The following is a 72089-nucleotide window of genomic DNA, read 5'->3' on the forward strand; positions in this document are numbered from 1 at the left end:
AAATGTGTCGGGAATGCGAGAACAGAACCAGTTTGAACAGCGTGTTGTTCAACCATGTTGTAAATGTCGCAGACAGATACATTTATGGATGTATGCATGTGTAGATGTATTGCATATGGGCATCCTTCACACACACACACACACACACACACACACTCACGCACACACACACACACACAGCTACTGGGCTCACTTACAGATAGGGGCATTTTTCAGAGAGAGAAAGCGCTTGCTTTAGCAGCAGCTTTGTCCCCTCTGCCATAGCAATCCAGAACAATCTGCCTCGCTGGCAATGTTGTGAGCTGGGATAAATGAATGTATCCATGAAGCTTTTAATGCCCATATGTGTATCTTGCTATGTGTATATATGCGTGTTGCTACGGGGGATAATACATCTCAATATATACAGTTAAACGATGCTTGCAGTTAATACATACCCCGTATTTATTTAAGTATTATTTAAGCAATTTTAACTCCAACCTGATCGCAAAGTCATTAAGCCCCCGAACAGATATGCCTGACATGTTGATGAATAGCTGCAGGGAACAAATCGGTTCCTGAACGGCCAAAACACACATAAGCTGTAATAAAGCAAAATAAATCCATCACTTCCTAACAGAGAATAACACACAGTGACAAGTCCTTCACATCTGATGAAAACGCAGCTTCGTTAAGCATTGAATGTGCTTCAAAAATGGTCCAGCGTTTTAATATTGAAGGGTCTCCTGCGACATATTTCGGGATCCGCACAACTCTCAAACTTTGCCTAAGTATTTCATAAAAACATTTAGAGACAGCGTTGAGGTTTAAAGTTTGAGGTTGAAGTTCAAACTGAGATCTTCCGCACTACTAATCTCCGCGCCCCCTCAGAGTTGCCCGTCCGCGTGGGTCAGGTCTCGGTTCCCCTGCCTGGCAGCGACGTGATCAAACATGGCCTTTGTCTTTTCCACTCTGTTGCACTTTATCTCACTAACCTCCTCTCTCTCCTGCCGTCTCTTCCCCTCTTCCTCCCTCCTCGTCACTGCCTCGGGATCGCTGCAGTGGAACCTGCTCTCGTCTCAGCAGTGAGGATGATTGATTACCCATCAGCACCCAGATTCATCTACTCTCACCGTCAACTTGCTGCGACTGCTGCCGCTGCCCCATTGCTGAGGGCTTGCGTGGGTCAGAGCAGGTCGCCAGAGCCAAAGACAAAGGTGTGAAAGACTTTGATTATTTACCAGTGTTATAAAAGTGCTCTAATCTCGGTCGTTACTCCAAGTCTCTGAAAGAGTGAGTCTAATGACCTTCCCACTGAAAGATCCAAGTCACTTCTCACCCTCCATAATATGCAGTTAAGTCATCATTTAGTCGTGTCTGCACCTCGTTGTCTTTTGCTGTTGAAATGTTGCCTCTGTTCTGCCTCTTTTGACTCTCTTTGAAAGATGTTAGGAGTTTCAAAACAAACACAGTCCTTGAAGCTGGAACTATTTATGACAACGAGTGACTTTTATAACTGCAATGATCACACCTGTGTCTCTGTGTCCTCGTGTTGTATTGTATTTTATATATTGTTGTTGTATTTGTGTTTGTTGCTACATGGACTCGTGACTCTGAAATACAAGTTGAATATGAGCGATAATGATGTGTGGGAGGGAGAAATTAGCTGCGATGTGACACAGATCTCATTGAAATTATTGTGCGGGTGTTGAGTGCTTGACAGATGGATCCTTTTTTATTGAATAATATTAATTGAAGTGGCTGTTTTGGAGCTGAATGCAAAGTCTGATGACTGAATTATTCACTATGAAGGATCAACGTATTATGTTGTGATAGTAGTGTAACACAATAGTGACGTTAATCTTGGATCTCTATTGTAATTCAGCACTAAAAAGAAAACTGAGACAATATTGTTCACACAAAATGATAAGATAATTCTGTCACTGTCATGCAGAGTAGTTAAAGCAGAGGTCTCATATCAACAACATCAACATTTGAGTCAAGGGGAAAAAAATCCCTTTGTCATCAGCATAGAGGGATTGCTGGCTTCAGGAGAATTAAGGTGTCGTCGGATCAAATGTACAATAGTCTAGAAGATCCTTCATCCTGAAAGGCATTCAGCCTGGCAAAAGCAACACGTCTGCTCTCTGACAGGGGAGAGTCCAAGACAGGGGAGTCACACAAACAACCTGAGGTGAAGATTTACTTTTGCTCTACGGCCCGACTTTGTAATAAACTCATCTCCGTTTATATCTGGTGGCCTTTGCCTATATCCTTGCCACACATATTGTTATTTCGTCTCACTCACTCGCCGGCAGAGACACACGCGCACACACAATCACACTTGCACCAAGTTATTGATTGGACAATTAATATTGAGCTGTCATGCCTCCCTGCTTTTGGAAATGATCTGGCTTAATTGGAACTGGGATAATTAGTAAATACCTCTAAGACGGATTGCCTCTAATTCAAGCCCGCACATGCACCAGTGAACACGTGCACGTGATGTGTGTATGCTGTACGCACATGGTCAGAGATATACACTCAATCAAGAGGCGCACCGGTGAGTAACTCTCCTTTATTGTCATAGGTTGGGTACATTTACGTCGGAGGTGCGAGAGAGTGGAGCGCCGCAGTGTCTCGCTGTGCAGCTGAATTGTGATAATGAGAGTCTGAGCTTGCTCTGGGTTCTTGGAATTCATTTGCAAGTATCAACCTTGAGCTTCCTTCATTCTTTGTCTGCTTCTCCTTGACTGTTTGCCTTCCATCTCACTTTCCCTCCCTCTATTGCATTTGGTCGTGATTCAATATGGCTTCAAATCAATATTCTTTAGCATCATAAAGCCCGCTGCAATCAAATCTGCCACAGCGTCGCAACGCAATGTCACTGAGGTAGATCGAAACATCTCGATCTTTCTTCATGTCTCCCTCACATGCCTTCGATCTCTCTCTCTTGCCACCGTATCTGACGACGATTTAAGTGTATCCCTGGCAACTGGGTTAGTTGCCATTACCAACGAGGCTGCCAGGGATGTACTTACACACTTTCTCTTAAGCGTAAAAGAGAAACTGCCTCCATGACGTTGACGCCACAGAGCCGAATAACATTGTTAGAAGGTCAGATAAACTCATATCAGTGTAGAGTACATGAATGGAGAGCGTCTGCGTGCCCGAGGCTTTACTCTCTGCCTTTGGGAACCGAGTGTGCACGATTTGAATCATGGACGAATGTTCACAAAAAAATGATTTGCATGAATGTGAGACGTCTAAAGCCCATCATGTTGTTGGAGATTTATAGGCTTCATCATCACATTAAGCCGGTGAAATACTTTCAGAACTGCTCTCAAGGCCTTAATGCACCATCCCCGCTCTGCTCTTCCTCGGTGTAACTAATAGGCTGTGAAGCCTCGTCGGCCCCGCATGTTGAATGTAGTCTCACTGTTTTATTGACACATCACACCCCCGAAGTTTAATTTGTTTTGTTTATGCTCCTCTTGGGGGAGGCTCATCTTCTTTAACAGCATTCCATGTCTGACCGTTCCGTGACCTCGTCATTTATTAGAGCCCAATAAAACATAGAGAGAGAGCGGCTACGGCAAGAACGGTAATGAGTTATGCTGACAGTCACATCAGCATAATGTGGTTTGTGTTGATGAGGCGTCGAGCGTGGCCCGGGGACCGAAAGCACCACTTACGGTTCTCCCGGGGTCAGGTTTAATTGACACTGTGTTACCGCCACATTAAATATTCCTGCTACAAGTCCGGGAAAACCAGGCTGTCAAAAGCTGTTTTAAGGTAAAGTGCGATAAGTGCAATAAATGGTCATTATTTGTCTGCTTTTCTTGGTGCCTTGGTCAGATAGAAAATATTCAAATAAATTATGAATATAGCATATTACTACAACTAAAACAAGAAATGAAAACATAGAATGGCACACTAGATAAGTGTGCAAATGTGTTGCAGTCTTGTTTTTGTTTTTTTTAAATGCAGTGAGGTAGAGTGAGAGTAGAAATATTAGCATATTTACCATGAGCGAGGTTAAAGAGGTTCGTTGACTCATTCCCTCTAATATTTAAATGGTTTGAGTCTTTATGGTTCAGAAAGGGCTTAATGACCAGCGTAATGCACTGACACATCCACTAATGTCCATGCAGACAAAAAAATCAAATGTCTATAAATGATAATCCTCTGTCGCTGCCATGCTTATTCATAAACACTTATGTAAGAGCAATAGTTACAGATGGGCAGAAAAAATTGAAGGAATAAAACAACCAATTACCTATGACAGGGTGTTGGGCCACTGCACATAAGAGAAGTCTTTGAAGAAGTATCTGGAGGGATAAACACCGTTCTTTCAAAAGACATTCTCTCATTTGCTCTTTTTTAATGACACTGTTAGAGAGCGCTGTCTAACACGTTTGCCCCAAATCTCTCAAGTTGGGTTGAGATCCGGTAAGATTGCAAAGACCGCCACCACAGCTTATTATACCTCATCAAACCACCAGGGAGCCCTTGTTTCATGCAAGAATCTGTTGAATGTTCATCCTCTTGTTGATTCAGGTTTTTGCTGGTCACCTTTCTGGATACAAACATTCAAATGTCAACAGAACAATCTGACCTCAAGTTCCATTTAGTATCTGATCTTTTGATCTTCTCATTTCATCTTCAGGAGCATCATCTGCTCATTTTTCCATGGGAATGGAACTGTTCACATATCCATCTTTTCTACATACTCTCCAGGCTTCTTGCTCCATGTTGGTCTATAAGTGAACTTTTGAACTCAACGTTCAAATGTGTAATTCAAATTACGTTGTTTTTTTTCTATGCAAAAAAGCCCCCACAATAATGTTAATCCATTGGCACTCTCCTCCAAAAGCACTCTCATTTTCACCTCCGACTTTGCACTCAGATGTGGTTCAGACACTTTTATTGCTCTGCGGAGATTTGGTACAAATACATGGCCCTCATCTGCACTCAGTTGATGAAAATCACCATCCTTTATGGGTCAATTTGAACAATTTTGAGGGTTGAATATATCGTATGCATGCAATCTCTTGGGCTTTAATGAAATTATGAAGCTCATTATATATGCATAGTATATTGGCAGCTAAAGCCTGTTCCTCTGCAGGGAGGGGGAAATGGATGTTGAGGACATGAAATCAAAGGGTTATTAATTCATGAAGTTATTCCCTCCTCTTCCATGGTCATAAGGTGATAATGTGTATTATAACCCTTGTGTTTATATCGTGTAAACTCAGTTTCACTCCAGATTCCACTGTATTCACGATACATAGAATGTGTCTTCCCAGTGTGACGGCATTAGGCAGCCTGAGCATAAAGTGATGACTCACTTTGGTAGTACGAGCCAGCAATTTAGAATCAATTTCATTCCAGCAGAAGTATCAAAAACAGTGCTGCCAATTACACACAATGCCTTCACTTTACTACTCATTCAGTCTTTAATATTCATGTGGCAGATGTTCAATTGCCTGGACGATAAAAGTAAATCAGGGACATCTCGTGGGGGGATCTCTCGTCTCAAAGTGTGACATCATAACTCATTCTGACATCTGGTGCTGTAACCGTCAAGTGAGACCGTTTGAAATATGGAGGAGAGGTGTTAACGCATTCTGGAGGCATTCAAAGGGGCTCCGTGTGGATCTGACATGCTTCATGAGCGGCAGAAGGTTTAATCTTGGTGACGACAACGTCGAAGGAAAAACATTTGGGCTTTCTCCAGCTGCCTCAAACTTTTGAAGCAAACTCAAGACGTGACATAGTAAAACGTTAACTGGAATCTCCCCTCTGGGCTCATCAATGAGAAATGTTATGGCCCTGTTGCCTCTGTTTCATCTTCCCTGTGCCCACTGTGCTCGCAGAGGGAAGTCCGCTGATGTGAAGATCAGAAAGATGGCAGGCGGCATGGCAGAAATGAGAGCATGCAGACTCCGGGGGGGGGCGGGGGGGGAGCTTTAGCGTGTCATTAACTCTAACATAAAAACACACATGACTGGGCTGAATTTGTTGTGTGTTTTGTGTGTGTGTTAAAGGTTTGGAGAGCTGCTGATGATGATGATAAAGGGAGCCTCTGACAGCACATCTGTATTTAACCCATTGCAATTTCTTTGTGGCTTTTTAGGTTTTGTTTTTCTCTTTCTTCAATATTGTGCAACATTTATTACACATTTTGCAGTTTCGAAACTCCCAATTCACAGCGTTTTTTCTTCGTGAAATTGAGTCATATTTTGTAAGCAATGAACAAGAGGTTTGTTACTGTCCAGTGAAAGAACATATTTCTCCAGAACATGGATTAAGCAACAGGTAAATCAGCCAAGTTTTCAACCTGACAGCAATATTTGAGTTTATCCACTGGATCTGATGGATTATTAAATGGTTATGGACCAGGATGAATGGTTGAAAAGTCTCAACCTTTACTGGGAACCTAACTGTCTTCTGCTAGACAGTAGCAAGTGAGAATGACGGCTAATAAAAGTGCTACAACTTAGTTTAACAGTAGCACATTGTGACCTGCCATGGGACCAGAATACATTAAATGGCAACATGTATGTTTAACATTACACACGGTCCCTTACAAATGATTGAAAATAAATAGTTCAATAGAAGGGAGAAGCCATCAAGTCAGTAAAGTGAGTCAGCTATGAGAGCATTGCTAAAGTTTGCTAATTTCAGCCAATACCAGATCGGATAAGCCGAGTAGCACAACCACTGGCGTATTGAATTGCACAATGGCATGTTTCGTTACTTATACATTATTTTAAATGTTACATAATAACCCTTTAAAGAAATATGTTATTCTCTAACACAGTGGCAGACTCATTCTGTCTGAGGGGCAGGGGCAAAAAAACAACAGCAACAAAAAAGGGCACCAGCGGAGCAGAAAGTTTTCTCTTTATTAGGGCATTTTATCATGTTTTACCTACGATGGGGGCATCCAAGAGGACACTTTAGCAGCAGTTCTGTCTAACATAAAAGCACTATCAGTGCTTTAACGGAAACTCGGAGTCTGGGAGTCCACAAAACTTGAAACATGTGCCATAACATTTTATATTCATGCACATATTTATATATTGTTCCCTGGTATAAATATACAATGCATTTAATATATCAATAAAAACATTTCAGCATGTGCATGTGGATAGACGGGGAGTGGAAATGATGGGGATATTTCACACGGCTGACGGTCAGCAGTCAAGTGCAGTCAGAGCACTCAGGCGCTAATTGGGTTTCTACGTGACCCAAAGTGTGATTATCCCTGCTCTCCATTTTCATTACAGATCCTTCATTACACATTGCTGCCACACAACCACAGAAACCTAAAGGCCTTAGGAAGAAAAACAAGCGAGAGAAAAAAAGGACTGATTTATTGCCTTTCACTATTTCAAATAAGACCTGTCCTGCGAGGCTAGACTGACTAAATGCTTTCATTCCCATCACGAAACAGGGGAGAGCTGAGGTCAAGTGACTGCTGGAGAAAGTAGCAAAACACCAGCAACTGACCTTTTTTCTTTGCTACAAAACAGACCTGAAAAGTGATTATTACATTCGTCAAACGACCAAAGCGTCAATAAACACGCCTTAGTCATTTCATCAAAGGCCCAAAATCCTTTTTATGTTTTCGTACTGATCAAATAAACAGGATATGACGTATTAATTGATAAGCTCTAGATGCGCCAGTAGGCAGTTGTTTTTGCACAGGGCCAGGCTAGCTGTCTCCCCGTGCTTATTCTTTATGCTAAGCTAAGCTAATCGGCTGCTTGAGGTATAGCTTCCTGTTGAGTGTGTCTGCTAAGGAGTCAATAAGCGTGTATTCCCATAAAGTCAAACTATTCCTTGAGCCAAGTAATTACATTAATACCAAACCACAATATTTGCCTGCATGGCCCTGACCAAGTTTTGTATGTGCCCAAACCTAACCAAGCCTTACAGGTGAATTGTGTAACTATAGCCACCCATTCCAAGCAAACACGAGTCAGCATCTTATACCTCTACTGGGTCAACACAATCCAAAACAAAAAAAAGCCGACTACTAACTGACAATAAAGCATGAATATGCAAATTTCGACACTGTAACCTCTTCACGTTCTGTTGATAATATCATTTTTTTTATGTTTTAAAGTAAAATCATGGCCAACTCCTACACAATGCACCTTTAACTTAACCATAGTGGTACAAGAAAAGTTGTTTTTTGCAAGTGTGACTTGCAACAGGTATGGAGGGCTCTGACGAATAATGTCATTCCAACGACAGAGGCGTCAGATTAGAAAACAGCAGCACGTGTCGCACTGGAGGGCAATTAGAAACTCATCAGGCCAGAAACACAACTCTGATGGCTTGCTCTTTTCGCTTTGTGTTAACATATTTGTCTTAAAAACGATAGCATAATGGTTCGGGTTTTATGGGTTTGTTTTGCAGTTCTGCTACCCCCTACTAGTAAAAAATTCCCCAATCTTATACACCTGTAACTTAGTGTAAAATTACCCTCGTACACAACTCTCAAAATGACAACATCACAACGTACTGTTTGTTGATGCCGAGTCGTGATAGACTGCACCAGGTAAACGTAGTGAGGTAAATTACTATAATCAAGGGGAAATCCGGCTCAGGCTCAGGCTCTGTGAGTGAAAACACAGCTATACTTACAACAGTAGATGGATGTGCCTCAAGAAATGTTCTATAGCAGAAGCATATCAAGAGGTAGTTTGACAGTAGATAATAGTAGAAGAAAGTGACAGAGAACATGGGCTGACATTAGTATTGGGACAGAATTGAAACAGGGATGTCACGGTTACTATATATATATATATATATATATATATATATATATATATATGTTTGAAGCTTACCAGGAAAACCCAGACTCATCATTCTTAAAGGGACATTTTGAGAAATGTGTTTGGTAGGGGTCTCATGCATTCAGATGGGAAGATCAATATCAATTTCTGTGCACCCTGGGTACTGTTCCTCCAAAGAAAGAAATGTATTGTTTTCATGAAACAAGAACTGAAAAAAGATATACCTGTAGATGTTTTTTGTTTTGTTAAGTCATCCTCATCCTGCTTAAGTTTCCAAAATAGAGTGAGGTCTGTCATTCTCCTACATACATCTCATAAATAATTACATATCGTCTCATACAAAGTAGATTTGTAATACTTCTAAATGTATACATTTCAACGGAGACTTACCTTTTTTTATACAACTGAAGCCAAAATGCATGACATACTGTACGTTGAAATTGTGGAAAGAGATTAAGTATGCTGCTGTTTAAGGTGCTTGGATTATATCTCATTCATCAACAATGTATTTTAGTCATAACCTGTGAAATTGGTATTCTTTGGTGTTGATATGGAAAAGAGCTTTACATACTGAAGTTTAAAGATGTGTGCTGCAGGGTGAGGAATAGCATCATAGATCTATATCAGCTCAGCGACGTTCCTAAAGACATGCAGGCCTGCTGTAATTATGATGAATGTGACAGATTCTGTGTGTACATTCAATGTGCAGAAAACTGTGGACACAAGATGATTTTGAGAGAACTGAGATGCAATCTTGAATCAACCAACTGACAATTAACATACAAATCAGAAAAGAGCAGTCGGGAATTGTTTAAAAAAAAGATTAAATTACCAGTCATGAAAGATGTTAATTTAGTCCGTCTGCCACAGAAGGAATGTAAGAAGATTGGAATCCTTTCCCCTGTACCCAGATCTGTATATTGTAATAATTCCCAATATAGCAAATAATGATCATTTTGAAAATGTAGATTTGTTAAAATATGTAATCTTATGGTACAGTTAATGCATGATATGGGACAATTAAAATGCGGGAATAAAACATTTACAATTCCCGAAGAAAACAGAGTAAAATGTCTTATTTTCTTATATATTGAAAACACCGATAACATTGCTGCGTTTGCAGTGAACCACGAAACAGTTAAGCTGAACATTTTCTGATTGTAAAAGCTTTTGACTCTAACATATTTTGTCACATACACATTTCTCTACTACAATGTCTCTATAGATCATGGACAGAAAAATGTGCTTCATCGTTAATATTGTTCAATAAATCAAAGTCAGCGTGGGAAAATAAATATATATCTTTCCCAAAGGTCATCTTTAGGATTTATTGGAATCAGTCAACTGCTGTTATTCACCAGTCAATGGAAAATCTTTCTTAAAGTCACTGACCTATAATAGAGGAGGAAAAAATGTCTGTCCATGGGCTGATATATTTACTTTTTACTGTTTGACAGAGAATCTCAAAAATGTCATAGTCTGCCTTTATTAGGAACAAGAGGCTCAAGGAATTGTTCAAAGTCTTAATTGAAATGTTGACCTTTTTTTGCTGCTAAATAGTGGAAGTCATGCAGAAGATTTTTCCTGCAACCATAAGTTTGAATATGTGTCATACAGGCTGTGTAGGAGGTGAAAGAATTCAATCAAAAATCATCCAAAACGTGTGCTCTTCCCCCGGAGTCATGGCTGTGTGTTATCAACCAGAGTGCCAGCTTGTGTCACTGCTGGGAGGAAGTGCCATGAAATAATAGGCAGAAAGATTCTGATGGTTTAAACAGCCAACCGTTATTAATAAGAGTATACAATGAAGTTGCACAGCTAGGGTGGCCTCTAGCCTTTCACTGCCCTCCCTTGTGCGTTGCTTCCAAGACCATCAGACTAGAATACGACGTCACCACCTTCCCGTGGGACACTGCTCCAAGCAGAACACTTACTCTGAACCACATGGGGTCTCTCCTGTATTTCAGACTCCAATGCACCCAGTGTGCATCGGATCATCAGTGTCTGATGGCAATCATGCAGGGGGCAAATTGTAATGATGGCTAAATTGCTGGGACAATTGGTTATAATTAGATGTTGTTAACAATTATCAAGCTATTATACAATGTCAACTGGTGGGATAAACTATTTGATTAAATAAGTCATTTCTGGTGATTTTAGGTCCGTATCTTAAGACATCAAACTGCACTGTTAGAATGAAGTAGCTGGTACAATATTTGAAAAACACATATTTGGCATATTTTATTCAATTATATTTTGGATTTAATTGGTGATATTCAATTGAATACTAATACTACTACAGTAAACAGACTTTAACTAAAAATAAAAAAATAGCAGTTGGCCAGTTCTTAGATACGGACAACCCTTACAAAAGTGTATATTCCTGCTGAGAAAATTATAAATATATGTCAAAAACCAATCCCACTTTTTCACTATTACAATGTTTTAACTATTGGGTGAAAAATAAATAGTAAATGACTTTAAAATGATACCTCAAAAATGTATTTTTACTTGTCATCTTAATAAAATTATATGTCGCTTTGAGAGAATTTATTCATTTCGATAACATTTTGCTTCCGGACTGACTAATGCAAGGTGTCACATGTGGAACCTTGTTCCGCTGGGGTTTGTTTCCTTACGGTGATCATTTTGCAAACACCGCTACACTTCCTGTTCGAATTGTCATCAGAGGCGAACCACAGAAGCTAAACAATTGTTTCAGCTTTTGGACAACAACTATTAATGTAGCATAAATACTGTTCACCAATAATGATTCCGTACACGGTCAACATCAAACTCGCGGCTCGGACGTTGACTGGCACTCTAAATTTGCAGAATAAAACCGCTGTAGATTGGTGAGTACTGAACCTCTTCCGCTAGCATCATTTTATAGCTGCTTCATTTAGTCAAGACGCGCTGATTGATGATAGATGATGTCAACAAACTGCTAATTATATTGCATGCGTTTCATTATATTGTTCCCATTCACGTTGCCTGCGAAGATAGCAGCGGCAATGGAGGCCGATAGTGTATTTTTTTTTTAACAACAACACAGAAACATGTAACGTGAAGGAATCTGGTGTCATGTGATGTGATGTGGTGTGACAGTCTGCTGGGCCTGGTGCATTTCCTTAACCCTCATCCTCCCATAGTGATCCAGCAGGGAGCGTGGCTGCAGTGTGACTTCCTTTAGGTTATGGCATTGTTTGTGATAAAACTCGCTTTTATTCCTCATACTGCACATTATTACATTATTATTACAACTGAGACCTCTCACTGCATTAATGACCTTGAAGAGACACATTCAGTGTAACTGTTCTGGATATTATTCATGAGGTAGTAATGCTTCCTGTTATTATTCCCATCAGCCTGTTGCACCAGGGCTCATTAATCGATAATCTGTGTGTACAAAAAACAGCTTTAGTTCATATTAGAACTAGAAGTTCAAAAGTCGATGTGAAATTGAGCTGTGATTTTTGTGCATTCGGGATTTTGATCCAGCCACATATGCGTGCAGATATTGTATGCACACTGGAGTGTGATGATAGCTGCAGACATGGAGTGGATTGATGATCATTGATGTCGAAATTTGCTTCATGAGGCCTTAGGCCCAGCTCGTCCTCTGTATGGTTACCCTTCATACGGAGAATTAGACTATCAAAGGGCAGCTTAACTCTTAAATGCTCCTGATGATTCAACTGATGATTAGTTTTCCATTACATACTTTAGATTTCCTGCTATCACTTGATGTATTCATGCATTTTATTATATTTTTGTGTGTCTGTGTTATGAGACAATTAAGTTGAAGTTGGCTCAATGGCCGAGTGACTCGCCTCCTCCTGTCGTTCTCTCTGACTTTCATTCGCTGCAGGGGTTGGCAAGGGCTGATAGCTCAGGGATGTCACTCCAGTATTCTCATCATCGATCCAAAGACGTCTCAGACCATCCAGGTGTTGGAGAGGCACAAAGCCAATGTGGTCAAGGTGAGTTTCCTACGTAAACTGTCTTTCATCTGTTGAATTGTTTCTTCGTAGCAGGGCTGTGGGCAACGATTGGTTTCATTTGTTGATTACTCTGTTAATTATTGTCTGAATTCAATTATAAATCGTTTAGTCTATAAAATGTCATAAACTTCTGAAAAATGCCCTAAACAATCTCCCACAGTGCAAAGGGAAGTTATTGACCATCAGAGAAAGTAGAAAATCAAATCTTCCTATTTGAGGAGCTGTAAACAGCTGTAAGATAATTCACTTTATTCATATATTACCTTTCAAAACAAAGCTTACAAGGGGCTTGACAAGATAGACATGGCAGACAAACAATGATAAAAACAATTTAAAATAGTTAAAAAAATGTGTAAAAACATACGACAATAAGTAAAATACAACAGTATAAGATTAGTGACATAATAATTACACTAAGAGTTAAGAGAATGCCTTCGTATCTAGATACAGCCACAAACCCTCACATATGTAAAGCTGTAACATAGAAAGGCCACAATCAAACAGGTTGATCATGATTGTGACAAATCGGTCTAATTAATGTGTTGGCTGAAGAAATTCTGTTTCGGGACACTTGTTTATCTTCTGTTTTGCTCTTTTGCTCTTCGTCAATCTCAAACCTGCTCTTTGGAAGCTCTAATGTGCCGCTTACAGTCAGCAGTACGGTTTGTGAGCTTCAGACGCCTCCAGAGCGCTTACTGTATCTGTCACGCTGTGTGTCCGTCTCTTTTGCTTTCCAGGAGCAAATACAAACACACACACCTGCTGATGGAGTAATATTTCACCACCCATGTATTAACATTAGCATTTGGGAAACCTTGAGCTAAGTTGTTGTCATCCCTCTCTGGCAGACACGTTCAGCTCGCTGTGTAAAGGTTGCTCCCGTATTGACGAATAGTCCTCTTTAGTGTGTGTGTCTCTATATGTTCGATGTCTCCGTGTTTTGTATTAAGGTAAATAATGGGCAATAAAATCCACGGTGATTATCAGTGCACAGGCTCAAACCGTGGCTCTCGTTCTTCACTCCCAAGCACGCTTAAATCTTCTAAAGCACCGCGGCGACAGCAGCGGGCCGTTCCTCACCTCCCAGCCTGACACGAGGAAAGAAAGAAGTAGCCACAGTGAAGAGCATGCCTATTCAGGAACAGATACAAGATAAATGATTGAAAACCACCAACTTGTTCACGGAGTCATTTGTCTTTTTAAGTATAGAGCCTGCGTAGGCTGCATTTACATTGTTGTGTGTTCCCTATAGAGTCTGCATCTTTCTCCACGAAGCCCACATCTAATTGGACCGTTGTTATTATGTATAACCCCGTCAAAGCATTACTACACTACAAGACCTGCTCTGGATAGATCTACAGTTCACCAGCTGTGGAGTCCAATGCATCATCTGCCAGTCACTCAGCGTGCGTTCTGTGTTTGATAGGTGAGGTGGTCGAGGGAAAACTACTACCACAACCTGAGCTCTCCCTACTGTCTGCGGCTGGCTTCGGGAGACGCCTCGGGGAAGATCATAGTGTGGGATGTGGTCAGCGGCACCGCCCACTGTGAGATCCAGGAGCACTCCAAACCTATCCAGGGTAAGAGATCTACAACACTCGTCAGGGAGAAACTTGGATTGTCTTCATTATAATGCTCTTACCCTCATTCTCTCTGTCTTTCCTCCTGGCGCTCACTATGCCTCCGTGCTCTTCATTCCCTCATCCTCCTCTCTCTGTCTTGCTCTGTCCTCTTGTCAGACCTGGAGTGGCTGTGGACTCAGGATGCGTCTCGCGATCTGCTGTTGGCCATCCACCCGCCCAACTACATCGTCCTGTGGAACGGAGACACGGGCACCAAGCTGTGGAAGAAGAGCTACGCTGAGAACATCCTCTCCTTTTCTTTCGACCCCTTTGACTCCTCCAACATGGCGTGTAGGTGAACAACACTGTCCACAAAAACAACAGCAGTGTGTCATTTTCTCTATATTTCTGTATTGGAGCCGGTTGTCTTACATTTACGAGTCATCATAACTCACACATAACAGAAAGACTGCGCCAGCTCTAGAGAGATACATGAGATACTGTTACTAGCAAACGCATCTTCACGACGTTTTTTTTAAAAATCATTCTTTTCTGGGCAGTGCTGACCAGCGAAGGAATAGTCTTCATCACAGACTTTTCCCACTCCAAACCACCGGGCAACGCCGGCAAAAAGGTCTACATCGCCAGCCCCCACGCGAGCCCCGCCCACACCAAGCCTGCCCCCGCCTCCATCCTGGCCCCTACCGGCGCCAAGAAGGCCCTCAACAAGGTCAAAGTGCTCATCACCAATGAAAAGCCCACGTAAGTTGTGACGCGTTGATTGCATATTAAAAAAACATTTCTAAAATCTGTCGGACGCCGGTCTGCTTTTATCTTGTTTTGATGAATTGCACACTTCTTTTATTCTCTCTCTATCACTTTGGCTGCGTTTCCCCTTTTTCAATACGTTAACTGACCCGTTGAATGTGAAGCCTGACACCTGGTCGTTTTGGGAGGAATGACATGTGGCTGTTTGTCGCGCCTGAGGCATCTGACAGATGTGATGTTTCTGTGAGAGGATGAAAGGACAGGCCTTCGCTGTGTGAGAATGTGAATGGATTCTGGTTGTGCCTGAGCTTGTTTGTTTGTTCAACCATCAAGAATCGAAAGCGATCGATTTTGAAGTTCAAATTTCTGCTTTTTCGGGGTTAAAGCCATCATATCGATTTTAAGCCTCGGTCTGGTGATCAATCAAAAGCAATTTGACAGATGTGTTGTGTTACGACTCACACATTTTTTCTCAATACTCATGAGAAGTAGTGACTAACCTCACTTTCATGCCATGAAGTGACAAACTTGTGAAATTCTATAAGCCATACTTTTCAAAAAAGTTGCAGCGGATCAGCGACCAAAGGCCTGTTTGATGTGCTGGCAGCTTCCCTTCCTCAGCGCTTGTGACTGTCAGACGGGCTTATTTATAGCAGCAACGCCCCGGCCTGCTGTGTCCACCTTCTCAACCGGCTCTATTAACACACACGCCATTAATCTTACTCGTCTCTCTCTCGCCTTGTCCTTTTCACTCTTTGTGTCTATGTCACACCTTCTCGCCTCATCTTTCGTGTGTAATTGCCCCCCCAGAGACCGCCGTCTTCCATCAGTCTGCCTTTTTGTCCGTGTGTCTGTTTCGGGTGGTTCATCATGTTCAGCCGGTACAGTATCTCGGCTCTCTGGCTCTGTGGTGCCTGCGGTTGATAGACGGGTGATTTAAATAAGACTCTGCTCCCCCCGGACCATTATCAGAGACGTGTGAATGCAGCGCTATGTTACGCACATTAGTGTCTCATCAGTCGATGATAGATATCGGCCTGTTCGTTCGCTAACACGCGTGAACATTGTGTCAGAAATGTAATATCTATGAATTAAATATCACTTAGCTGTAGGATATTTAGCCGCCATGGTCCAGTGTGTGGATGGTAGACTCTGCCTCAAACGATGAAACTACTTATATGTAGAGGTTCGATTCATTCTTTAGATGATAACAAAATTCCATCAAAATCTTTCAAATGCATATGAATATATTTCTGTTAATCAAGTTGTCATGCACACATTTGGTGCTCGTGTGCAAATCCAAGCTAAAGTCAGCCTGCCGGTATCAAGTTGTGCGTGTTTTATTCTGAGTTGTCTAGAGACGAGAAGCTGAAGGGACTAAATAATGTAGAATAATAACTATAATTGATTTGTTTGTCCTCGGGGTCACTTATGTTTATTGAACGTGATTAAACGATAGAAGCCCGGGGAGTTCTTTAGAAAACCTGAGATCCCGTCCGGCGCTACCAAACGCACCTTTTGCGTGCGTGTGCGTGCGTGTGCGTGCGTGCGTGCGTGTGTGTGTGTGTGTGTGTGTGTGTGTGTGTGTGTGTGTGTGTGTGTGTGTGTGTCTACGTGTAATGATCCACAGACTTCTGCAGCCTTCATGGCTTATTCAGAGCAAAGACGGAGTGAGATGTGAGGAGCGTGTGATGTTTCAGTAATTGTGCAGCTTAATATTTTGTGAGGGGTTTAGGCTTACCCGACTTTCTCCTCTGTTTTTCTGTCTTTTCTCTCTGAAGTCGTTTTTTTGTTGCATCTAAGACACAGAAGTTTCTTTCTGATGTTCAGCCTTTGGTGGCTCAGACGTTTCTGGCCCTTTTTTCGCCGCCTCGCCTGACTTCAGTGAGCTGGTAACAGTGTGGGTTAGCTCAGCGACTCCTAAAGGTTCCCCTTTTGAGCCCCCCCCCCCCCCCCCCCCCCCCCCCCCCGAGAGGATAATGATCTCCATTGTGTTCTAAAGTTGGTCCCTCCTTTATTTGATCTCATGGGGACTTAGAGGAATGAAGCTGTAGGAATGAGTTATTGCCAAAGTCCCGCTCATAAACTTCTGCCTTCTGTTCCTTCCTGATGGAAGTGCTAAACATTTGTGACTGCTTTGTTGTCGTATGGACGGATCGCACCTGGCTGCTGCCATGGAATGATGGTCTTTGTAATTAGTTTTTAATCGCAACAGACTTTAGCTCAACATTTTTACGACACACGAAATTATAGAAGTTTTTTTTTTTTGTCCGTCGTTGCCGATACCTGCTTAATTTAATCAGCCTTCATTACACCAAACTCACTTCTCAGTTCCCCCCCACGGAGGCCGCAACAGTAATAACTAATTCATTCAGCCTTCTGCATAAGACGACGGGAATAAAAATCAAGTTGATCCTCGAAATGAGACTTGTTTTCAGACTTTCTCATCCATCTCTGGTGTATTTGCATATTTCATATGTGTTGATACGGCAGAGTCTCATTATATCTTTGGTGATGTGTGTGCTGGATGAGACTTATTCATTCCTAGTCATTAAAATGTACTTTTAGCCTCTGAAAGCATGTCCTGTGTGCAGTACATTTAGTTTAGAACAAGTATGCTAAACAGTGGCCGAATGTAGGAATACATTAGTTTATCAATAAATAGATAAATGTGCTTCGGGCTTTTATCTTACCTTTTATCCGAGTTAAAAAAAAAAAAAAAAAAACTCGCACTGAAATGAAGTTCCTCTTTCCTCTTTGTGTGGCGCTGTAGTGCGGAGGCGGTGACGTTGAACGACTGCCTGCAGCTGTCCTACCTGCCGTCCAAGAGGAACCACATGCTGCTGCTTTATCCCAGAGAGATCCTCATCCTGGACCTGGAGCTCAGCCAGACGGTGGGCGTGGTGGCCATCGAGCGCTCCGGCGTGCCCTTCGTTCAGGTGAGACACCGCATTACACGTACAGGCAAAATCAGTATATTCGGGGGATCTCAGTAAAGCTTGGAAGTTCGTTGATGTCGCCAACCTACAAAAGAGTTCACCGTCGTCGTTTTTGGCGGAAAGAAGGTGGCTAATTGGCCAATTTCATGCATTTCTTTACAGGTCAGCTGTTTTTTTTCCTGCTGTGCATTTGGAAGTTGTCTTTGCATGACAGCGACGTCTTAGTTGGTGAGGTAAATGCAGGGATGGCCGCGCTGTCTCGCTCCAAATTGCTTACTCTTACTACATCACCCCCCCCCCCATGAACACAGTGCCCAATTTCTACTTTTATTGCATTACTCGAGGGTTTTTACTTTAACCTGTCTTTTGTTTTTTATTTCTTTTATATGGATGAATCTTAGAGCAAGCCAATTCCCCCTGCCGTGAATGATAAAGCTCTCCACTTTTCACCCACCCTCTCAGCGCTCTCCTCATCAAGGTCTGACGGCTGCACTGTGCAGTCCTTTAGCTGCAGCAGGAGAAACCTCACCATCCCTCCGTATTTTCTATTGTCACATTCAGTCGCCCCGGTGACCTTTTAGGTGCCGGTCCTCTTCTTTTGGAGCCTGGATTTCTAATTGGAAATTGATGAATGCTGCGGGGGTGTCGGATGGAGGATTTGTCACGGCTGCAGAGCCAGTAATGGAACAGAAACTCTCTCTTAATGTCACTCTGTTCACTCCCAGCTCTGCCTGTGAACGACTGGCCATTATGGTGGCTTGTCATTACGCCGAGGAGGTCTCACGGTTTTCACTGCGGTGGTTCTATTCTATTTGAGCCATAATAAGCCCGTGGAAATACATAACCTTCAAAGTTCTGCCTGCATGCAGACGCGTGGACCCGTTTACTGCGCCTCAGTTTATCCCGACAGACAATTGACATTTTCTGTGTGCGTGGAATTGTGCTCCGTTCTATTTTTTTTTTTTTATTGCACTTCCATAAATCATACTTATTTTGTGTTGTCAGTGATCTTGTTTTAATAAATGTGCCCGTGGTTAAACAGCACAGAGGTGGAGAACAAACCTTTTGTAGTCGAGGAGTAAAGCCCTGAAGTCACAGAGCAGGAGTGGAGAGGTATTACTCAGCCGCCCAGGCTCTGTCCGGCCAACGCCTCCCTCCTCTTAAGTGTTATAAAGTGCTTGTCACACAGCCAATTTGCATGACTGATGACACCGCTTCAGCAGAAGTTCAGGCTGGAGTGTAGAAGATCCCAGGGCCAAGGAAAGACAGGGAAGTATAGACACATACTATACTCCACACTGTCCGATTAGGCACATAAACAATGTGCACAGAGTCAACCGTTTATCAGGTTCAGTAGCTGAACATCTGAAGTGGTGCTGAAGGTCTGGGTTTCAAACGATTGGTTGGAAAAGAACCACAAAGGCGATGCTCAAAATAATAAAAAAAAAAGGATAAATGGAAAATGCCATATAATTACTAAAACGGTAGGCCACAACCCAAACTGTGTTCTTCTGTTTGAAATGTAAATAATAAACTGAGCACTGAAGTTCCTTTCATCTTAATGATGTTGCTTAGTGCAGTTCATCTTGTACACACAAGCGTCTCAACAATGGATGCCTTCTGCTCGTTTCATCCATTGAGAGCGCATTGAGCCGGAATACTTTCATTATCACATGTAGTCAGTTGGGAACATAATGACTGATATTGTTTTATACTGTCTAGAGCTGAAGTGCTTAATTGATTACTCGATTAACAGAAAACTATTTACACAATTAATTAAAATTTTAAAATTAATTAAAACTCACACTTTCCTCAGTTCCAGCTTCTCCAGTTTGAGCGTTTGTTATTTCCTTGTTGTGAATTTAATCTCTTTTGGGTTTTGGACTGTTAATTGGACAAAAGAAGCGATGTGAAGACGTCTCCTTGAGCATTGGGACATATGTGACGGACATTTCTCGCAATTTTTGACTTTTCTTTGACACGTATGTGATGCAGTGCTCCCCGTGACTCTCTCTCTCTCTCTCTGTGTGTTCAGGTGATCCCCTGCGCTCAGCGGGATGCCCTCTACTGTCTCCATGAGAACGGGTGCATCACCCTCCGAGTGTGTCGCTCCACCACCACTGCAGAGGAAGCGGCAGGTATGAAACCTCTTCACGGAGACTTGCACACACACACACACACACACACACACACACACACACACACACACACACACTCACACTCACACTCACACTCACACTCACACTCACACTCACACACAGATGTTAGCTGTACTCTACTCACTCACAAACCACAAACCACTCTGTCCCCCCCAGTCATCCTCTATTGAGCCAAACTGCACAGCAGTCAGAGCCTGGAGCCACTCTCTATGTTTCGGTGCATGTAGCCCCTTACTCTGTCATTAATCTCTGGCTTAGTGTTATAGGCCAATGGGAGTCCATTGTTGCAGAGTTTCTCTCTCTCTTCCTACTCTCCTTGCTGTCTCTTCCACGCTCCTCATTTTTCTTTCTTCCCACCATTTCAGTTCGTGATTTCATTTATTCGCTTATTTCCTGTCTTCTCTCCTGATCTCCTTCAATCCTTCCTCATATCTCTCTACTCTGCTCCTCTTCTTTCCTCTCACTTATTCAAAATGATCTTCGCCGCTCTCTCAATCACACTTACTCAATGTCTTCCTCTGTATTTTCTCCTTCCTTTTCTCCTCCTTATTTCCTGTCCCCTTCCATTCACGTGTTCACCAATTTGCTCTGATTCGCCTTTTGTCAACTCCCCCACCCTCTAATAATGTTTCCCCCCCCCCCCCCCACTCCTATCTCCTTCTATGTCTCTCTTTTCTCTCTCCACCCGTCCTCCTCTCCACCAGACCCCGAGCAGAATGTGTACGAGCTCATGTACGACCTGCGTTCTCAGTGCGATGCCATCCGAGTCACCAAGACGGTCCGGCCGTATCGCATGGTTATCTGTCCCGTCAACGAAAACAACGCTGCGCTAATGGTCAGCGACGGCAGAGCCATGCTGTGGGAGCTCAAAGGCCACACCGGCAAGGCTGCTGTCAATCCCAGGTATACACAGACACACACACACACATACATACATACATACACACAGATAAGTGTGGCTGAAATAGCAGGGAGAGGTAACGGTTAAAAGTTGTAATACTTTTAAAAACTGACTTTCAACTTAATCCTCCGACCTAAATTTAGTCTTGTAGGTAAGGGGTGCACAGAGTTTAGCTATCAGTGATGAGCCCTGCTTCCCTTTGATGGAGCACTCTCTCGCTGCAGTCGAGGAGACATTTGTGTATTTCTCTCTGTAGTTGGCTTCCTGTGCCAGGCAGGGAGAGGTCTGTCTGCCTGCAGAGCATTTAAAACCAGAATGTATTTTGGGCGAACAAGAGAAAATCTCGGGATGAGGGACGGCAATGCTTTTGCTTTTTGCCACTTTGTGATGAATGATCTTATTATAGCCCTGTTTGAATTCATTTGGTCTGCAGTCTCAGACGGATGGGCTTTCTATTTCAGGATTACTGCAAAGATGGCAGTTGTCTTTCGCACCACCCTCGAATCGATAATCCGATGCCTCCTTGTGGTTGTTTTAACATTCTTGTGCTCTGGTGTCCCCAAACAAACCCTATAAAGGTGGTTTGGCCCGGGTTTGATAGGCTGACACGAATAATAACTCCCGCTACCGTCTCTCTTTGAGTGTGCCAAGCATGTAGAGATAAATTAAAAAGGAGTCATGTAGAGTGGAACATTTCACTCTGTTCTACCTGCTCAGTCATAATTTGTAGAAGCTCCATCACAGCAGTTATGGAAATATCCTTTACGAGCAATCATTTCTATGTTTATTTTTTCTTTTTTTATTGAGCTGCCTCTGATCAATACAAGGAATCAGTAGGCATGTCGTCCCCCATGACTACTGCTGTCTCCCTCTGGTTCGATCATTTATTAAAAGGTGGAACACATTTATCACTTGCACAAGCAATATTCATTTATCACTCGCCATTCTCTTGGTTTCTATAACGACCATGCTTTCAAAAATGTTTGTGATTAATAATCTCTCTCTCTCCCTCTGTGTCAGTTCCGGCCTGTCGCCGCTCTACACCCCCGTGTCATTTTGTGGAGCTCCACTGGGTCCAAACCAGAAAAGGATTCAGGATCTCTCTCTCAACAGCATGATCGGTAATTTCACACATCGCCATCGGCACCATCTAGCGAGCACCAGACATGTCGGGGTCTTCAACATGGCAAAATGTCCCACACAGTGGGTAGAAAGTCAATGCACCCCCCTTCAAAGTGTTCACACCTGGTTGTGTCGCGCTGTGTAAATCTACCCGTGTTTATGGGCAGTTTGTACACCTGGATCTGGAGATTTCTCCCCTCTTTGCAGAGCTGTTTCAGCTGGGGGGGTGTGTGTGTGTGTGTGTGTGTGTGTGTGTGTGTGTGTGCGCGCCAGTAAAAATATGTAGATTTATTGCATTTGAATTCAACATAATCTGAAAAGTGGGTGTAATTATTTTCTATTCACAGCATATCATTTCTTTCTTCATCCAAGGATGGCTTTTATTTGTGAAAGTAAAGGTGAAAACTAAAAAGAAAGGAGACATAGCTGTGTGTGTGTGTGTGTTCATATATCTGTGTGTGTGTGTGTGTGTGTATACCTGGCCGTCTTATATCTTTTACTGTACTTCAAGTAGTTGGCACCCCTTCCCTCTCTGCTTTAATGTGTGACTGCTGGTTTCAGGCCGGCGTTATTCCCCAGTCTGAGCGGCTCAGCACAAAGAGTCCCGTGGGTGCTCGGGCCTCCTCTCCCTCTCTCCCTCTCTCTCGCTCTCTCTCTCTCGCTCTCTCTCTCTCTCACTGTTTACCATCTCATCCTTTTGCTTGTGATGTGTTTCCATCCCACTCATCTCCCTGTTGATTTAGAACAGAGCTGCCTGTCAAAAGATGAATATAGGTATAAAATAGTAATGTGATGCAGGATTCTTTTCTTTTGTTCATTTTTGTTTTAAAATATTTGTCAGTTGTAGTCAGTGAAATTCAAACTGCCTGTGAGCTGAGGGCCTTGGGGAGGCGGAGCAGTAGTAGTTATGCTGGGATAAGGGGAGAGGTATCTCTCTCCACACACACACACACACACACACACACAGACAGATTGGAGCCAGCTACCGCCCGTAGGAATAGCTTTGTCTGACAGTTGGTGACTAAAGCTCTTGTTATGAGCGAACGTCACTGGCCTGCAGTTTCCCAACATTTTGTTGCTGGATGTTAAAATGTTATGCTGATAGGCCGACACCAGAAGAGCATCGGGCGGATAACGGCAAACCGATCATTGCTACAGGCAAGAGCTGCCGCCTAGACAACCATATTTGCCATCATTGCATATTATAACTGGTGACAATCGGTTATACGTATGTTTATATCAATGTATTGGTTTGTTTGGAGTCATGCCTTCATCTCATTTTATTATGTCTTCAAGCGGCAATGAACGCTCATATAGAGGGACATTACATTTCCAATGCAAAGTGGACTATTATGGCGCAAGAAGTGAAAACCAACGATAACTTCAAGGCATTTGCACCAACAAAGGTGTTGTGCTTTGCAGGAAATGCACAAAAGGAGAGGATTGCTCATTTAGAACGCATTACATTTTGTCGTTAACTGTCTGATTGGGAAAAGCATTGCCATCAAATCCATCCCTCAGTAAAAATAGAGTGTGTTTATGTCTTTGAAAATATTAAAGGGCCATGGGCTTGTATTTATGGTGAAAACTGATGTTGCATTTTATGACTGCCTGATATTAGAAATGTGGAGAAATCAGCAAAGTAGATTTAAGTAGAGAACGCATATTGGTCTGTGGCTTAATTGTCTCAACTCACTACAAATGATTTCAGATCATTAAAGCTGCCCAACTGTCCTTAATGAAATAAACAATACTGTTCGTTTTCTGCTGGCTTTCAGCTGCAGTCAAATAATGTGAGCTTTTCCACTCCAGCTGAAGAACGGCTTCGGATTAGATCGGTAAAGCCAAGTTGAAAGTGTTATTTTGTAAGAGGGCTAATGAGCTCGGTTACAAATGTCTGTCTAGAGCTCTGGAAAAAGGAGGGAATAGAGAGATAACCGCACACTTCCCTCCAAGCGTCAAAAGATTAGGTTTATTCCAACATGTCCCGACTTGTGCCTTCATCGGGGTACAAATGACGCCGTGTCACTCGATGACTCACACCTGCACAAAATCAGGACTCGGCGTCTGTCTGACGTATATGCAGCCTCATCTGGAGTTGTAGCAGGAGCTGCACATCAATAGTTAATGCTGTCAGTACGTCGGGTAGCTTCACTTCATAGTTTGTCATATTGTGTCTTTAAGTTTTGCTTCATTTGCTCGCGTTTTGATTTTTCTGACATTTTTGCAAATGCGTGACCCACTTACTGTCACAGACAAATAAACTGTTGCAGTTTTAATGAGATATCCATATGGATGGGTGCTTCTGAGTAGCTGTCTAAATCCTGTCCAGACCCCCCCCCCCCCACACACACACATTTACAAATCGAAACCACTCCGCACATATTATATAAAGTACTGTAGAACAGAATGTGAAAAGTTATAGGGAACCATTCAAGTACAGTCGTACTTTCTTCATGCAGACTTATTCAGCTACCAGACTTCTCACCTAAATTGGATCAGCTTGACTAAATTCTGTGTGTGCCTAAATACTAAATTGGACTCGGTTGTATTAACACATACACAACATTTAAAGACATGGGCCAGGGCCAAAGGACATATGAGGACGTTCCTAATTGGAGCTTCAAACCCATAAATTGTCGTACAGTTCACGTTGTAATACTGATTTATTGCAGATTGCGTGCCCTGGTTTTAGATCCATTAAAAATGTGAAAGAAAGGAGGACACATAATGGACACTTCTCATGTTCTTGTAGCAAAGTTCAGCACGCTAGATTTACTGTTTACTATTATTGAGTTGCTTCATTAATTCAGTCGCGAGTGTTGTGGTTTCCACCCTCCAGGTCAGACCTTGATAGCCGGTGAGGCTCTTTCTCCATCATCCAACCAGCAGGAGGTCCAGTTGAAGTTCCTGCTGACGGGCCTGCTGTCTGGTCTGCCACTGCCACCGTTCGCCCTCCGCATGTGTCCACCTCTAACCACCAAAAACATCAACCACTACCAACCCCTGCTGGCTATAGGTAGGTAACAATGCACACGCTACAAGACTCACTGAACAGCAAGGCACTGCCACTGGCAGGGTGGGGGGTTCTATTCCCAAACGAAAGACCTTCTCCAATAAATTCTGCATGTTCTGTGTGAAGGAGAAGTGTTTAAACACGTGTGCTGTATTCTTCTGCTGTTCTAGACCATTTCAATTGATTAAGGAAGGACTAGGGATGAAGCTCTCTTTGCTCTGCTGCTAGCCAGTCAGTAGGCTTCAGTATGTTGCTAACATTAGCATGTCAGCACAACATTAGCCTGCATATGACCTGCTGTATTAACATATTTTAGATGATTGAAGTAAGCTGTCTATAGTATGTGTCAGTAACTTCTTCAAAAATGGGGGAATTGTCAATAAATGCATGCATTTATATTTACACAGTTGCATGAAGGGACACATTCCCATGATGATCGTGATCATCTGTTTTAGTTTTCAGAGTAGTTCATTATCGATTAAAAGGACTGTTCACCCTCAAATCCAAAATGTATATTTGACCTCTTACATGTTGCCCTTTTAATCAATCGAGATTGTTGTGGTGTGAGTGTCAGTGTTGGAGATATTGGCCGTAGAGATGTCTGCCTTCTCTCTATTATAATGGGACTATATGGCACTCAGCTTCTGGTGCACAAACCGCCAAAAACATACATTTGACAAACTCTAACAGCAATGTGTCTTTTAGGAAATCATGACCCGGTTACTCAGAGCTGGTTGGTTGGATATATTTCTGCCATGGTTGTAAATTCTCTTTTTTTCCCTTTTCAAACTGTCACATGTACTCTGTCTCAGTGGTTGTCATTCATCATGCCCATCGCTGTAACAACCACAGATATACGGATTGCGAAGCAGAAGCTTTTCTGGTTTGATTAGTGAAATGTTGCAGCCCAGTGATGACGGCACAACACATCCAGTGAGTGAGGAGTGCTCTGCAGGCCACAGGGCTGGATGATTGTGCAGCTGCAGCTACATATTTTGATTGCACTGGAAAGAGTGAACAGAGCAGGGCCAGACCGTAATCATTGCTTCATCACGGGACAGGAAATGAACAGCTACTGATACAAAGGCAGGCATCGAGTCAAGCAGGCCATTACCTCAGAATAGCAACACAATTATTAGATATATTTATTTATATGCGCTGCCTAAAAGACCTGTCAAAGAGAATGAATCGTTTCAGAATCCCCAGTAGTACCCCACGTAGGTTTTAATTAAAATGTTGCTTTAAATGTTGGCTTTCAATATTCTCTTTGTCGTCCAATTAATGTAAGCTATTGAAGTTGCAGACAAATATTTTTGGAGTTGCAAAGTGTTCCTTGAACTGGCCGACGCTTCTGTTAAACCATCTCGACACATTGCAAATTCTCATCTTTGAGTTTAAAAACATTGTGAATCCTCTAATATATAATGCGAATGTCAGAATATGCAAAGCATTTCATTGAATTTGACTCTTTAAGACAGAAAGTCAGTAAGTAACAGTCCATTAAATCTGACTGAGCGGCCTCAAATGATACCAAAGGCGCAGACCTCATCTGAAATATCAGCCTCCGCTATTACTCCCCAAAGGCCGCTGCCAGACCAGAGAGAGGATATTTGTTTTAGATTAGCATAGCCATTTCCTTCAAAAGCTACTCCATCTTCTCCACAGTAATGATGCATAACATTAGAAAAGTTTCAATTTGAATGGGGAAATTAAGAGCAGAATTGTGTCTGTCAGTCACTTTGTGTGTGTGTGTGTGTGTGTGTGTGTGTGTGTGTGTGTGCACTGCTGTTCTCTGCCCGACGCAGCAAACCTTCAGTTTAGTTGTCAAGTTGAAGAATTGGCTCCAGTTCTGTCCCCTGACACAGCCCACATAAATAAGTCACATCTCAAAGATGCATCGCCACCCACAGACAAGCAGATGAATAGCAACACCGTCAACCTCGCACATCTTACAACCATTTGTCACTTTGATATGTGCATCACGTCCACAATGGTGGGACGCAGAGATCACTGAGGTTCACTAGACATTATTACTTAACGACTGCGATGGCTCTAAAAGGCCTCAAGGGGTGACCGCTGCTCTTCTCCGTCTGTTATTTATAGATTTGTCTCGGGGCGTGTTTTCTTTTAAGTGAAGGGGCGTGTCTACCTCCAAAAAGAAAATCACCATTCTTTCAAAAGCAGCAATTTCAAAAACACTTTTCAGTCACAGACGGACTGTCATTTATTTATTTTTTTTCAATCCGTTTGTGAATTGTGGATGCGGAGGGCAGTAGGAGCCCACCACGCTACAGATGGTGTGAGGTTGACTTGGCACAGCTGGCTCCCAGTGGCGTCTTGAATCTAAAACTAGAACGGGGCGATTGAGTTTTCTATGCACATCATTTGTCGGGTCCCCATCGTCAGTTTGCAGAGTCAAGTAGTTAAACACTCTCAGGCTGCATTATTGAAATGTGCCTTTTGTTCTACTTCCTGTGAGCTGTCCTGTGAATAGTAAGTTTGGGGGAGTGGATAATTATATTGGGGATTAAGCGGTTGGCACTTACTGTTGAAAGGTGGAGGAGGTATAAGTATGTTTAATTAAAATGGTATCTTCAGGCTTATATATTTCATTTCCAGCCAATTTCTTGTATTAACACAGTTGGAAATGATGCATATAGTCAGGGCCATACGTATGTGGACTGTGGTTGAAGTGTAGACTTTCAGCTTTAATTCACTGGATACAGCAAAAATATCACATTAACCCGTTTAGGAATTACAGCCATTTTCACACAGTCCCCCACATTTTCAGCGGCTCAAAAGTAATTGGACAAACTCGCGTAATTGTGAATATAATCATTATTTGTAATACTTGGAGGAAAATCCTTTGCAGTCAATGACTGTCTGAATGTGGCACCCATAGACATCACCAAAAACAATGAGTTTTCTTTCCCCTGGAGATGCTTCGCCATGCCTTTTTATTGCAGCCTCCTTCAGTTTCTGCCTGTTTGTGGGTCTTTCTGCCTTCAGTTTTATCTTCAGAAAGTGAAAAGCCTGCTTTCTTGGGTTTAGATCAGGTGACTTACTTCGCCAATTGAAGAATATTCCTTTGCCTTGAGAAGCTCTTAAGTTGTGTTCACATTATCTTTTGGGTCATAATCCATCTGCACCGTGAGGCGCCATCCAATCAGTTTTGTAGCATTAGGCTGAATGTGAGCAGATGGTTCAGCCCTAAACACCGCAGAACTCCTCCTGCTCTATCAGCTGTGACATCACCAATAAACACCAGTGACCCAGTTCCATTGGCAGCCATACCTGACCAGGTCACACTGCCTCCACCATGTTAGACAGATGATGTGGTTTGTTTCAGATCATGAGCCGTTCCTTTCCTTCTCCACACTTTTCTCTGGTACAAGTTAATCTTGGTTTCATTTGTCCAAAGAATCTATTTCCAAAACTGCTCAGGCTTTTTCAGATGTTTTCTGGCAACGTCTAATCGGGTCTTCCTGTTCTTCAGTGTTGCCAGTGGTTTGCACCTTATTGTAAACCTTCTGTATTTCGATTCTTGAAGGCGTCTCTTGATTGTAGACTTTAACAATGACACGTCTACATCCTCCAGAGTGTTCTTGACTTCAGTAGATGTTATGAAGGGTTTTTCTTCACCAAGGAAAGAATTCTGCGATCATCCACTTTAGATGTCTTCCGTGGTCTTCTGGGCCTTTTGGTGTTGGTGCCAGTGCATTCCTTCTTTTTAAGAATGTACCAAACTGTTTAATTGGTCAATCCTAATGTTTCTGCTCTCTGACTGATAGGCTGAAAAACACTTAACAAACCTAACAATGGCCTCCTTCACTTGCATTGACACCTTTTTGGTCCGCATGCTGAGAGTTCTATGGACCAGCTAACAAATGCTAATTTATCATTTTGAATCCTATTATCTGCATCGTTTTTCATGAAATAGTGACAGAACAGGCCACATCTGGCCATGAAACCGTTTGTCAGACAATTGTCCCAATTACTTTTGAGCCTCTGAAAATGTGGCGTACTGTATAAACATTGCCATAATTCCGTAACGGTTCATGTGATGTTTTTGTTTTATCCGTTGAATTAAAGCTGAAAGTCTACAGTTCAACCACATATTGACTGCTTCCTTTCAAATCCATTGGAGTCGTGTAAAGAGGCAAAATTAGAAAAATGGTGTCACTGTCCAAATACGTATGGCCCTGACTTATTAATGCAATAAGGTAGAAGTTACAATAACATAAGAAACTGCCACATTCGGAGTCTTTGAATCCGATACTTAAATTAATAGTAAATTGAATACATTCTCGGTTAACAATTGCTATTGTCTCCTACTCAGTAATGATGCCGAGGTTGGTATTGTGACAGCTGTTCTGGCAGGCGTTGGCTTCTGTCACCTTTCTTGTTTACCAAGAGCCAGAGAATACACCTGATCATTAAATCCAGGGCGATCGGTGGCCGAGTTCTTGGCAGACACAGCTCACTCTCTTCCTTGGCCTCTGGGTCTGCGTTAGATTTCTCCCTAATGTGTAGTTGAGTTAATAGGGGGACTCTTCGAGTCTCGGTGAGTCTCAGTCAGAAGAATAACCGAAGGAAGCCGAGTTTTTACACCTTCCGCTAGGTGCAAATAGAGCAAGGGATGAGATCTCACTGCTGAAGGTGTGAAAGCACTGTGGGGGGGGACGGCAGGCAGCCGAAGTTTCATTACAGCTAGACAGAAGGGCAGGGCTTCCCATCTCTGTTTTCTCTATATCCTTCTCTCACTTTCCCCCTCTCAGTCATTCAGGCTCCTTGCCCGGGATGACTGAGAGAGGGAAAGGTTACAGAGGCTGTGCATTCAACCGAGCTACCCAGAGGCAACGCTGTCTGGTCTTCTGTCTATAACGCTGTAATCTTTGTGTGGCCTGACAGCTCCATTACAGATAGGTACAAGGCCTTACTTTTCAGTGACGTGTAGACAAACACTGACAACCTGTCATCCCTTCCCTAATCATCTGAGGGTGGCATGCCTAATTATTAATCCGAGCTCGCCCGACAGCTATTCTTCGCTGCATTGTTTGGATCTACAGAAGGAAACCGCATTAAGAGTGGGATAAAGTATCAACACAGCAAAAACATAAATTTGTTATTTACAAAATGTGAGAAATTAAACGTCTGAGATGAAAGAAAGCTACTGAGGCATGCACCTCAAAAAGCAACACAATTCTCCCATGGACTAGTTCTTGTTCTTAGCTCCATTGGTCTGTCAAAGGCAATATCCGTTACGTTCATCAGCACCGTCATCAGCTGTGCCTCTTGTTGAAACATATTACATTTAGGATTGGTATCAGATTTGATGCAACAAAATTATTCTTATAATTTTGACACGGATCAAATCATTTGCTCATTGTGATGAACCAGAACTCTTACAACAGTGTAGAAGATTAGCCATGATCCTGTGATGTAAATTGTGCTGTTAGCATTGGCCACATATAAATGACTAGTTTCACATTTTTGGAAAGACACTGTAAGAGTAAGATGAGAAGATTAATACCACTCTTATGTTGTTTGGTAAATATGAAGCTGCAGCTGGTTAGCTTAGCTTCTCATAAAGACTGGAAACACAACAAAGTTCGCCTACCGACACCTATACGCTTTCTTGGCCGAGTGCAGTGACTTCCTTCAATCTGTCTCTACTTTGACTTCGCCATTCAACCAGCAGAAACACCTCATGTGAAACCACAACTTTTAAGTTTTTGCACTAATGATTTTGGTACGGACTAAACAAGCGAGAGCTATCATGTTAACTTGAAAGGTTTATAGATGGGCAGGTTTTGTTACCCGTGGCCAGGTTTGCTGTTTCCTTGTTTTCTGCCTTTACATTAAGCTAAGCTAACCAGCAGCTGCTGTGGCGTCACATTTAACGGCTAAATATGAGTGTGGTGTCAATCTTTTAAATCTCAGTTTTCGGTAAGAAAGAAAAAAGGAATCTGATTTATCGAAACAGTTTTGCTCGTTCAAAACAGCCAAAGTGCTTTAACACTAGCTAGAGGTCATTTTCTATTTGCTGTCGTATTTGAAGTATCCGTTCCAGAATCAAAGACAACGATTTTCATTTCTCACCTCACCAGACCATACGGAGGGGCAGCATCTTCTTGATCAGCTTGATTAAAGTAAACACATGTTGGCTGTGAGGCAACTCGGGGACAGGAGTATCTATGGTTATCTCCATCCACCCACTTCCTGTATGCCTGACATCTACCAGCTGTACAGGAAGACACGCACGCACACACGCACACACACACACACACAGATGCCCATGCAGCACTGCCTGTCGCCACCTCCAGATGTTGTGTCAGCATGCGGTCGTCTCGCTGAAGCCAAGTGCAGACTGAGCAGTCCTTTGCAGAGGGACGGGGCACATCAACCTGGAGCCATCACACTCATTGAATAATAAGATAATCATAGAAGTAGATGTGCTCCTGCGTGTGTTGACCATAAACATAAAAAAAAAGAAATTCTGCAAACCTTGTTAAACACTATCAAAGCATCATGAGAATGGACTTTTGATTGGCCTTCACATCTGCTGCAGTGTTGTTGTTTTTTTTGCAATGCTTCCAGAATTGAGCAATTATTTTAATTGCTGCGTCTTTCAGCTTCCTCGCTTAGGTTATCACCTCAATTGTGTTGTGCTTTCTACAACTGCTTGTTTCCCCCGCTAATGTAATATAAGCAAATAGCATCTACACAATCAGGAAAAAGCTATTTTTCATGATCTAAATAGGCTGTCAGCTTTTTATGGTGTGAAGCTGAAAGTGTAGATATGGGCTCTTTAAACTTAATAAAAGAGGTTGCAAGTTGATTAAAAGTTCATTTTAAAGTTATTGGAATACTGATGCCTCTAAATAACCTATAGAAGTAAACGAGACCATCGCCGAGAAGATTGTTTATTTCATCTTAATGCTTGAAATCAATGTCAAAATCAGATAAAAAAAAATGCAGGTTTACCGAGCGTCTTCAGCTCATAATCCAGCTGGGCCTCCGGCAGCGACTAGACCACTGCAGACCGGCTTCGCTGGCGCCTTTGACCTGTAGTCAGAAGCTCCGGCGGGAGGAAGAGAGCTCAGCGCCCCCGGCTGGAGCATCTCCTCCTCCAGCCGGGAGCAGAGCTTCGACTCGCTGCTCCCCGGCTGGGAGCAAACACTGACACCACGCTTCTGGAGACCCAGGCTGTATTGCTGGGCCCGCTGGAAAGAAGGGAGGCACGGAAGAACCAGAACCAGGACTGCACGTATTAGACTGTCGGACCCCTGCAGCAGTAAAATGAGTAACTGGAGCTCGGAAACACTACCACTTTCGTACACAGGGACTCGCCAAAATCAACACAAAATGCAAGTTCTTGTAGTAACTTAAACTTGTTATTCCCCCCGATTGGTAAACATAAAAAATAAGTCAATTTTGGTTTGATTTTTTTTTTTTTTTTTTCATACAGTGTGAACAAATGTGAAAGAAACGTCACTTAGTCAAACCTCCTCAGAGTGTCAAATGTCAGCGGCAGTATTTAATCAGATGGAGTTTGGGGGGTGGTGGGGGGGGGTGGAGCTGTATTTTCCCAGCAGCAGATGAAACAGAGCTGCGGGCTGAGTGACACAGGGGTTTGATGTGGCGCCTCAATCCACACCTACTGCAGTGACAAGGAACACGCAGAGGTGTCTCTCTGTCACACCGTCTCTGTGAACCTGCTGGAGGGTAGATGCTGCTACCTAAAGTAACTGTATGCCTTGTGTCCTATGTGTCTTATGCGCTGCTCTTTCTCTCTTGTTTCCTCTTCTCAGGCACCAGCAATGGGTCTGTACTGGTCTATAACCTGACCAGTGGTCTTCTCCACAAAGAGCTCAGTGTGCACTCCTGTGAAGTCAGGTAAGAATCTTTGTTTCTGTGTAGTTCAATGTGCAACCAGGCAGAACGTCCCCACGGTCAGCGCTTCAGTTCGCACATTAGATGAAATGTCTGTAAATTGACACATTAGTCAATTGACACATTAGTCAATCAGCTCGAGGGGGATTGATTTTGAGGTGATTGTTTTTTGGGCTCATTAGAGTTTGCAGAGGCAATTGGCTGTCACATAATTAGAGTGCCTTGTCAGCTCCTGTGCTCCTTGGCTTGCTTTACGTTTTTTTTTATCTCAACATCGGCTGAGTTTCGTTTTCTTGATTGGAAGAAATACGAGCAAAATGAAGAAGAACCCTGCCACCACTAACTTTGTCATCAATCCAGAGAATATCAAAATTAAACTACGCAGTCTCAAGGAGCTGACAAAAATACTGCAGAGATGCCTCAGGATGTTTATCCCAACAAGTAACCGAGGGAGCTTAGATGCACTTGAAAAGTGGGACCAGCTTTGCATACCGTACAAATCAATTCATCACAACAACTCAATCAATGGCATTACAAGGCCTATTTCTTACTGTGTGTGTGTGTGTGGGTTTGTGTGTTCATTCGGGGCAGAGAGAAGGAGACGATGTGTTAAATTAGGGATGTCCAATGTTGCATTTCTACCCAAGGCTGCTGATGTAACACTTAGAAACAGTAAGTGGAGTCTTGTGTTTGTCCAGTTAACAGTGACAAACATACAATCACTGCCAATTCACTATTCATTTGGAAGAAAACCACTTCTAACTGATCTCCACAAAAGGACAACGACATCACTTTCTAGATCTTCTTTACTAAGTTCAGTATGTGCTCTATACATCGTTCTCACACATTTCAAGTGTAACGCCCGGTGAGGCGGATTTGTGATTTTGGGGCTTTACAAATATATTTAATTTAATTGAGTTTTAAAAAAACAATCCAGATCATACGGCGATCTTCTCCTCCCAGCCGTCGGTCCAGCCTCTTTCTCGGGCTCATTCACATGAACAGAGGAAGGGAAATAACTCTGGATTCTTTTAACAGCTTTTAGGACCTAATCATTTTTAAAAATGGGTTATTGGGCCCCAGGGAAAGGCAAGTCGCGGTGTAGAACTCCTCCGTTTCACCGGACAAACTCGGAGACGGGGGAGCACGGTAGACCTTGCGATGGGGAAGCAGTCGAAAGTGAGAGTGAAAGGGATTTTGGAGTTTTTCCACGGACTGTTGTTGTCCTCTGTTGGTGCCTCTTCTAGTAGCAGCCGGGATTCTGCTCAGTGCTTCCACGCTTTAAAATCCATTCTTAGTGACCAAAGTGTCCAGACTCAGACTCATCTGTAGAAATCTGATTGGAATCACATTTCAAACCTCCTCCAAATGGTGTCTCGTGATGTTTTTTTGCTGTCCAGACTTTCTAAAATCGATCTCAATAGACCAAAATGTCTGCAGGGAAAAGAGGCCGATTGATTTCTGGGTGAAATGCATGCTGCATATAAATACCATATAAATACCATTCTCCATTCTTACTCAGAATACATTACTTGATATTTTTTTTTGTTGGGAATCGAAATGTTCCTTTAACCTCTGAACACGAAACCATTCCCTCAGGTCTAAGTAGCTAATTAATGAACCTGTCAATAACACATCAAAGGAGCCGTTCAGGGAAAAAAGCAGAATTCTATATTAGGAAGCTTTCTTTTCCTGTTCATAACCGAGCATTTAAAAATAGAAATTCAAAACACAAGTAGCAATGAACAGTTGTTGATGATCATTTCTAAGAGCTGATGACATAACTGGCACAACATTTAGCTATTTAGTTGTGAAAGTCTCCCATACATGTTGAAGCTATTAAAAAGATGCCTCCATGCTCAGTCGACTATGATTTAAGTATTTGTTCCTCTGTTGTCTGGACAGCAATTGTTATTGTGTGAAGAATATCTTTGTTCTCTAGGATCACAAAAAGTATGTTAGAAGTGTTACTACAGAGATAAATGAGAAATCCGAGAGAGAGTACATGGAATGCAGTCTCCTATGTCTTCATATGTACTCATTAAAAAACACCATCTAACAGGGCCAGAGCACTGATTGGTGCGAGGACCCCATTGAAAGGCAAATTATTATTATTATTTATGCAAATGAATGACCAGGATTATAGCTTTATTTACATTGTAGTGATGTGCGACATAAATCTAGCGTAAAGCAAATGTTTCGGTGTGGTTTTGTTCTACATTTGTCCTGCTCTGCCTCTGCACAATGTATTGGTTAATTATGGTCTGGTCTGACGGACCACACTGGAAAGAACGCTGCACCGCCGTAATAAGCGCCCCCGCGATGCAACAGCCAAACATCAACAAAGAGCAGGCCGTGCTTCATTAGTTAGTATTCTCTAATGGGCAGCAGCACTATTTCACCAGGTTTAATTAAGCACGAGATTGAATCAATTAACGGTGTTAAAAGATTGATTGGGAGCAAACGCCGTCCGTTGAAGCAGAGCCCGGCTCTCTTTAATGAGAGAAGTTGGTGTCCGAAAAATGCAGAACTCCAACAAACTTTAATGAGCCGTGCAACACAAGCAAGTTTCTTACCGTTTCCCCCCTGTGCTTATGTGCGTATGTGCGGATTAAAGTGAGTGATCAGGCGTTTGGTTTTCTCCGGTTTTCTCCGTTTTCCGGTTGTCACAGTGAATGTCTCTACAGTCCTGACACTCCGCCGTCTCCTCGTCTGCTTGTTATCTCTCATCCAGCACCTACTGCTGACACACTGCACATAAAATGTAACACCCCTCGTGTTACACACCCGTGTGTTTTGATATGTCCGTCAAAAATAAAGCTACAAAAAGTGACAAAATAAATAAATAACACAACCCTACATTAACCCATTGAACCAGACTGTAACATCAAAGTAGTTCCATCAGAAGGCTTTCTCTTGAAAACACCTCCATTTAGATTTTTCCCTCCTCCTATATGGGCTCTAGAAGAACACTGCTGTTTATTTTTTTTCCAGTGCTGCGACATACAACATTAAGATCAAAGCTGTGAGTTTTCTGTGGTGGAGAGAGCAGAGGTGCTCTATGCAAATGAGCCCAGCATCCCCTGCCCGAGCACAGCCATGCCAAAAGAGGCCTGCCTACTTAGCATCTCATTTACATTTAGTGGGGAAATTGACTAATTAATCATGTGGCTATTTACCATCTCATTACGGTGGAGTTTGGGCTCCCTGAGCTGGGCCCACTTCTCCAAAATATTCACCTTCCTTTAGAAGTTTTAGGTGTCTCATTACAGAATGTAGTGAAGGAATATTTGACAGCTAGCCTGCGTGTATTAGATAGCCATATTATTCATTTAACTAAAACCTCTATGTGTGTGTGTGTGTGTGCTTATTCCACAGGGGGATTGAATGGGTGAGTCTTACCAGTTTCTTATCGTTTGCCACTTCTGCTCCCAACAACATGGGCCTGGTGCGAAATGAACTGCAGCATGTTGACCTGCCTACTGGTGAGAGGCTAGACGCACACACCCGCACAAACACACACGCACACACACACACAAACATATTATCACCTGTCTTTGTTCTTGGAAGTTTCTGTTTTTCTTGAGGTTCCTGCTGCCTGAACAACAGAGGAAATAGACATCAGTCAGTCGCTCACTCTTTCTTTTAATTTGTTTTTCTGTGTCCATGTGGTTCTCTAAGAGACTCCTATTGTTCTCCTCCAGGGGATACTTACACACTTCTCCAAAATAGGTCCAAACTAAACCACCGAGGAGGGCCTAGCTCTGAAAATGAGATCCTATCATGACTCATAGCCCTGCCAGTGACGGGTCTATAGAATTACTGCACCAGCGGTGACTGTTTTTCGACTTTCTCCAGAAGGTGGAAAGAGAGAAATCCAATTGGAAAGTAACCTGAGGATGAAGTAATGCGTGGTCAGGAAGAGAAGGTTCCAGTGGATAAAACGTCTTTTCTTTTAGTTTAGATGTATGAGAATGAATATTCATATGCAATCTCGGATACAAATAGTTGATGAACACTTGTATTATTTGACAAATCTCTCGTGTTTTTGTCTCGTTGGTCTGCTTCACACTTTTTTACACTTAAGGCGATTGGCTTGGGGAAATTTCCATGGTCACAAAGAAATATGCGCACTATGATGGTTGGGTCAGAGAGCCTTCATCCTCAGTCCTTTCAGAACAATGGCGGGGGGGGGTAAGTCCCTTCTTTAATGGCTCTCTAAAAGCACCAGAGTCATCAAAGTTAACAGCCCGCGGCATTAGCTTTGGTTACAGGCTGACACGCCTTCCAACACACACACATGCATACTTAATTGTTTTTCTCGTTTGAGTAACTTAAAGTGCCTGAGCTTTTCCAAGGTGTGCTTGACTGCTAATGTCTCTGGTGCACACACAGCCTGTGGGGATCTCGGTGTGATGTCCCGCACAGCCCTGATCCACGCACGTTTCTGTGTCTGTCTCACTCAGGGTTGAATGGAAACAGATCAGTATCACTTTAATCTGTGTGTGTGTGTGTGTGTTCACGGAGACACAATAGGTCTGTGACGTGTTTAGCATAGCAGAGCACCGAGATAACGGGGGAAGCAAGGGGGAGTAGCTCGCTAAGCTCCATCTAAACTGAGAAACATGGGAACTGTCAAGATGTCTTACTTACAGGTTGCAACGTATTTATTTATTTAGAAATAAAAAAATAAGACGTGATTTTTAACAGAGGAAAGTAGCTGTGGGGTATAGTTTTGCAGCCTACCTATTTGAGTTGCAGATGTTCTTATAGTATTTTTCATGTAATCCTGAACCAGATTCAGACTTGCACAACTTTGTTTCCCCTTACTTGAGCTTATGTTCGTTCTTCTTAATTCATTGAGGGGGAAAGTGAGCATATTTGAGCTTGAAGTCCTCAAATAGATAAAAAGATAGTTCTGTACTTAAAGGATTCTGTTCGTCACAAGTAAGACTAATCCGCTAAGGCAGACACCTTGTGCCCTTAACTGCTGGAGCATTTTCTGATAAGATTTGAGACTCCAGGATGAAAAATCATCCTCCTCGCTCGTCTTGCTGCTCGATTGTGATGATACCCGGTCTCTGCAGCGACGATTGTGTTCTTTATCTATGAACGGATTGTCAGTGTGCTGCAGTAACCGGGGGACGTTTAGTGTTGATACGTGGGAGTGACTTTAACACGTCTGTCCAGTAATCGTCCACAGAAAAGGGAAGAGCATGACTGTGTTTGCCAGAAAGCAGATTGCATACAGCAGATTAAAAAAAACGTGACCCCATTTTGTGTATTCAGGACCTCGAGATGTGTGTGTGTGTGTGTGTGTGTTTTTGAGAATGCACATTTGACATGATTAGAGCCAGTAGGCTGATGATCTGAAGAGTGAGATAATTGCCCCAAAGAGGAACCGATGAAGAGGGCTGCATTAGCTTCTAGTGCACCAAAGTGTTTTCTACACCATAGCCTTAGCTATGCCGTCCCCTCTGGTACACACCAACTCCCGTCTCAACAAAACTGTTGGAGGTCACCCCCGCCTCGCCCAAACCGCCACAGGCAGCTTGTGTCACTTGTACATTTTAAGCAGGGCCGCCTTCCTAAGTGTCCTCGGCAAAAATCAGATCAGCACTTCCTTCGGCAGCTGTGATAAGATACACCTGAAGGGTGTTCTTGTTTTGCTTAAAGGGGGCACCTTGATGCGCTGCATAATGTGCTGCTGCTGCGCTGGGTGGGGAATGTACTGTGTGCGAGTGAAAAGCAGAGATTAGAGCAGGTGGGGGGAGAATAAGTTGGCGTCATTTTCCTCTTTTTTCCCCGCTCCGGCGAAGGAGATGAAACCAGGACGCTCTGGCACTAAAGTGGAATGAGTTCAATCCGTCTCTTCCACAGGTTGTAAGGAAGAGGTACCGTCTTCTGCCTTCCAGCGTCGCCTCCTCTTCCCTCACACGCTCACTTTTCTCTCTGTGTCTGTCTTGTCTGTGTCTCTTGTTGTGTTTTCCAGGAAGATGCTTTGCATTTAGAGGCGAGCGAGGAAACGATGAGCCACCCATTGAGATGATTAAAGTGTCTCATCTCAAGTGAGTTGCCTGCTCTCTCCACCACCTGGGAAAACCAAATAGCAACAACACCTCAGTATATTGTGCTTTTGCCTGAGACACACACACACACACACTTAGACACCAAATCACATTTACATACAAAACAATTCACACCCACACGCTTGCCTGGAGCCTTCTCACCTTTCTCTCTCTATCTCCTTCTGTCTCTGAACATATCAATTCAAATTTTAAAGGGCGCATTGCGCTTGCTCGCTTCTTCCGAGGTGTTTTTAATAACCCGATTTAAATCTCACCGGAGGTCTGCGGAAAGACCCGAATAGCACAGATCTAGCATTAATTGCGTTGTTTTTTTTTGCTATTATTCCCCAAAACCAGTGGTTTGGATCGTCAATTTTTTTTTTAATTCCCGCATTCATCATTGCAGTATCTTTTAATAGGACTGTGATATTGCGAAAAAAAAATAAGAGGGCATGCATTAACAGTCCTCACACATTTTCTTTTGTATTTTCAGTAAATTCTAATTTCTTTTCAACGCACCATATTACCGCTGAGAGTCTTCGCCTTGCGGGTACATTCCAAATACGGTTATCATGGTGTATCGTGTATTAAACTGCAAAGGGACACCTCTGACTATTCTCTATTCACAAGTGATAAAACTCACTTTTGCTCAATTCAATACACTCAGGAAATGTGCTGCAACGTCCTTATTTGAACATTTAATTCATATATATGTGCAAAAAGAATATTGCTGTAAATAGCTGTGTACCTAAGAGGCTCACTGCAGTCTGGTTGAACACAAAGCAGGGTCGCTTTTGAAAACTCATCCCTTAAATTGTACCATATGAACATAAAACGTGTTTCTAAAACGTGACCAGATGAGCTAGAATCCATTCTCTCACTCTTTTTGCTGGTAATGTGACACATCAGCATCCAATGTTTAGACATCCACGCCACACGGCACGTGGGCAGTGTGTGTGTGTGTTTTGAGATTGAATGTGTGTGTGTGTGATGTCCATCCTCAGACAGTACCTGGTGGTGGTGTTCAGAGACAAACCCCTGGAGCTGTGGGACACCAGGACCGGGACACTTCTCCGGGAGATGGCGAAGAACTTCCCCACCGTTACTGCATTGGTACTGACACATCTACACACGAATAATAAAAAACTGCATCCTTCACCGGTCCTTGATTCTGAGCTGCTCGTGAAACACAAGGAAAAAAAACGTACAACCATTACTAAAGACATTAAAATGTAGCAAATGTCACGTGCAGGGTTGCTCATTAAACCTGACAGCTGCGTATCTGAACATTTCCAGTCAAAATATTGACTTTTAACAAAACACACTGCTGCGATACTACCCATTGTTGACTCTTCCCTTTAATAGTCTCTGATACTGGGGGGCTGGCCATTTAAAAGATTAGTCTGAACATTTTCCCCAAGCTCAGCAAAGAACGGGCTTCATTAGGCCAGAGAAATGCCCATAAAAGAAGAGCTATGCTGGACAAACTTCACAGTGGGGCTGTAAAGTCATCCACAGCAAGAATAAAAACCGCCAGTAACCTTAATAATACATGCTGCCCTCCCCCGGCCCCATATTGCTGTCTCATTTCCATATTGATTACAACCTCGACTCTGCCAGACTGCAGCCACAGTGCTCCAGCAGTTGCACAGAAGGGCATGGGGGAAAACAGCTCTCCCGTGTGCCTTAGTTTAATTTATGTGAGCATCTACAGCACTTCCCCTTTCCTCCTGTCTCTAGCTGTTGTCTTTTTCCACTGTGATGGTTTGCTGTTATGCCAGCAAATGTGTTTGTGTCTAGGTCTTTGTCTGGCTTTGTTGCTGTAACTGCAACCCCCCCGTGTGTGTTTGTGTGTGTGTGTGTAAACAGGAGTGGTCCCCGTCCCACAACCTGAAGAGTCTGAAGAAGAAGCAGATGGCAGCGAGGGAGGCCATAGCTCGGCAGACGGTGTCGGACGCAGAGCAGAGTAGTGTTGAATCCTCGGTCATCAGGTCAGCGTTCTAAAGCTTCACAATGTAGTGACAATGACAAAGCCCCGAGGCAGAGGTGAAGCTAGTCTAGGAGGAATTTAAATCAGATCTAAAAATAGTATAAAAACTATCAATTGGAAGGAACTGTTCTTTACCCGTTATTATATTTAAATGATTAACGGTCCAGTATTGTTCTCCAGCCACTCCTGTCAGATGAACTACCCCCACCAGTCATGTTCCAATCGTGTTTATTATATCTTTAACTGGAGGTTATTTAGCGCTATTGATTATATTAAAGTGTGTATTGTTGCAATAATGTTTTCATTCAGTTGAACTGTCAATGTTTAGGTTAGTTAGGTGAGGTTTGTCCACACATCCGTCACTTTCAGCTAACTATTTCAACATTATGTTTTGCTATATCTTCTATTTATCCATTTCTTATAGCTGACTACTGTTTAACAATTACTTTTTGCTATTTCACCATTTATTTGTTGCCTTTAGCTGCATATTGTTTTTATAATTCATGAAAAAGGCTTTTATCCATGACTTTTAGCCAACAGTAAAGACCTCTCATGTCAATTGCTAAGTAGTTTCCACAAAGTCAAGTGAAGCCAACTTATTTTATATTATTGTATTACTTCTGTCTCTACAATCCATCCAGTACTCTGACCTCAATGATACTAGTAATTCTTGCCACTGTCAACTGCAGAATACCACGACGTTGGTCCTGCCACAATATTTCACAGTGGAAAGAGTGCAAAAAAGCCTGACATGTTTCTCCCCGACAGTCTGCTGCAGGATGCAGAGAGCAAGTCAGAGACCAGCCAAGCCATCTCAGCCAGGGAGCATTTTGTATTCACTGACACCGACGGGCAGGTCTACCACATCACCGTGGAGGGCAACACTGTCAAAGATGGTGCACGCATTCCACCTGATGTGAGTCCAGAGACGGTGTCTCTTCTTACTTCACACGCCCCTGAACTACTTCAAGGTCATCCACACAGATCCCTGCACAAAGCTATTCCTCCTCCTTTCATATCTCTTACTCGCCATTGAATCTCAATTTGTTTTTCAATCCTTTCTGAACACAGAATCTTCTCTTTTCCCTGTATACGTTCTGCGGACATCAGTATGTCTCCTATCGCCACTTCTACCTCTGGCTTTCTCCTGTCCTCTCTCTGTAATCATATTTATGTGTCTGATCTGTCAGGTTTCTAACCCATGTACCGTGTTTCACTTTTACACACCAGCAATCATTGTGCACTTTTTCCGCACTCTTTTCCATCATCTTTTGTACTTGCTTTAGCATCTTCTCTCATATGTTCAAAGGTTGAGTCTCTTTTTTTCTTCTTTCTCTGCGTCAAAGAGAATGAAAATATGATAGCAACGTTTTTCACATCATTTACTTCCCCGTTCCTGTGATCAAACGCCTGCACTGTGCCAACATTTTACCTCATTTTCGAGCTCAGGAGGAGCTCTGCTGTCTGGATGTTAGCCAGCACCTGCACAGCTTCCTCTATAAAGTAAAAGCCATCACTCCCGCTCTCTATCCTGTGTCCTTCAGCTCTTTAGTGGGGCTTGTGTGGGGGATGATATACATGTTGGCTCCACAACAAAAAAAAGTGTTCAACCTTGCAGCTTCTACAGCTTTATGTTTTCTGTCAGATTAAACCTTCTTTTCTTTATTGTCTCGCTCTAGACTGTGCGTGAGTTTGCGTCTTTCATCAGTCTGTTAGCAGACAGTATTTTGCACTTCTTCTCTCCACTGGTTCAGAGCGTGACCCTGAAACTGTTACTGTATTTACCTGTAAAGCATCTCATGGGGGACTTAGCTGTTAATTCGCCGTGACAGCAAAAATGGCCCGGCTATTACTGGGAGACGGGATTTCTTTTCACCTGAATGACTACAAGATGCAGGACGTTTTTACTTTACAAGTCCACACGTCGCCACTAACAAAGAGCCTTTAAAAGGTGTTTAGTTGCCCAAGAGTAACAAAATTAAAGCTATTGTTTAAGAAAACTTCAGGAACTTTCTTGGACTCATTATCTAGTTGTGACTTGCATCTCAGTCGAGCTGCGTCGTGCTATAGAGCAGATAGCGCCGTCTGTTGTTTGTTGTTGATTGCCCACATCTGTCAATGAGCACTGCACAACTTCATACCTTATCGCTAACACTTCTCCATTTCTTTTCATTCGAGATGGTAAAATGAATTTCGGGAGTCTCTCTCTGAGCGGCAGATTGGATTGTTCAACAGCCCGTGTTTTGCCGGCTCACTCCCGGCATCAATTCACGCCGCACAGACAGACACCGGTGGTTTACCTGGTGATTTAAACGCCTTATCTTCGTGACAGCTACAGATTCGGTGTTCAAAGATTTGCATACCTCAAAGGATTTACAGTCCTTTCAGGACGATAGGAGATCTCCGTATCTCTCTCTTGTCAGGAAGGTAACGGAAACTGTCCAAGAAAAGTTTGGCGCTATCATTCACCGGGTACACACTGAAGGTGAGCTGACACTTAATGTCTTCACATCAGCACTCCGTCTTGTGGCGCAGCCTCACTTAACCTCAGGTGTCGGGCTTGTCTACCACTCAGCCGGAGACAATTTCGTTTTTATAATGGAGCGAAAAGGTGTTTTGTTTTTTTTTACCCGTTGTTCGGCTGCATTAAAGAGGAGCTTGTTGACATCCTAACGTTGTTGTTTTTATGTCTGTAACTATGTGGAGGATGGTCATTGACTTCTGATGATTTTAGTGATGGACGCGGACTATCTCAGTACTTGAGGTGTACAACTACAATAACAGCTTTAGTAGATAGCAGCCGTGTAGATTTTGTGTCTGTAAATAATAGAAAATAATCTACACAGGCAAGATGTTAAAGTCAACTGTCAGTATGGATGAAAAAGAGGTTTAGATTTACTTAAAGCTGCCATTGGTAACCTAAATAAAAATAACTTCTAATCATATTTGCTCAAACTCACTAGATCGTCACAGTAGTATACATGAGACTGATAATCTATTTTTAAAAACAGGTTCCTCTGCAGAATCTTGACTCATATTTGATCAACGCTGCCTTGTTTAAAAGTTTGATCGGAGTTCACGAGCAGTGATGACTGCGTTAGACACTCCTCGGCTCCGATTGGTTGTTTTCCTTTGAGCCCTTGGAATCCTGTAAATACCATTAGGAGCACTAAAAGGAGGCAGAGGAACCTAATTTTTGACATATTATCTGTCACCTTGCACTGCTGTCAGGATAGAGTGACAGTTTGAGCAAAATATGATGAAAAATATATATATATTTTTTTTTAAGTTACCCACTGGAGCTTCAAGAAGCAGTTTTCACATACAAAATACATGTTTAATCCTTGAGCATGTGCAGCCTGTCCTTCCTTATTTTACCTCTCACTGAATATGTGAAATCCTCGCTGCAGGGCAGTATGGGTAGTATCGCCTGCATCGCGTGGAAAGGCGACACCCTGGTGCTCGGGGACGTGGACGGCAATCTCAACTTCTGGGACCTGAAAGCTCGTTTGTCCAGGTAACAGCTCTTCTTCCTACACTGCACTGACAGTATACTATGTACCTACCTGCAATTCTCCAAACCATCTACGTGTGCTTTGTTGGGTTTCATGTATTCGTTTAACTTCATTTTCTTGTTTTTAAATATAGATTATTTTTTAGACAAAATTGAACTTGCCCACAATGGTCATAGATTGATTGTTATGTTGAACGTTTCTTACTTTGGATACCAACCAATGGATAAGAAATGAATAAAATCTATGGTCCGATGCTGTTGATGCTTTCAGGGGAATACCAACACATCGTGGCTGGGTGAAGAAGATCCGCTTCGCTCCGGGTAAGGGCAACCAAAAGCTGCTGGTGATGTACACCGATGGAGCGGAGGTCTGGGACACCAAAGAGGTGAGGCTCCACACACCAACCTTTGGCAGTTGACATGTCATTGGGACAAAAGTCATTGTTGTTTCTCTACCACATTATAAATTCCCAACATGCATCACCTGACCACACACCGCTCAGATAAAATGAAAGAATCTGCAACGTTCTGCAAGTTCATAGTAGTGCTTTCCATTTAACAGATTCACTCTGGCAGAATGAATGTGTTTGCAGAGCACTGTAATCACTGAAGCACTGCAATATTGTGCGGGGGTTGGGGGTGGGGTGGGGGGGGTTATATCTCTCAAAGTAACACTGTGGTAAGAGTATATTTACTGTAATTGTCCGGGACGTATTAAAGAATCATCACCGTGCACTGTGTACATACACAAGCCCTAAAAGCTTTCCATTGACATAAATCAGCTCAACCATTGCAGGATGGATGATCCTGATTCCTCACTTCCTCTTTTAACTTTGCTTACCGAAGGTGTCAGCATCCAGAAAGTCCTCTCCCTGCACGGCCTTCATTTCAGCTCGACTAAGAATCCTTCGGGCTAGTTTGTGCTCCGGTTCAACATGTGGTCACGGACTGGGCTTTTTTGTTCTGTTTATCTCTATCATTGCCACAGTATTTGTTAGTTTACCCAGCAGAAATATTGAAAAGCAGATGGATGAGGACACAGATAGATGCTGTGGTGTTTTTAAGCAGCATCGGGTCGGAGGAAGAAGGTCCCACTGGAGCGTTGTTGTCTGGGAGGAGGGATGTGTTTTCTTGAGGGAAGCTGAGATAAAACACAGTTTTCATTCCCCAACCTGCAAAATCCAGACAACAGATGGATCAAGCTGCAGAGGGAAACGAGCAACGGCTACAGGGCTGGAAAGAGGAGGGAGAGAATGAGGGAGGAGAGATCTTCGACATGCTTCAGCGCTCTGCTGACAGCTGGGTTACACCGACTCCCAGACAGCCCCATAAAAAAGCCAGAGATAGGGAGGTTTTCTAGAACACCTTCTGAAAGAGTCTTCCATTCTCTGTGCTGCTCTACTCAACATAAATGGTTCCTATCCCACCATCTCCCGTCTAGAGTTGTGGCAGATGCTTTGAACGAAGCTTTTAGGGGACAGTTTAGATGAACTGCTTTGGTCCTCCTCCTCCTCCTCCTCTTGCAGGTCCAAATGGTGAGCAGCATGCGGATCGGGCGCAACGTGAACTACCGCATCTTAGACATTGACTGGTGCACGTCGGACAAGGTGGTGCTGGCCTCTGACGACGGCTGTATCCGAGTGCTGGAGATGGCCATGAAGTCCGCCAGCTACCGCATGGACGAACAAGACCTGACCGGTGAGCCAGGGAACAAAAAAGTGTGAAGGATTAAATGAGACTTAGAGGTTTTAGGAGATTCATGGATTGGATGAAGGCTTAGGAAAGTCTTCGGGAACTCTGTGCGTTTATGCTCTTGAACAGCCGCAGCTTAACATTGTGTTCTTTCTGATCGGTGGGCAATATGTTCAGATCCAGTGTGGTGTCCTTACCTGCTGCTTCCCCGAGCTGCCCTGACTCTCAAGGCTTTCCTCCTGCTGCAGCCCTGGTCAGGAACCTTCACCATGGACATCACTCAAGTGTAAGTCTCCGTACATGTGTCCACTCCAAAAGTCATCCGCTCTTATGATGTCAGGAGTCAGGAATGTTACACGGTCTAACACAAAGACAGAATATCAATTTTAGGTCTCGGGTCTTCTGATCGGTTGAACCAAAGACGTCAGAAAAAAATCAATACTTGGAGAATATGAAACGGCACACGAAGCGGTGGCCCCGATCAGATGTTTTATGAACAGCACTGCGTGAGCAAACTTTGTTTTTTACTGCTCGAGATGCTCTGAGCCAGTCTTCAAGATCAATATCAGGGCTGACCAAAGTCTTTCTTAACACGTGTGAATGCAGAATTAAAGATTAAACAAACCCTTATTAGTCCCGCAGTGGGGAAATTTGTTCTCTGCATTTAACCCATCCCTAGTATATATATATATATATATATATATATATATAGGGACCCTGAGAAGCGCCCGGGGAGAAGTTAGGGGTTCAGTGTCTTGCTCAGGGACACTTCGACACAGGACACGTAGCAGGCAAGGATCAAACCGCCGACCTTGCGGTTACCGGACGACCCTCTCTACCCAGTGAGCCACGGCCTATCTGTTTATAGAGGTCACATCTTGATTTTGCCATCCCTATTTGATACAGTTTCACTTTGGATTTGAGGCTGAGTTTAGTTCACTTTAAGGTTACAAACTAAAATGAGTTGTGAGCAGGAATAGTGTAAAGTTATATGGTAATTGTGTTTAGTAATATATGAAATAGAAACTTATTTGTCAGTAATAACAATAATAAGACTTGCCTCGATGTATTCTCCTATACCACCACACCTTGTCTGCCAACCAATTCGTGCATTTAATTTATTTATTTCATAAAACAAAATAACCAACGTGTGAGTGTAAGCAACTCCTCTTTGTAAACAAGTCAACATAAGAGCAAATAGAGGCCGTATTCAGAGAGGAGTTTTGTTTCTCAGATGGCTGTGTCTGTGTGTCACTGTAGCCTGATGTAATTTTGCCTCCTCAGTGCGAAACTGCTTTCTTCCATTAAACACACACACACACGGCTGCCTTATCATAAGTCGGACAGCTATATTAGCAGCGCTCGCCTCGCAGGGCGCTTCCTGACCTCAGCATAAATGTTAGAATAGAATGATCTGTTATTGCGTGACACCACAGATCTACTCCTTTTAACGAGCAGCTTCTCGGCTTCCCATTTAATATCGGGTCAGGGTTTTGTTTTAGGGAAGACGTGCGAGGAGCCATTTGACTGAGTTTGATCTCTCTGTTTCAGAGACTACAATGAGAAAGGCGAGATAAAAGGGCTGATCCAGGAGCAGCTCAACTCCCTGTCTAAGTGAGTTATCACACTTTCTAATGGTAATGGTTACACACTGTGGCTCGAAAACACAATATTTATATGAATGGCATGATGCAAAAGGCAACAATCGGGATGTTGGTGCATGTGTGTACTGTATGTATGTGTGTGTGTTTGCCAAGTGTCAGTTTTTGTTTGTGTAGTTTGGGCTTGCCGTCATGCTCCTTTGTGTCTCGACGGTAGGCCCAGAGGGGATGTCGTCTGTGGGTTTACAGATAAGAGGAATACCCCCGTAACCGACACACTGGGCCCCGCTGTGTTTGAGAAGTGTAATTTGCTCTGGCTGTGTTCTGATTGTCTGTCTCTGATTGGCTCCCCAGTGACATGAAGAGTGTGCTACAGGACCCGGAGCTCAGCCTGCTGCAGCGCTGCCTCCTGGTCTCACGGTGAGCGAACACTCGGCGTGGATCGACCACAGTTTGCTGTCTGCACAGATTGTAGCGTGTGCGTGAGGGTTTACTGGTGCTCCCAGCGTGATAACTTTGTTCATATTCAGACAGTTCACCTTTGTCAAAGACTTGAGAAGTTCTGAGTGACCGAGTTCCAAGTAACGTGTAGTTTATATGAGCAAACAAACCGCTATCCAGGAAAGGGGTTAACGCTGACTCTTCCAGGATACAAACACCTTTTTTAAAGCTGTAGAATATTGTAACTGTAAACACATAAATACATGTTGAACGTCTTACATACTCCATTATGTTTGCATCTGCTGCTGCCTCCCGGCTGTTACAATGATCTAATGCCGTACTGTGTTTGCAAACAAGCTGCTACTGGTTGATCTGGATATAATCAAGACATAACTCGATGGATTAGGAGTGATTTCGCTACATAAATCTACACATAATGGTGTGCTTTACTATCATCATTTACATTTTCAATATCAATTCATTCAGAATAGGGAAGATAAACCAGATGATGTCATGATAAGGAAAGTTGATCTACCGAAACGGCAGCATTTATTTTTGCTGTATCTGTACGGCCGTGATTCTGTACCCCAGCGTGACATGAGAGCTGGTTTCAGCTCATGCTTTATCTGCCGGCCGTCCGAGTTTCCATGCCGTTGTTAATGCAGCAAGGTAACCTAGCAACAGCTGTGTGCCTGTGCGGATATGTTAAAAGGATGCTGAGGGAAGTAAACAGCGGAAGAAAAGGCAGAAGGATGTGGAGAGGGGGTGGAGGTGAGCTGAAAGAGCGAGGCGTGGGCTGGAAGATACAGGAACTATGATCATTAGTAAGCAAACTACGAGGAGAAACCGCCATGTTGGTTCAGACTGCAGAGCTTGACGAACTCCTCCAGAGAGGAAACACTATCCACTCTGGGCTCAGCTGATGCCTTGTTGTTGTTGTTGTTGTTGTTGTTGTTGTTTTGGTAAACCGCAGGCTGTTCGGAGATGAGTCTGATCTTCACTTCTGGACAGTGGCGTCCCACTACCTCCAGTCGTTTGCCAAGGCTCGTCAGCTGAGCGTGTCCACTGCAGAGGGTCAGGCCCAAAGTGAAGGAACCCAGCCGCCACCTCGCTGCCACCTGGACATCTGCCATGACGTCCTGTGTGAGAGCGCTTACTTTCAGGTCAGTGACGCGAGAGAAGAAGTTTTAGTCTTTGTTTGTTTGCCTGTTCCTGTCTCCGGTAAACCAAATACGTGATGCCAGAAATACGTGATGCCAGCATTCAACATTACAGAAGTCCCAAAGTAGTCCTCCAGAGTACAGTTACTATTCTCGAGTCAGGTCAACGCACAGACAAACCCCCCCCAGCAGGCTGTCCCATGTTATCCGCAGTGTCAACACCATCGCCCCGGTCACACGGTGCATTCCATTATCAATGACATTGTGTATCTCCTCTGTTGTCTCACTAATCCCCGGTCTTTAAGGGGAGCGTCTCACATCTTTCAGCCTTTTGAGGTCAAACCTACCTTTCACTTCGCCCTCACTACATTTAATTCCCCCAACATTTCCTCCCAATTATTTTAGCCCATGCCGAGACACGCTCAATTAAAACAACAAACCAAAAAAAAAAACCCTCTTGTTTGCGCCGTGTCATTGCACGGATCAATGCGTCTCGCTGATGGCTCTTATAAACAATAGCTTGAATCTCCTGTTTTCTTTTCTCCAAATTTAATTATCAACCCAGTTTGTTCTGAAGAGCGTTTGTTGAAAAGTTTCTTCAGAAGATGCCCATTCATTGGTCCTCTCTGCTGTGTCTACCCGCATCACTGGTCAACACGACATCCACCTTTATGTCACCATAGTGAAGGTGAAGGTTTTTATGTTCAGTAGTTAAATGTGTGATGTTACCCACACATTGTCCAGGCTGCAGAAAATACTTCTATGGACTTTACTTTAGAGGAATAGTTACGAAAACTGTGGATGGTAATTAAAAATTTGTAGACTTTTTCTTTTTTTTTAATCCCACAAGGCTACATCAATATTCCCAAGAAAGCAGAGGAGAGGGAAGAACGTGTACCTTTTCTGACTTAAGCAGAGTAGCCTGTTAAGAAAAAAAAAAGTCATTTTTAGCAAGCATTGAAGCTTAAAGTAGCATCAATGTGAAACTTCTTCTCCCTGTTAATGAGGGGCCACGCAGTGATCCCAACGTTAAGACGGTCTGCCGCTACATTTGGATCCTGTTGTTATAAAACAGCATCGGTGGAAGCAGCCTGACTGCAATTACAAGAATCCAGGACTCTGATACCGAGCATGCAGCTACTAAACTCGTTTGGGATCTTTGCAGGGATTTATGCCCACGGCTGTGACTCAGACGCATCATAGTAAAGTGAAAAAAAGTGAAACTTCTGTGTAAGATATAGAGACAGGTGTACACACACACACACACACACACACACACAGCCGATGTAACTAATTTCCTACTATGCTGTTATCTCTCCCCTTATAGTACTATTGTCCCCCTCTAGTCCTTTAAAAACGGATACTCATACTCTGAAATATGTTTTGCTATACTTTCATGTTTCATGCCTATCGTTTGCTCACTGAAAAACAAAATCTGATCTCCCATCAGGGACCATTTAATGAAATAATGAGGTAAAATGCACCAATAATAAGTATGGGAAGCTGTGGCACCAGAAACACTGTGAAAACTCTTGAATATTTTAGAGCCTTTTTTATTACACTCTATTACAATTCTATAATTGTCCTCAATATCTTTTTTTCTCATCATATAATAATGTCCAATAATCTCTGTCTCTCTCTCTCACACACAAGGTTTGACCATGGATTTACAAAAGCAGTATGTAACTTTAAAAACAAAAATAACATAAAAAAGTAACCTGTGGCGCCACGTTTGCTGCTCAACAGAAGTTCCAGTTGGATCGGGTTCACCTGCAGGAGATGAAGCGCTCCAGTTATGATCACACAAAGAAATGTGCCGACCAGCTCCTCCTGCTGGGTCAGGTGAGTTATTGCACTGTTACCACACCGCTCACACAACGATGTCTACGTGTTGCATTCCTATCACATGGGAGCTCCTGCTCAAATGTTCCAGTTGGACTTCATCACCCATGTCTTCTGTGCTTGGCATCACAGTGGTTAGCATCCTGTAAGAACATTTCCCCTCACACATGAATGGGTGAATTCTTTAGCTTTTTGTTTTTAGTTGTCACATCCTTTTGACAAGTCAAAAGATGAATGTGACACATATTTTGCCATCTTTCTCCCTCTTTCTTACGTGCAGGTTTCATAATATACACTACGCATCTCTCCCAAACACCCACACCTACACCTACACACACACTCACACCTTCACACTCCATAGCTGGGCATACATGCACACTGCCATAATGGTAAATAGGTCACACCGGTGCTGTGGAGCCTAATGAAGCTAGATGGACGATAAGTGCTGCCCCTGTCCGCCCTTGCTTCTCAGCCTGTGGGGGATTGGACTCACCTCTCTCCCCTCTCAATGTCACCGCTCTCCCTCTAATCACAGGCTGCAATCAGCCGGCTGTGTGCTGGAGGCGAAGTCCTCCCGTCAGGCAGCCGACCCCCGGCTGGGAGCTCGCGCCTTCGTCCCCACCAGATGAAAAGCGCGATAATAAACATAATTTCCCCTCGTTGCTCCGTCTTGTTTGGCTCACGCGGTGGTTTACCTGGCTGAGCTGCCCGATGCCTCGTTTCTCAGCCACTGCCATCTCTTTGTTGTTCGCTCTCAGACGGACCGGGCAGTGCAGTTACTCTTGGAGACGAGCGCAGACAACACCAGCTACTACTGCGATTCCCTGAAGGCCTGCCTCGTGACCACCATCACCTCCTCAGGCCCCTCGCAGTCCACCATCAAGCTTGTGGCCACCAACATGATCGCCAACGGCAAGCTGGCAGGTAGTGTTACTGCATGTCCTGGTAACCGTTAGCAAACCTTCTCCTCTCCTCTTTTTTTCTTTTTAATGATTATCAGCAGCAGAAGTCATTATGTGGACGTCTGCAGCCTTGAAAGGCCCTTAATCTGCAGCTTTAAATAATTAATCTATTCTTTAGGCCTTTAAAAGAACTCGACACCTTTTTAAATATGTTATGTTTTAGAAAGGTTTGAAAAAGGTTACAGCTATTAATCACCTGGAAAAAGTAAGGCGGTGTGTAGAGAAATCATTTCACTGGTGTCTGGCCAGAGTTTTCCACCTTTTCGTAGTGACGGGGCCCTCGTTTCTCCATCTCACATCCATGTACAATTTCTCCCTTTTTTTTCTCTCCGTGTGTCAGAGGGAGTACAGCTGCTGTGTTTGATTGACAAGGCAGCGGATGCTTGCCGCTACTTGCAGACCTACGGGGAGTGGAACCGCGCCGCCTGGCTGGCTAAGGTAACTCAGCATGACGGCAGGAAACACCAGATACTGTGTAATGTTTGGATAAGTGTGTGGGGCATGTGGGTGTAAGGTGTGTACATGCTGTGTATGTGTATGAATATTCATATTTTTTGTATTGGTACTTATAAGAAGATTATAAAAATGCAGTTAAACACTCATGCAGTGATTGTTAATTGATTGTTTTTTTTTTTTTTACTTCCTTGCAAACTTGAAATGTTCTTTTTAGTGTTATTATCTGGGAAACGCAGTCAAACTAAGGACATTTTACTGTGTGTTTCCAGGTGCGTCTGAGCCCAGCAGAGAGCTCAGATGTGCTGAAGCGCTGGGCAGAGCACCTGTGCTCCTCGCAGGTCAACCAGAAGTCCAAAGCCATCCTGGTGCTGCTTTCCCTGGGCTGCTTTTACAAAGTGGGAGAGATGCTCCACAAGTAAGATTGACGACGTCATGAGCACACTGTGTGTGCAAGCATTACAAAAATATGCGAGACTTTGGTATTGTCTCGGCCTGAAAGTTTTTTAAAAGTATTGAATTTTAAAATGAGAAACGCAAACCCTGTAGTTTACTGCCACTTGCAAATATCCGGTCTGTCAATTTATCCTCAAAGTTGACATTCCCCCTTATAGCTAAAAAAAAATGTCTGCCTGGCCTTCCTCTCCTTGTCCTCGCTTGTCTTTCATTCCCCTTCATAAACAGTTGAGTGTATGGTATGGTCTGACCCCGTATGTTTAACCTCCGCATTGATTCCCTGTTGGTCTACTTGTCCTCCTCCTTGACAGCTCGTGTTCTTTAATGCCTCAGGCTGTAAAAAGCTCAGAGAATTAGAGTGCCACCAGGACAACAGGGTTGACGTGTGTGTGTCAGGATCACAAACATCCAGGCAGGGATGATGTTTGTTCCTGACAGTAGCTCTCACCTCCTTCTGCCTCTGTTTTTCTCTTCCTCCTTCCATCCGCTGAGCAGCATGAGGCACTTTGATCGCGCCGCCCTCTTCATCGAAGCCTGTCTGCAGCACGGCGTGATGGAGGCCAACGACTCGTCCAATATCCTTTTTGAAAACCCATTACTGCACTCTGAGGGCCACTTACAACCAGACTTTGCTCCCCTGCTACCTCTGTCCGTCTCTACTACAGACGTGCCCTCGAAAGGCAGAGAGCTTTTTCTCATTCAATGACAATTTAAAGAGCTCCGCGGAGCACATCCTGTCAAACTTCGATCGCCGAGCTCTGTTAGGCTGCAGACTCGCGAGAGGACCTTGAGAACCTCGACTTTGAGTTAGCCACAAACAAACACGTCATCCTCTGTTTCACATCAGCCCTGACCGTTGCAAGGCCGATGCTGACACAGAGTGGACCAGTTTGACTGTGTCATGAAATGTATGTAAAAAGAAAATAGTTTTTATTGCCGGCAGCTAATCAGAGGCCAGGGGATGTCACTGAGCAACTCTTGCCTCTTTCAGGAAGTAGAAAATCCAATTTTCAGAGTTAATGAGAATTCAAATATCTTGTTTTTGTACTTTTTTAAGAAATACAGATGACCAACATAAACTTGTTCCGAACACAAACTCCGATGCAAATCCCCAGGCGCGAGCGCTAGCTCGTTTTGTCCAACTTAATCTCTGCAATTTCGGTGACCATCAGCAGTCGCCAAAACGAGGTGCGGTGCGGTGCAATGTGGATAAGAGGCTTAATGCATTCAACTAATGCAACCAGAGCTACGGTCCTGCAATAAATCCTGCCTTCATGAAGGTGATAAAGAGACGTGCTCATGTCTAAGCTGTTTCAGAGAGATGTTGATCCATCCTACTGCTGGCATCGCACTGACTCTCGAGAGTGTCTTAAGATCTGGTGACTGCAAACGTCACCAGATATGATGCTCATTATTCTTTTACTCACCGAACCGTTCAGTAATCCTTTTTCACCTGCATTCATTATGCCAGTTAATCAGCTGTTTCTTATGTGGATGTTTTGATGTGAATCATGTTTAAAAATGTGCCTCTAATCAGCTTCATTGGCTCAACACTGGTTATGTTGCGCCTTTTTCATTTTAAGGATAATCTAATGAGTGGCCAGTTTCAAGTCTGCCGCGCTTGAAAGTTGAAATGTGTGACATTAATCGAAAAGAATGTTTTTGAGTGATGACAGCTTTTATTGGCTTTTATAATCCCACGGCCACGCAATGCTATCAGTTCTCCTTGACCTTGCGTTTGCACATAAACTTATCAAGACGTCGTTTCTGGAGTACGCCCGGCTGCTGCGCTCGCTGGGCCTGCGGGAGGGCGCCGCTCTGTGGGCGTCGCGGGCCGGCAGCGCCGGGGAGCAGCTGATGGAGGAGCTGTTCCAGGGGGAGGGAAGCGCGCCAGAAGCCGCACCCGACCGAGAGGAGGCCGAGCTGGTCCAGGAGAGCGCCGAGTGACCCCGGATGACACGCTCTTTGGTGCAAGTCCAGGGTCGGCCACTCATTCTAACTTCCAAACAGCGTGGCCGTTGTCGACTCACTTGGCGTCGGCATCCGGAGGGGATGGCGATGATCGTCCCCACATCAAGAGGAGATACGAGGAGTTTCCTCCCTGTGAAGTTGTCAGTCCGTCACTGGAGTCTGCCTGTGACCATAACGACATTTCTAAATGTTTGGTATGACCAGTTGTGTTGTTTGTGCTCATGTGTGTGCATGTAACAGCCCCAAAAGAAACACACCTCTGTCCTGATTCCCCAAACAAGTGAAGTAATAACACATCGCTGACATCAGGTCAGTGTTTTTGTTGCTTCATTAGATTTTTTTAAAATGGTTTCTTGTTAAGCTTTATTTTGTATGTGCCTGTATGAATATCTTCAAAGTACTGTTGTAGCTCTACAGGTTTAATTTGCCTTTTTGCTACTGAGATGACATGTGGTATAATTCATGTAATAATATCTAATAGTTTTTGCCCGTAAAGAAGGCCCCCCCCCCCCCACACACACTTCTCCTCCATGCATACTTAGTGACTGCATTCCAAAATGAGTCTTGAGCACTGCTGATTTAACCAAAAACACCACAATAGTTGAATAATAACTTGCAATAGAGACACAATATTGTTTGAGACGGACACCTAACAGACTGGGCATTATGTGCACAGCAGGTGGCGCTGCCTAATTGAGTGACCAAAGCCTGCCCCCTGCAGCTGTAGCTGTTGGATGGCAGTAAAGTTGGTTAGCCAGGCCACCACGCACTTATTAGTCACTTATTAGTCACTTATTCGTATATGATCTCCCTGAACCACAGAGGGGAGAGAGGTATCAGACCGCTGCCACCTGAGTGATACCATTTAATTAGTTTGTGTAGGGTTCAGTTCAGTTGAATAGATGCCGGTTAATCCATTCCATTAATCCAAATGGAATTTTTCATGTCTTACTTTTCTGAAGACTCGAAGGGACACTCTGCTATCTGTGTTCTTTGATGTTTGTGTAATGAGCTTGTTCTCTGGCGGGCGTATTACAAGAAGAGCTGTCAAAGTGTGTTGTAACTCGTTTTAATCCCACCTCCGATGGATCATTTACACACAAACAATAAGTCTGCGCTGCCCCCGCTGTGGCTCATCACAAAGGCCTGACACGCACGCACGTTTGAGTAATATTTAAGACGTGCTGCCATATCTCCTCTGCTCTGCTTTCGACTCATGTTTTCATGGTAAATATCTACTGATCTGTGTGACAATGCACAGACTTTAGTGATTGGGTGTTTTCATTGCCTCGTAACGTGTTTAGTTGTCCTGAACTGAGACAGTAGCTCTATCCGCTGGACCTTTTTTTTTTTTTTCTCCGTGTGGTATTGTGTTTCATAAACACATCAGTGCTGTTTCCCTTGTGGTTACACTTCACCCCCAGGCGGTATCACTATGGCAACCCTGGCCTATTTTAGGGGACGACATGTTGTTCCTGTAGATCCATTTCACATCCACGAACATACTGTAGCATGTCGTAGCGAGCCAGCGTATAGGATCACTCAACCCAGCAGATAATCGGCTGTAGTCCGCCTGATGCTTTGTATCTTCCCGCGATCACCTCGTGCTGTGTTGTGGACGGTTCCGGGGGTGTGATTTACACCCGCTGCTCTTCTTTCTACTGTAGTGTGTGTGTGTTCATTGTTTGTACAGTGATACCAGTGCTTAAAACTCTATAAATATTCCATGAGATTAAAAAAAAAAAGAGATATATGTATATATGGATGGCAATAAAATCAATATTATTCACTTTACTATTCATTTTCAGTGTGCTGTTTCCTGTCTGAGGATGTTGACACAAGAGGGCGCTCTCGCCCCTCAGCCGGAGAACACGGTGGCCGTGGCTCTCTGCGTGTGTGACGTCGGGCACTTTGTGAGGAAAAAAGACCTGTTAAAGCAAGTGCTCTTTGCAACTCCCCCTCCTTTTAATTTCCACCCAGGTAGATTGAATTTGAATGTTCGTTCATTTATCAAGCTGTCTTCAGAGTGAATTAGTTCCCGCATGAGTCGCTTCCACCATTAATTACTTCTGTTCTGCTCAGAAGGAGGGCCAACAGCTGGCTGCAGCTCGGTGCCCATGTCTAGCCTCTTTTCATGGCCTCGGATTTATTCATTGATGTGTATTCTGTTGCTTCTCTCTCTCTCTCTCGCTCTCTCTCTCTCTCGCTTTCTCTCTCTCCCGCAGAAAAGCAGAGCACAAGAAGAAGAAAGGCAGTCTTAAACAGAAGGCCACACAAATTACTTGCTTGTGTTCCTTTAATGGCTTAATGAATAACTGCCGGAGAGCCGTTACAGCCAGGTCATCAGTATGCAGCGCCTCACTACAGGATTTCGATTCTGTCCCACTGCTTATACTTCAGGCTACCACCCAGCTTGCCAAATGGCTCTGATAACAACTCCCATCCAGCCATCCTCACTTGTCGCTTCCCTTACTCCACCTTATCTGCACTTTATCCCTCTTTTCTTTCTGTCTGAACACCACGCATAGCTCATGATCTTGCTGCAGCCCACCTCCACTGATTCCCTGGAAGCCTTGTTTCCATCTGCTGCTTGGCTTTCCCCTCTCAGCCCCCCCCCCCCCCTGTACTAAAGACTCAATGTAGTGTCAGAAACACAAGATTAAGTGTGTCGGATTCAAAGCTGTGAGGTGCACTTATGTTCATTCAACAGATGGAAATCACTGGCCTTCGCTCTGCACAAGGCGAGAATTAACAGCCGGCTCTGAATCAATCGTACACGGTCGTCTCGCTGCTACACATTTTCAATCATCGGTATTAAGCAGCTATCGAACCAGGCCTTTCTGTGCCGGCAAGCCGGGGCAGAGCCGAACACTGCGCAGTCTGTGGGGGTAAAGAGAGAGCTGTACAGCAGGTCATCCAGTTCCCATGAGCATGTTCTCCTCTGGTGCTGACAGACGGCTTTATCCAGGATGGGCAGGTCCGCGCCTGCTCGCACTATACTGACTGAAAACCCAGCGTGTCTGTCTGTGTGATTTCCACTTTGTTGTTTTTTTTTGTCTTTGCTGAGGGTTACCACTGAGTTCATAGCTCATTTTTCTCGGTAATTATCCCACCTTCCATTGTTTTCTCAGCACCCTCCCCAGACATTTCGGAGCATTCTTTTGGCAGGTCACACCCCGGGTGGTGGAATTATGTTTGGGTTGGGTGGCCGCTTGTCCTTTTGACCTGCGTTGATAGCATTACATTTCCATGCGTCCTATATTCCCCTCATCCAGACAGCCATTCTTCCCCATGTCTCCATGTGGCTCACTTTTCTCACCTTTCTCCACACTCCAAACATTTTTCTTCCTCCCAGTCCACTGCACAGAAAACCGGTTCTACGCGTGTTTAATATCTGTTAATCTCGCACTATCCCTCTCACCCCCCACATCACCTCCCCCTCGCCCACATCTGGGGGTGTCGCCGAGCGTGGAAGGGACCCACAGGCCTGATCTCGGCTGATATCCGCATCCAGCCACTCCCTCCTTTTAGCCTCTGCTGTTGGTTGAGCTCCCTGCTCCCCCCTTATGTTTGCAGCCTGTGGTTGGCCGAGGCCGTGCCGCAGGGGCCCCTGCTCGGGGGGCCCGAGTGATGTTTATGTTGAAGACATTCAGCTTTATCTGATCCCATTTTAGATGAATGTCACAGTGTTCTGCAGACCATGGCCTTAACTTGCCACAACACCACACTGCACCCAGTCGAGACCGGCATGAGCTAGAGAGAGAGAGAGAGAGAGAGAGTAAAGCGGGTTGGAGGGGCGAGTTGGGGGCAGCATAGGGGAGCAACAGGATCTATGGAACATTACCACACGATGACAAACTCTTATCGAGCCCTCGTAATGACTCGCCGACAGGATAATCTTTTTAAAAAGCTCCTGCTATCTCGTAAAAAAAGCAGCTATTTCTGTGGCTTGCACGCGTGCAAGTTGTGGCCGGGGCTGTTATTTACAGAAGCAAAGAGGAATCAATGAGTGCATTGTGTCGGGAGCGTGGGGCTGCTTCCGTCAAGTTACTGCAGAGCGGTCTGCAGCTCCTGCACAGGCTTCTACACCACTAACCCTCACAGTACAGTCGGGGTTATGCGAGCGAGAATGAGGCACCGGCGTGTGCAGACTTCATTATAGATTGACAGACCTATTACAGACGGGGGGGGGGAGTTTCCAACCTGGGAGCAGGAAGTTTATCTGATGCTATTAATGCCACGTATAATAGGTAATCCTCACTGCTATGTCAACAAGCTGTAAAGACGCGGCTGAAAGATCTCTTCCCCAACTGTTGTTGTCAAAGCTCAAACCACATCCAGAACCCCTGGTCACGGTGTGTGTAAATAGCAAATACTGTAGACACTGCAGCGAGATCCTATTAGTGACTGGGAAGTCTATTAATAGCAACTACACAATAAGGTTGGTGAGAGATGAAGAAAGAAGAGGCCTAAAGAACAAATACTTTTACCAAACCGTACGCATATTAGGGAGGAGAAAAAGTTGAGCCAGGTGTATTATGTGCAGACATGAGAGGACTCGTGGGGACCCAGAAATCCAAGCTATGCCTCTATATGTGTGTGTGTGTGTGTGTTTTATGTGTTTCAATGGCAGGCCATGAGGTAATAGAGATGCCCTAGATGCCCCTACTACAGTAAGGCCCTCCCCGGGGCTAATTGCCACTGTCCTCTGGGAGATTAGAGCAGGGGAAGGCAGGGATGATTATGAAGGAAATGGCCTCTTATAAGCCGCTGTCCGCTCTGCCCCAGCCGGGCCCAGGGCTGCAGAGACCAGAGGTATTCCCTTTCATCGGTGGGACAGTGGGAGCCAGTGGAGGATGTAAAGGATACCTGCTCTGCAGCTGACCCATTTCCTGTATTGTTGCTTGTGTATACGTGCATGCATGCGTGTTTTTTTTTAATCTGAAGCCGTGTTTGTGCCCCGTGTATCCACGAACATGTGCTCGGCTGTGTGGACGTACAGACGTACTTCCCCCGGCCTCTTTCCTGTGAGCGCTGAGAGACTATCCTGCTGGGTTTCGGGGGTCTCTCGTGGAGATGCGTGTTTTTGTTTCTAGTGGAGCGGAGTACGTGCGTTTCCTCTCTTGTGTAGTCCGACCGGACACACTGGGCCTACGGGAGGCTCGGGAGCAGCGGGCTGTTTTTGCTGCGGCCCGTGCAGGCCTTTACTCCTGGGGATGAGCACGTGCTGAGACAACCGGGTCCAGTTTGGAAAAGGGAAAAACATCCACTCCGCTGTTTAAAGTCGAGAAGAAAATCAATCACAGAATAGTCATTACTACAGTATGGGGGCGCAGCCATAAGACTTGTTTCATGGCTGCAACTCCTGTGTTGATGCAAGCACTGTGTCTAAAGCAAGGACGAAAGGATTTTTGACCGTGGCATTGGTGGACACTGATGTCCCACAATGCATTATACCCCAGTGGCTTGTTTACAGCTGCTGGGAGTAAAACAATGTGGAGGAAGGTGTCACAATGTCAGTGACAACACGAGACAAAAACGAAATCAAGAAGTAAATCTATAGAATACTATATTTACTGGCTAATATTGATACAATTTTAAATTTTCAAATGCGTTCTGTCAAAGTCGTAGTTTGAATAAGTTGTAGTTTTTTCAGTGCACAAATTGCCTTTCCTGTTAGTGCACTACCTTGGCATTTTCTATCAAAATGAATACACAGTGTATACTGTACTTATAGGACAGACGTCTCTATTATGATTCCACTAGGGGGCAGCAGAGGTCTGGAGAACAGATGTGTGAGGTGTCTGGCTGTAAGTATCTTCCTCCTCAAGTCCCAACTCCTAATTTACAGTTTGGGGGGGATTTAAGATCTCCTGCACCACTTTCCAGATGTACTGTTAGATATTCAAATATAACTTCTGTAGATCCAGCTAATTACAATGACGAACTATCTTCTTTATAATCCGATTGAAACTTGTTATCTACTCTGCACTTCAATGGCAAGTTATGTCAAAGCATCATCCCCATTAAGGAAAATGCAGTTAACTAATCATCTCATTAATTCAGCCTGTTCAACAGTTGGATCTTTGTCTGCATCCCATTGAAGAGTCACATTCCAGTGCGTCCGCAGCGTGTTTCTCGTTGGATGAGGTGTGTGTGTGTGTGTGTGTGTTAGTGGGTCATGCAGTGGGAGAGCCAACCAGAAGTCGTAGGTCCATTTCATAACAGCTCACTGTTTGTGCATGACGGCGCCATGTTCCCTCTATCACCGAGACAATCTGACACCAGCACTACTGCCTGTTGCCTAATCTGGGAATCGGCGTAGCAGCGATCCCTTATAGCTCACGCAGCTCTCTGTGCAGGGAAAACCTTCCTCTCTAGATAACACTAAATAGTTGGAGGTCACCGTGTGTGATCTCTTTGAGGGGACTTTGAGTGATAGTTGATGCAACGCAGCTGGGAGAATTTCTGGCACACTGGAAATGCATTACATCAGACTAGACAGAAGTGTCATAGACGGGGGGGGATTGAAAGGTTAAAGTGATGAGGAGACTGAGTGGGGAGAAAAGATGACGGAAGGGAGGGTGGAGGAGAGGAGAGGAGGGGAGGGGCCAGGGTGCTGACAGTGTTTTGTTGGAGTTATGTAGATGTAATCCCTTCTGATGGGCAGGTCAAGCTGCCTGCCGAACGCTGAGGCACCGGCCAGCCGTGAGCGTGCACACGCAGGCACAACATCACCCACACTCACTCACACACACACACACACACACACACACAGACACACACAAGCACGAGACGCATGCCTTGTGTGCTTGTGCAGAGGTCTGTGTGCATGTGTGTCCGTTGAGCCCCTTGTTGCAATCTGGCAAGGCTCATGAAAGGGAGGAACAAAGGGTAGATTTTCCTTTTTCTTTAAGCGGCGATGGGCCGGCCGGCTGAGGAAAGAGAGATGGATCTTCTCCAAATGCCACCGTGGGCGCTCTAATGCCTGCTTTGTTAGCCCCCGTAATTCTATTATGGTAATGGTGGATGAGTCCCAGCTCTCTTGCCCTTCTTGCTCCATCCTGGTTCCAAGTCTCCTGCCCCCCCTAACCCCCACCCCCACCACCATCGGAGAGTTTCCGGCACAAGAACACAACAGTTAAATGGCCCCCTCAAGGGCCCCCTGAGGGATTAGATGCAAACTCTTACTGTTGCGTAGATGTAGTGAGTGGTGAAATAGCTCGTTTTCTTTGTTTTTGTCTCTGTCACTGATATTTATCTGTGTCCCGAGCAGTTTAAATTCATCTTGGCAGCATTGTGAGTTTCTGTTCTTCGCATTTAGCAATCGGTCGGTGTTTGCAAATCAGCAGCAGATGAGATAGTGATACGGCAACCATGTTCTGCCTCAGTAAGGTAAACAACAGCATGACAGATTTGGAAATCATCCATGACGCTACGTTGCTATAGTGCCATCCTCTGGGACCTGCCTTGCATGATGCCATGCTGGGAGGGGGGTGGCTGTCGGGCCGGACCCTTAGGCCACGCAAGGACTCGGTAAATATCCAGTTATGTTCACTCCGCTGGGACTGGCTTCACTCTCCTTTTGGGCAACACTTTACGCAGCGGCCCCTAGAGAGCCCCTAATCCCTCCAGCCTGGGAAAGACTCCAACTTGCAGTCCTTAAAACGTCTTGGTTTGTGCATTATTAGATGCTATGAATTACACTTGGGGACGTATGGAGGGGAAACATAGCAACTGGCAAACATGGCAGTGATAAATCTGAAATAATGAAACGGGGCTCTAAGTGGAACCAGGAGGGCCTCGCTGACCCAACATCAGGGTAACTCGATAGGCCTGCGGAGCTGCTGGAGGCAGGACTGCTAGTAAAGCCCAGCGAGACCTGCTGGTACCTAACCTCTGTACAATGTAGAGCTCATTGGAACCCTGGGAGGACGGAGGAGGCTCACATTCCTGGCCTCCAGAGCGACCCTGGTGGAGATGGTAGGACTTGTTGTGTTACTGAAAGTGGAACAGCCATGCCATCTCTTTATTTTTTTATTCTTCCACAAAGAGTTATGGGCAAGTTATTGATCCAGACAGCATGAATGAATGACTTAAGACAAATATCCTGCTAGCTTCATGCTCATTCGCCTGTCTGTCCATTCATTAATATACAGGAAAACCTGATAAATGTGTGTAGAGACAACTGTGCATCCATGAAGGGCAGCCTGTGCACATGAGCGATGGAGCCCTGCCGCCCCAGACCGAGGCGTAGTTGCTTTTTCATTCTGAAGGCGATATGAATTCCCAGCCGGTAATATAACATGTTTGGGTTGGATGGTCGGCGTAGTGTCGGAAGTGTGTGTGTGTGTGTGTGTGTGTGTGTGTGTGTGTGTGTGTGGTGGGGGGGGGGTGAGGGTGAGTGCATGTGTGTAGTGTGTGTCAGAGAGGGGGGAAAAAAGGGGGTATTGCAGGGCAGAGAATGAATAGCTCTGTCACCGAGAGGTTAGCTAATAAAGTAGGTAGTTTAGGGTGGGGGTGAAAAGAATGCATCTCGCCTTTCGCCCCTTCGCCGTGGGTTGTCATCGAGGGTGAATTAGTTTTATGCCGAGGCGAATGCAACCAATAAAGCTCCATCCACTAGTCAGGCCATTCCCAACATCCCCCCCCCCCCCCCCCCCCCCCCCCCTTCTCCCCCCTCCCCCCCGCCTGCCAGTGGAAATTGCATTGGCCATGGTTTAGGAGACGCATGCGGCTCAAGTTTCATCCCCTTTGAAATTTTCATAGTCAATAAATTGCTAGATCAAGCAGATTACTTAAGTGTATTTTGGCTTCTTTTCACAGCTGGGTGACCTCTGGGTGTGTGTGTGTGTTAGTGTATATGTGTGTGTGTGTGTGTTAGTGTATGTGTGTGTGTGTGTGTGTGTGTGTGTGTGTGTGTGTGTGTGAGTGAGAGAAGACGAAGAGGTGGTTGTTCTTGGACTACACTTTTGCTTTTCCAGAGGCCTGACCCCTATGTGTTGAGCAATGTGACAAAAAAATTGAATTAAACAGAAATTAGAAACACTGACGCATTGTTCTGTCCGTCTTACTCTCAACCCTCAAGTACGTGCTGTCATTTTAAACAAAAAGTGATTGGTTTCTGGGAGGCCGCTAGCATTCCGAAGCTCGCTATTCGTCTTCTTTTTAAGCTCCAGGGAGGGCGCTGCATCAGAATCTGTGTGATAAAAGTATCTTCTCCTGAAACACCATAATCCCAAGATTTATCACAGCAAGTTCTGAGACATGTAACTGTCCACCCGATGGATCACAATACATAACTGTAAAAGAGCCTCTCACACCGTGTTCACTTGACTGATATCAACGTTCAGCCCTGTCTTCGTCTTAACACTTCTGACGGCCGCGTTCTCAGAGAAGCAGCCCGTCCTCCGTCAGGCTAACGGCTCCACTTTATTCAAACCAGGGCAGCAGCTCAACCCCTCCCAGCCTCGCTCCTTTCCCAGGCCTTCTTCCTCTGGAGGACGGGGAAGAAAAGGGAGGTGTTTTTGGGTTGATAACCCCTCTCCATCACCCTGACACTGTGACACTGGGAACAGAGCAGTGCAGTCTCTGGATAGAGCTGTGGTCAGCCCCAGCTATAGGAGCTGGAGGGGGGGAGGGAGGGGATTGATAAAGAGAGTGAATGATGGCGGTCGAGCTGCAGACTTATCTATTTGCTCATATGTTTGACAGACTCGTTCTGTCTCTCACAGTCACTCACCCTGTCATGTGATATCAAATCTGCCGTGGCGCCGACTTGTTATCAGGCCCACAGAGGCCGGTAGGTTTGTGCACATGTTCGGTTATCATGAATGTGCACTACGACATACCTGCTGTATGAGTCCGCCGAGCCCCGCTGATAAAGGCTGGGCTACATGCTGACGACTCTTTTTTTTTTTTTTTTTCTTCTTTTTAATGTTGATCGGCTTTTTGCTCACTGTGCAAACACAGGGATGGATGCCTGGCTCTGTATGGGAGTGCTAACGGGGGGGGGGGGGGGGGGAAGGACACACTCTGGCTGAGCAGCACAAATATACATCAGTCTCGATCCATAAACGAGAAGAGAAACGCCATCCGTCACTGCGCTGCACCGTGAGCTTTAATGGAACAGAGGCATGATAGATAACAAATTTCACAATGGGGAATGAGGGAATACCATAATGCGAAGCAGCCATGAGAGGGGGGGGGGCAGGGGGATGTGCAGCTGCACTGACCAGTAAAGCCTCAGCATTACACACACACACAGACACACACACACACACACACACACACACACACACACACACAACCACTGCAGCTCTGACGCCGCTGCAGCAGGGACAGAAACTGAGACGTGTCTTACGCAACAGCGTGCTGGAGGCTTTTTACTCTCTCACTCGGGCATGTTGAAGCACGGCATGCCCCACAGTAACAGGTCTACCTGGCAATTAATTTTACTGTACATCTCGTAGCTACTTGCTCAAAGCCATAGTAACGCGGCGTATTGGTGAAATATTTATAGCAACCCCATAGCGAGATAAAAGTAGCCCATTGTTCGTGCTTTTCTCAGCACTATGCATGCACAGACAGGTGAGCAGAGCCCGGCATGAGGCAACACAAGTTGTGGGAACGTTGGGTTCACGTTAGGGATCGAGGAAAGGCTCCTGTTGACACGGGCTGCTGTGATTTCACACTTGGCTTCACGATGCCAATAAAATCATCTATTGCAGATGTCTTTCTGGTTTCTTTTAAAGCCTGACAAGATGAAGAAATACAATGACCCTTGGATATGAATATAGTTTGTGTACTTTTTTTGTGTGCTTCGTTTCATTTTTGTCATTGCAGTGAAAAGGGATTTAACTTCATTTTTTTTTTTTTAGAGAAATTTCAAACCACGGCGCGCTCAAAACAACCGAAAAAAATAAGGTTTTTGGGAGAAAAAAGAAAAAATCCTCCCCCCCATCTTTGGAAACCAGCTCTCAGAAATGCATGTCTAATCTGTTTCCATGTACGTTTTGACAAATGAACAGAGACTTGAGGGTTTAAAGAGTCTTAGGATCTATACACTACACAGCTGGCTGGGCTTGTTTGCAGATGTAGCATGCGGGCTGCACTCTCTGGCCTTCCTCTCCTGTTCATGCGGTGCATGACTGAAATGTCACAAGAGGGAGAGTGGGGGTTGGATTAAGTTCCTTTTCACATCAAAACCAGTCATCCTTTTTCCACTTCTCAATCAACGTGTGTCTCATTTGCTAACGAACGGGCCATTAATCAAAGCTAGCATAAATAGGTTGTGATGGGCGAAGTGTGTAATGGTCTCCGTGAGTGCTGGCCGAGGCTTCTGAGAGCCAGATATACAAAAGATAAGAGGGGGAACCAGACAGACACGGCAGCCCCAGACGTCACCAACCAACCATCTCCCGTACGAAAGCCGCTCCATGCCCAATGCTTTGCGCCATTCGAAATCCCCGTCGTGCCTAAGGCAGCGCTGACATACGAGGATTGATGCAGTCTTACAGCCGCACACCCCCCACCGCCATGTCTGACATGTTTGGTTAGAGGTAAACTAGTCAGCATGTGTGTTTTTGAAACCCACACCAGTGAGAAAAGACCGAACGATGTGTTCCAAGGATTGGATAAATATTTAATATTTCCAAAGCCAGGCCATACCGAAAGCATGGTGAAAGATCCCAATGCACGCAAAGTTTAAATAAAGAAGAAACGTACATTTATTTTTTTAAGGTTATGACCCCCCCCCCCCCCCACCCCCCCCACCCCACAAATATGTTTCTTCGGTCTGGATTCGTCAGTTGTCAGCTTCAAAGCCCTGGCAGCCCATCCAGTTGGAGAACAAAAAGAGTCTTTGCATGTTGTCATTTTGGGTCTGAGCTCGTTCGCTGCCCAGCTCTTCTTTTCTTTTTTTCTTAGATATTATTATTTGATTTGTAGGCCTGTGCGCTGTATACTTTCTCCCTATAGGTTCAAACTCTGCTGTACTTTCTGGATCTTTCGTGCCTCCTGCTCTCTACTCCTGTTTGCTTTCTCCTGGCTCGCTTCAGTTCCTCGCGTCATGGGCCGGTGGTGCTCTGACATGGGAGACACACACACACACAAACACACACACACACCCCTTCGCTCTTCTTAACTCCTCTCTTGATTCTCAGGAGTGTGTTTATTATCATTAACTAACCTTACAAACAGGAGGACGTGATCCCCTCTCAAAGCCTAAAAGAAAAAAGTGGAGGTCTGAACTGTCCCTTATTTAGCTGTATTTCATTTTTTTAATATACTAAATTGTTGCTTGGCTGTGTAACATTTTAGAGGTCAAATAAAAAAAAAACTCACACCATTGCCACTGTTATGCAAATGTTGTCTGTGTGTGTGTGTATCTGCGGAGGTCTGACTGTCCCAGCTTGGGGAACTGGGGGTCAGCACATGCTTCTGATCAGGCAGCCTCTGGCTTTGCCAGACGGCCGTGCACTGTTCCCCCTCCTCCTCCTCTTCCTCCTCCTCAGTTCTTCCCTCCCCTTCTCTGTAACATTTTCTCTCAGTGCTACAGGGGGAAACGGCCCACTGGCTCCACGCAGTGGTAGAACAGTAGCTCACACAAGAAACCAAACGTCCTGTGTCTTTATTTGCTTTGGTGGAATGTAACTGGGCACATTTTCAGGACTCAATGTTGAGGTACTTTTCCTTTACTTTGATTATTTATATTTCATGCTACTGTGTACTTCCACTACAGTTCAGGGGGAAATATTGCACTCTTCACTCCACAACATGTATTTGACAGGTACAGTTAGATTCCGAGGTACTTGTTAATGAATAAACCAGTGGTTCCAGAACCTTTTTGGCTTGTAACCCTTTACAGAAGAAGCGATGCTTGGTCCTTGACACATTTCAGATGTGAGTTGTAAGTCGTTCCACCAGAGAGTGATCCCCCCCCTCTAAACTTCTCAGATGGTTTTATTTAAAGAACTGTTTCAGGCTGAAAGAAGTAAAACGCTCCAGTATTTCACATAAAAAGCAGAAGTTAGAGAATATTTCCACGAATGAGTTCACTTTTGTGTCCGGGGCTGTTTTTCCTTCTCATGACCTCTCCGATTTATGTTGTGACAGTTTGGAGAGGTCCTGACCCCCCGGGTTGAGAAGAGTTTACCTAACCTCTATATAAAGGAGTTCCACGTAGCAGCAACTCGACGAAAACAATGAAATGCTGCTTTTTACCTTAAATCTGTATTAACGTACCAATAACATTATACATATTAACAATGTTCAGCAGAGTGAGTACTTTTACTTTTAATGTTATAAGTACATTCAACTGATTATATTATATATATATGTACTGTATACTATATATACTGTACATACATATAGTACCTTTAATAAGTAACTGGGACTTTAACTGGTAATGGAGTACAAATGTATGAATTGTGGCATTTGTACATAGGCCTACTTCCTCAACCACGTATGTGTATATGTAATGTTTTTATCTCAACTTTATTTATTTATATAACTGAACTCTTTTTTTTCCATCTTTGAAAAAGTTGCAAGTAAACCGTTTATATTCTGTAATATTTCAAATGTCATCTTTAACCCCTCTGATGAATTTCTCTTTCTGTCATTGCCTGACACTTCCGCCCCGCCTCGCCTCCTTACCCCGGTCTTTCCCCTTCCATTGCGGCGTCTCACAGGTGAGAATAAGTGACAGTTGGAGTGACAGGCTCATTAGGGCTTCATTACATGGCTGCTTGGACAGGAGGAGGAGGAGAGAGGCCCAGTAGATGAGCCATAAAGCAGGACAGGCTGGCTGGACGACCCCAGCCGGCCCGCAGCGTCACGTTCACTGATGGCCCCCTGGGGCGGAAAGCACACCTGGGCCAGGTGAGCTTTGCCACGAAGGAGGGCACTGGGTGCAGCCGGTCTACCGAGAAAACGGGGTCGGATTCCTCAAATTCAGCCCAGGGGGTAACCCTGAGGTAACTGCTGCATACTCCCTGCACACACACATACACACACACACACACACACACACACACACACTCTCTCACTGTCTGCCAAGTATATTAAAGCAAGTTTAGACTTTTCAACGGGGTTACTCAACCAAAAGAAAACAGAACAAACAGCGAAATTGCTTTTCCAAGCTTGAATAATGAGAATGAAGACAGGACACAAGTCGTGACATGAGCTCTTCACATTAGATGTTTCAGGGCTGCTCCTCCTTGAAAGGGAGCCAGAGCCGATTGTTCTGCAGTTGGATTTGAGTGCGACGCCTGGCAACAAATGTCCCATCAGAGGTTTTGTTTTTCTTGGGGAGCAACTGAGAAAAGTATCTCGAGCTGCGGTGATTAAGGCTTTGAGGAGCCATTATGTAGTTAAATTAAGTGGTTAAATGGAGACCGGGTTGCCAGTCGTTTTTTTTGAAAGATTTGAGGGCAGAGATCGAGTAACAACTCCAAATCAAGTAAAGACCGTAGTCAACCAATGTTTACACATAATTCACAATGTTTAGAGTATTAGATTTGTGGGACTCGGCAGTATGATTAAAATAGAGTTATGTAGGGCCACTTTAAGCTGATATTAAAAATATTTTCCACTGGTAATTTGGTACACTGTAAAGGTCTGTAAAAAGAAAATCCTGCTCCGTGGTGCTGCTGTTCACTTCATTATTAGCTCCTCTCAGCGCCGTAAATACTTCAGCCACTGTGCAAAAATACTGATAGTGATGGTGTTCCGTGTCAAAATACAGGGAAAGTTCTGCAAGCAGGTTTCAGCACCTGTCCCGGCCTCCTTGCACTTCCTTAATGGTGATAAATGAGTCTGTTGGGGTCTTATTGAAACAGGCTGCACCCAGGACTGTTTGCCAGTGAAATATATCTTAATGAAGGGAATGTGGCGTCACTGGGACTTACAGCTGCCACAAGTATGCGAGAGCGCGCTGTTAAACGTAGTGTGAGTGAGCGGAAGAGTTTGGAATGGGAGCGGGTATAGCGAGCATGACGTTAGATATGTATTAATGTTCTAACCAAAAGGCTTTGGCTAAGGCGTCGCATTAAGCTCACAGGAATGTAAATGATATGCTCATGATAAGGTGCTGTCATTATTACAGATTCCAAAGAAATGATTCTATGTTCAACCTATTTTGAATTCGGTGAGATGCTAATTGACTGTCTTCATAAGGTGACTGTAGCTTTTCTTGGCTCTTAGCTGCTGTGTGTGTGATACTGGTGAGTCTCACTGCTGCAGATCAGGGAATCTGTGCAGCTATCGTCTTCTACAAGTTCCCATGTAGCTCCGTCTGAATACGACACAGAAAAAGCATTCGTGAGCGGTTCACTGGAGGCTTCAGGTCCTAAATTCATGCAAACTGTCAAGCAAATGAAGTCTCACGCTGCAGTAGGCACATGCTGATGTAGGTTTTACAGCGTCCAACATGCACTCAGTGAGGATTAGTCTGGTGCGTAGATTTATTTTGAATATCTTGTTCCTGAACTGTTGTGTACGGTCGACCTACTGTAATGAAAATGTGTCTCATGACATGTTAATTAAAGTGAGGACGATTGATTTCATTTTCAAAAGTTAATATGTGACTGGCATTTTAAACTTGTACTCAAATATGCACTTCATTTACCCAGCGTTATGTATACGCACCCAATTCACTTTCTATGTTGCAACATTTGTAACATTGGCTTTAATTAAATTCCTTTGACTGTGGAATCCAGCAATTACCACGGTCAGCTCCTTGTCGGGTGTGATGTCATAAGAACTGTTCTGTAGTCACAGTTGTGACATTGCACCATGCTACTTTTGTTTTGGCCGGTACCAAACTCAGAAGTCAATCAATAGCGAGCTGGTTTATCGGCACCTCAAACTCAACACCCAGAACAGAGTTTGGAACAAAAAAAGAATCTTAAAAGCAGACAAAAGATCAGAGAATTCATGTTTATGATTCCGATATCATTTGTACAGATTTTTCATTAACGTTTCCACTCCGCTGAGCTTATTCTGACTCCTCACAAAGCTCGTACCCCTTTGACTGCATCACGTGTTTTGTAGGAATCCCATGAGAAGTGAGTCTGAGGTCTTTTTGGAGTTTATATCTAAACAGGAAGGCCGATCCCTCAAAAGAATTAAATGTGATTTGGCTCAGAATGCAGCCCACAAATCATAGGAAATATGAACATACACAGCGTCTAAACCTCTACTTACAATCTCATCCACTTTTTTTTTTGTCTCCGACCACCACTTCATTCATTGTGCCAAATAATACATAACCACCCTGCATTGGTCTTTCCTTTACCCCCCCCCCCCTTCATTTGGCTGCAGCGGTTTCCCATCCCCGTGCTCAGATGTGACATTTCACCCCTGGCGACATACTGACTGCTCGACGGCAGACATGCCGGTGTCTGATGCTCACCGCTGCAAATATCGGTTTGAGTCGTGGTCGCTTCCGACAGCCACTGTGGCTGAGAGAAAGGAGGAGCGAGATGGAGGACAGAGGATGGACGCGATCATTGTCTCGGACGATTCTAAACTGCTATTGACTTCACGTTTTCCCTGTCCTTCCTCTGCTTCAGAGACTAGCGGACGCCTCATCTCTTCCTGCTCTCTTCTCGTTATATTTCTCTTTGAGTGAACTGGCTCCGGTGCCTGTGGACTGCCATGTTCGTAAAGGGAAGGGGAAAAAAAGGAACTCTATGTTTTGGTATTATGTTTTTCCATGAAGCTTTTTTGGAAATCAGTTAAGAAAGTGGTTTAGTTCATACATTTCTCACAGTGGCCA

At 44.1% G+C, this 72089-nt stretch overlaps 1 protein-coding gene across 1 annotated transcript; it reads left to right on the top strand.

Annotated features, from left to right (window-relative positions):
• The first annotated feature begins 11479 nt into the window (after positions 1–11479).
• On the top strand, positions 11480–57073 carry wdr11 (WD repeat domain 11). Its single transcript, XM_079169239.1, has 29 exons — positions 11480–11647; positions 12664–12775; positions 14223–14376; positions 14536–14709; positions 14919–15120; positions 17900–18065; positions 20101–20203; positions 20929–21127; positions 22146–22246; positions 25090–25266; positions 33078–33162; positions 36538–36644; positions 39152–39227; positions 40232–40340; positions 41097–41218; positions 41986–42133; positions 44628–44734; positions 45003–45117; positions 46258–46429; positions 46601–46709; positions 47975–48037; positions 48379–48444; positions 49439–49628; positions 51372–51467; positions 52226–52391; positions 52770–52867; positions 53155–53300; positions 53834–53913; positions 55083–57073. Exons 1-29 carry the CDS (start codon positions 11562–11564, stop codon positions 55283–55285), a joined length of 3732 nt encoding a protein of 1243 aa, XP_079025365.1. The 5' UTR covers positions 11480–11561; the 3' UTR covers positions 55286–57073.
• Positions 57074–72089: the final 15016 nt, after the last annotated feature.

This window comes from Pholis gunnellus, assembly GCF_910591455.1.
Source record: "Pholis gunnellus genome assembly, chromosome: 11".
NCBI lineage: Eukaryota > Metazoa > Chordata > Actinopteri > Perciformes > Pholidae > Pholis > Pholis gunnellus.

Coding starts and splice junctions, on each gene's coding strand:
- wdr11 (XM_079169239.1), top strand. CDS start 11,562: ATGATTCCGTACACGGTCAACATCAAACTCGCGGCTCGGACGTTGACT. Junction 45,118..46,257: donor AGGTCTGGGACACCAAAGAG/GTGAGGCTCCAC, acceptor CTCCTCTTGCAG/GTCCAAATGGTGAGCAGCAT. Junction 52,392..52,769: donor CGCCAACGGCAAGCTGGCAG/GTAGTGTTACTG, acceptor TCCGTGTGTCAG/AGGGAGTACAGCTGCTGTGT.